Here is a 70816-nt window from a genome sequence, read left to right on the forward strand (position 1 = left end):
GAACCCAGGTCTCCTGCATTGCAGGTAGATTCTTTACCAGCTGAGCCACAAGAGAAGCCCATGACTACTGGAGTGGGTAGCTTGTCCCTTCTGCAGTGGATCAGGATTCCCAACCCAGGAATCAGACCTGGGACTCCTGCATGGCAAGAGGATTCTTTACCAGCTGAGCTATCAGGGAAGCCCAGTATCTCTCTTTTTTTTTCCACCATGTAGAGTTTATTATTCCAATGGCACTAATACAGCTGGAGGTGCTCAGTGACACTGTGCGGGCAGGGTTTCCTGCCTTCTAGCTTCTGTCCAAAGAGAACATCTACCCGCTTGTTTCTTGCCCCTTCTGGAGGAAAATCCACTAGGGGCCATTTACCCAAATAAACCTCTTAATGCGTTTATTTTTAACTTCTTGACATTAAGTTTCCCTCTCAACAAAAAAGTATTGGTTGTCCCATCCCCTCCCGCATTCCCACCGGCCAGATAAGTCCCTGCTCCGAGGGCACTTGTTGCCCCTAAAATCTGGAAAGAAATATCGAAAGAAACAGCATTTAGTGTTCATGTTGAGTGATGGCACGAAGTGGGCCCCAGAAACCTGTCAGGCAGAGCATTACTGGGTCTGGACAGCCTCGAGGTGTTGTGGAGAATGTGGGGGCTTGTTGCTGTGGTCACTTGTCCCTGGGCGCAGGGGCCGCGCCAAGTCCCACCCAGTGGCAGGCTAAGCAGAGGCCGCGTACAACTTGTCCAGGAAGTTGTCCAAGGCTGGGATCCCTTCCTTCAGGCCTTTGCGCTTGCGTGTCTCCGCCACCACCTGACTGGGGCGGCTGGTGTTGTCAAAGGGGTCACCGGGCAGGATCTGCCAGTGGTCGAACACACACTGGGGGAAGGCCTGGCCACCCGTGTTGGACCTCAGGTCAGCGGTGAAGCCAAAGGACTCATTGACAGGGAGGTAGGCCTTCACAACAAACATGGGAGTGCCGGCCACCTGGGTCTCCTCAAAGACGTGGCCCCGCTTTCTGTTCAGGACACCGTAGATACCACCAACCACTTGTTCCGGACACTGGATCTCCACAAGATAGATGGGCTCCATGAGCCGGGGCTGGGCAGTCAGCACACTGGCATACAGGCAGCGCCAAGCTGTGGGGATGATCTGGCCACCCCCACGGTGGATGGCATCAGCGTGCAAGCGTCACATCATGGACATCAAAGCGCACGCCCCGCATATTCTCCTCGCATAGCGCCCCCTCCTTGGTGGCCCACTGGAAGCCAGCCACCACACTGTCCTTGATTTCGTTGAGGTACTGTACACCCTTGGTGATGTCCGTGAGGATGTTGGGGCCCGTGCCATCAGGGCCGAAGCACCAGATCTTACGGGCCTCAGCCACGTCCCACTCGTACTTCTCAGCCAGGTAGCGGGCCCGCTGCTTGAGCTCCTGGCGTGTGGACACCTCGCCCTTGTCGATGTCCTCAGCCCGGCCATCAGGGAAGGGCCGCGCCTTCATGTAAAGCCTATTGTGCTTGTTGGGGGACTTGGACAGGCAGAGCACGTTCGACTCCTCACTGACAGTCTCCCGGTACGAGACAACTGGGTCAGATTCCTTGATGGGGATGCAAGCAGGATCCTCCTCCAGGTCCTTGAGGCAGATCTCCAAGTGCAGCTCCCCAGCCCCCGCGATAATGTGCTCCCCGGACTCCTCGATGATGCACTGCACCATGGGGTCCGACTTGGCCAGCCGCTTCAGACCTTCCACCAGCTTGGGCAGGTCGGCCGGGTTCTTGGCCTCCACAGCGACCCTGACAACAGGGCTCACGCTGAACTTCATCACCCGCATGTTGTGGGCATGCTCGAAGGTGGTGATGGTGCCAGTCTTCACCAGGAACTGGTCCACGCCCACCAGACCCACAGTGTTGCCACAAGGCACATCCTCGATGGGCTCCACGTAACGGCCCATCATCAGGATTGTCCTCTGGATCGGCTTCAGGTACAGGTCCTCCTTCTTCCCAGGAGTATAGTTGGGTCCCATGATGCGGACCTTCAGGCCAGTAGACACCAGCCCTGAGAAGACCCGGCCGAAGGCATAGAACCGACCTTTGTCAGAGGTCGGCACCATTTTGGAAATGTCCATCATGAGAGGGCCTTTGGGATCACAGCTTTTAATGCCCATGGCTGCCTCATCGTCTGGGGGACCCTCATACAGGAGCTCACAGCGGTACTTCTGGGCTGTCACAGGGGAAGGCAGGTGGATGGTGATCATCTGCAGCAGGGCGTCCCCAGCAGGCAGCCAGCGGCGCATCACAGCCTTCAGAAGTGGTTTGCCCTCCTTGTCCTTATCTTCACTGTCCAACTTGATGTCCAGTTTTTCAATTAGTTTTGCCATCTCCTCTTTCTTGAAGTTCATGATTGCATCAAACACCTTGAAGACTGGGTCCAGGATGAGCTGGCAGAACGTCCGAGGCAGCTTCTTGCCATCAGGGCTATTGGCTGACTTGCTGAACTTGCCAGTGGCTGGATCAAAGCACAGGTCTCCCCACAGCTTTTTCATCATGTCCTCTACCTTCTTGGCCCGCTCAGCAGGCCCTAGCTGTCCCTCGCCCTTGGCGGCAAACTTGGCCACATACATCTCTGCAAACTGCTTCAGGGTAAAGGCCCGACCATGGAGACCAGATCCAAAGCCAACAGTACCAAGGACGGGGTCAGTCATGATGTTGCCCATGGGGCCGCTCTCGCCCTCGCCGTAGGTAGAGATAACGACATTGACATTCTCCACGATACGCTGGAAGGTTTGGTAGAGCTCCTCAGGCTCCAGCTGCAGCTCAAGCAGGGCCCGGTCCATCTTGTTCATCATCAGCACTGGCTTGATGTGCTCAGCGATGGCCTGGCGCAGCACCGTCTCTGTCTGCACACACACACCAGACACACAGTCCACCACCACCAAGGCACCGTCAGTGACACGGAGTGCGGCTGTCACCTCTGAGGAAAAGTCGACGTGCCCAGGGGAATCAATGAGGTTGATGAGGAAGCCAGAGCCATCCTTGCTCTGCTTGATGAAATTCAAGTCGTTCTCTGAAAGCTCGTAGAAAAGGGAGATGGCCGTTGACTTGATGGTGATGCAACGCTCCTGCTCGTCCTTCCGGGTGTCAGTGAAGCGGGTCTCCCCAGCCCGGGCAGAGGCGATGATACCCGCCTTACACACCAGGGAGTCTGTCAGAGTGGACTTGCCATGGTCCACGTGGGCGATGACAGACATGTTCCGGACGTTGGCCTTCTTGTCCATGATGGCCCGGATCTGGTCTACTGTGAAGTTCACAATGGTGGCGGATGGCGGTGGATTCTCCCAAGCAGATCCGAGCGAGCTGGGTCGCGCCGAGCAGCCCAGTATCTCTTAAGGCCAGCTATTCATTGATATCTCTTAAGGCCAGCTATTAATTGTAGGATTCCCCTAATTAGTCTTCACAGGATTAAGGTGGCAACCTGCTAAGGTAGCAATCGATGTCTTTTTTCTAGAGGACAAAACTGGGGCTCAGAGAAGCGGGTAACAGGTGACACAGCTACAGCAAGGAAGTGTGCACCTAGACAAACTCCCCAGATCCTGCTGTTAGAACCCAGGGAAGCCATATGGTGTGGCTTGTCCATGTGACAGGGGCTAAGGCACCCAGCCCACACTGGATACTGTGGGGACCTGACTTGGTAACTGCCGTCTGGAAGCTCTGAGACTCACAAAAGCAATTTGCACTGAAGAGAGGAAGGACACCTCCCTTCATCCGCCCCACCACACCCTCCAGGTTCTCCCATACCCTGCCCCCTTTCTCTTGCTTTGTGAGGGAATAAGAGTCACACTCATGTGACCACATTGGCTGTCCACTGTTCACGAGCTACCAAGTGGAGCTGCTACAGGAGAGGCCATGAGCCTTTGCCCCTGAGTACCTCTCTTTCCTTTGTACCGTGGGAGCCCTCCTCCACGCCTGCACACCAGAGGCCTTTTCTGAGACACGTAGGGACCCTCCCTCAGTTTGCAACAGGTTGCCTCCATCGCTGTCCTTTCAATGCCTCCCTTGAAACTCAGCTCATGAGCTCCTTTGTCTGCATCGCGGCCCACCTGGCTGCCACGGGAGGGACAGAGCTGACAATGAATCCAAAGCTCGAATCTCACAGCCAGGAATCTGTGTATAAAGGACCTGATTATTCACGCTGTAGAGGCTGTAGTAGGTTGCAGGGATCCGTAACCAGGGCTTAGGCCAAGGTGACTCCACAGCTGTTTTAATGCCTGGGGAGGGTTCTGGCTATAGTGTGGGTGGGGTGAGTCTCCTGAGGTTGTGAAGGCCCCCTGTGTGCAGGTTCATGGCGCAGAGAGAAGAGAAGGTGGAGTCCTTCCCTGGAGGTGGTCACAGCTCATGGACGAGCCAGACAGGCAGGCAGGGCTCGATAGCACCTGAGCTGCCTTCATGAGTGAATGGTGTGGGGGCAGAGGAAGAGAATCAGGTCTGCTCCCTTATGTGGTGCCCAGGGCAGGTTGTCACCAGACTAAACACTTACTATGGTGATGACCATCACTGCCGTCTGCAGAGGGTTTACATTGCTGTGTGTCTACATCTGAGCAGTCAGGCCGTTGCTAAACCACACTGGCCATGGGCATTGCCTCTCCTTAGAACTTGATATGTTTCGTCTCTTCCATACTGAACATTCGTTGCCAAGAGGGTTTTGGGGCCACAAGGATGTTGGCTTTTTCTCTAGCTTTGTCTCATGAGGGATGAGTTTCTGGTTGTTGGTGTGGTTTGTTTTTCCAGCTCCCTTGCTTGGCTTATTTTGTGACTTTGTTTCTGCCAGAGGAAGGGCTTAGGATCTGGCTTCTGGCTGAGATGTGACACTTACCACAGCAATGCCGACGTGGAGATCATGACCACATTTGCCAAAAGGGCTTTGTTTTGCAGAATACATCTCGAAAGTACCTACACTGTCCTTTCAGATACGCAAAGGCTATTTGAAATGAAATAAAAAACAAGAATTCTCAAGTTGACTCTTACAATATGCGGGGAATCAGAAAAATCCCCTGGAGAAGGGAAACACTACCCACTCCAGTATTCTGGCCTAGACAATTCCTTGGAGTGTATAGTCCATGGGGTCACAGAGAATCAGACAAAATCGGATGACTGAACAACAACAGCAATGATGTCTCACCATTTGTCAAACAGAGAAACCAGCAGTATTTGCACGACTGTGTGCATGTTCAGGTGCTCATTCGTGTCCAACTCTTTGCAGCCCTGTGGCCTGTAGCACCCAAGATCCTCTATCCGTGGAATTTTTCAGGCAAGAATACGGAAATGGATTGCCATTTCCACCTCCAGGGGATCTTCCCCACCCAGAGACTGAACCCAGGTCTCCTGCATTTCACAATCTACACTGGCTGGCGGGTTCTTTTCTGCTGAACCGTCTGGGAAACAACTCATTACATCACTGGGTTATTCTAAAGTACTTCACTTAGAGTCTGGCACTCAGGAAGTTCTCACTGGTGATGTGAATATTCAGTCATGTATCATTATTGCTCATATGATAATGGAATGGCCACGCTCACAAAGGAGAAAGAAGAGCCTTTCCAAGTCCAGTTAAATCCTTCACCACACATATCTTCTTTAAATCTTCTGACTTTGAAATAAACATCAGGCATAAAGACATTGGTTATGGCCACCAGGAAAGATCGAGTTCTACTAGCAAGTGACGAGGCTTCTTCCAGTTCCAACATGCATGTGTTGTTTCCCCGGCATCACCCAGCACTTCTGTGACAGCAGCTGGGGGTCCTGCAACCTAACTCAGTGTGGACCCTGCCTATCTGGGGGTAGTTCCAGACCCCACAGGTTAAAGGCCCAGCCCTACAAGACTCTCCCCCGACTCCAGCCATCATTTGCAAGCCCAGATTGTCACCTGCGCTCTGACCTGCTGGCTACCCGTTCCGAGGTTCTAATGACTTTGGGTTCTATTAATTTTTGGAGTGGTCGTGGAACTCAGAGAAACATGTTGCCTAGTAGATCACAGCCTTATTGTAAAAGGTAATAAACTCAGGAACAGCAGATGGAGGGGGATACATAGGACAGGGTGTGTGTGGGGGAGGCACGGAACTTCACGCTCTCCGAGCCTCACTTTCCCCAAATCTGCATGTGTTCCTCAACCCAGAAGCTGTCCAGACCCTGTTTGGGGATTTTTATGGAGGAGTCATCACACAAGCACAATTGATTAAATCAGTGGCTGTTGGTGATCGCTTCAACCAGAAGCCCTTTTGGCTTTCCCAGACATGGTCAGGGGAGGAGTGGGGCAGAGGAGGGACCGGAAATTCCAATCCTTAACCATGTGCTTACTTGCCCTGGCAAGCAGCGCCCCCCTTTGGAAAGGAGGCACTCTCCGAAAAGTCACCTCATTCACCTAACAAGAGACACCTTGACTGCTCTCCCCACTTCGGTAATTGCCAGAGTTTTAGGAGCTCTGTGCCAGGACCGGGGGCAAAGACCAAAAATGTATTTCTTATTATTAATACAAATCACAAGGTCACGGTGACCCCAAACATCAGTGATAATTTGATTCTATAGCCTTAAAAGTTTTTCAGCAGTTGAGTGGGCTTTTTTAAACAAAATTTGGGGGCCACACCTCGAGGCATGCGGTGATCTTAGTTCCCCAATCAGGGACTGAACCCACTGTCCCTGCATTGGAAGGCAGAGTGTTAACCGCTGGACCACCAGGGAAGTCTCTGATTGGGCCCTTTTTAGGTGAAACTGTTATTGGCATAAACTAAATGGTTCAAGATTTCAAAAAGCTGGAGCTGAGCATGAGCCATCTTCCTGTGGTGTCTTCAGATCATTATCGACTTTTCCATGGCCCCTGCAACCCTCAGCTTTCCCCTGAGATGAATCAGTCCCCAGGAAGCCTGTTGCCTGCCCCTGCTCGAGACCAGAGTCTATTCAGCGGCCACTGGGCACAGGCAGCGTGCGGGGTGTGTGCGGGTCCACACCAACCTGAGTAGTGGAGAGATGTCAGGGAAGACTCATTCCCGGGTGTGCTCTGATTACAAGAAGTGAGAAGGTTTGGGGAACAAAATAGCCTCGGAGAGAGCCCAGTCACACTACCTTGCCCACTGTGAAACAAAACTGGGGCTTCTGCATGCTTCCCCAGGGAGAAAGAAATCCATAGACTCCGCTGGATACTCAAACAATGACCTCCAAAAGATGAAGAGTCTTCAAGTGGGATTTCTCAGCCTTGGTGTTGTTGGCATTTAATATCTTGCAGCATTCATAAATGCAACTGAAAATGTCCCCAGATGTCACCAGTGTCCCCCGGGCCCAAACATGAGGGCCAGCTGGACAGGCTGGACCAGGAGCAAGGATGAAGGAAATGAAAGTCGCTCAGTCATGTCTAACTCTTGGCGACCCCATGGGCTATACAGTCGATGAAATTCTCCAGGCCAGAACACTGGACTGGGTAGCCTTTCCCAGGAGACCGAACCCAGGTCTCCTGCATCGCAGGCAGATTCTTTACCCGCTGAGCTCCAAGGGAGGCCCAAGGGAAGCCCAGAAGCAGGGGTGGGGGGATGCAAAAGGACAGGGAAGCAAGAGCAGTGGGGGCAGATAAGCAAGTCTGCCCTCCTGAAATGTCTGCTGGCCCGGTCGTCTGCAGTTATGACTGGGCGGGGTGTGGAGGGCACAGGGGCTCAGAGGTGTGTGACCCCCTTTGCTCCCCCTGGGCCAGCAGGTGTGTGAGGCTGAGCCGCTCTGAGGCAACATGGGCTTTGAGCCCCACACAGATGGGGCCCCTGTGTGCAGCGTGAGCCTTTCTCCCGAGTCAGGAGGTTTATTGTTGAGAAGACATCCCGTGATGACCGGGGGAAGACTGGCCTGGCTGAGGTAGCGGTCGATTGGTGGATCTTAGGGACACAGAACATTGAGTGTCCCAGGTGGGGCTTCTGATACCGACGACCACAAACTGGGGTGGTGGGGAGGCTTAAAACAATACTAATCGATTCTCTCCCAGTTCTGGGGGCCAGAAGTCTAAAGTCAAGGGTCAGCAGGACCGGGCCCCCCGACCTGGGCTCTGGAGGAGCGTCACTCCCAGCTCTTCCAGTTTCTGGGGCTCCAGGTGTTCCTGGGTTTGTGGTCACATCCCCTCAGCCTCGGCTTCCTCCTCACATGGCCTTCTCTGTGTGTCTCTTCTCTTCTTATGAAGACACCCATCATTCTGCATAAGGCCCACCTAATCCACTGTAACCTTATCTAACTTGATTTCCTCTGCAATGACCCGATTTACGAATAAAGGCCCCCTGGCAAATATGGGGAGTTGGGATGTGGGTGTCTCTTTCGGAGGGCACCATTCACCCCGCTACAAAGCTGAGTCTTTACACACAAGCAGTTATCCCAGGAATGGGGGGAGCTCACGCAGGACCCCTCGAGTACAGCCATGGATGGGTGTGGTTGGAGAGTTGAGCAGGGCAGGTGGTCTGGTGGGGACCAAGCCTTGGCCTGGATGCCTCGGTGCAGGGTCCCGGGGTGTGCACGGAAGCCCCTGAGGTCGTCAAGATGCAGGTTCTGACTTTTAGCAGGTCTAGGAGTGCCCCACAGTACACCTCTCACCTGCTCCCAGGGTGTATAAACTGCTGACCCTGGTCCATGCTTAGAGGTGCGAGGAGCGTGCAGGCCTGTTTCCCAGGAACTGTCAGAAACTTCCCCAAGGAAGGCCCCCCCCTCCAGTGTCTACGCAAGTCCCCAATCCCCTGTCCAGTGCCCCAGATGTACCCCAGACAGAGACCCATACACAGCACTGGGTGCCTGGGTCAGGAACCCAGTGGAGGGGGAAGTGGTGGGTCTGGAAGAAACATGCTCATAACTTTGCGTATAGGATGGATGGAGCCTGAGCCTGGCCAAGTGGCTGTGACCACAGGTGACCCACTTGCCCCCCGACCCTCCGCCAGGCACTGTGGGCCCAGAGGACCTCAGCTTAAAAATTGCTTCCCCAGCCACCCACGAGAGGGGCCCTCATTGTCAAATCAGGATCTGACCCCTTAATCCAGAGATGACCCCCGAAGTCAGTTTCACACATGAGGGTCCAGGAGGGATGTCATGTCAGAGACCCCTGGGACAGCAGACAGGATGGAAATGGTAGGAAAAGGTCCTGGAGGCAGGTGGCCCAGGCCTGCCTTCTGCAGGAGCGCCTCTTCCGCCCATTCCCCACTGCTCTGTCCCTCCGATGGCTGTGGGGTTAGCAGCCAGGGTTCCCAGGAAATGGACAAGAGCAGCTTGTGGGCCAACATGTTTCCTTGTAACTGAAACCCATCAGCATTTTTCAAGGGCAGACTCAAAGCCAGGGCATTATGTATGTCCACTGGCAATTGCTGAAAAGCCACACAGGAAAATCCCGACTATGCACTGGGGGTGACCGAGGCCCACACCTCCCTGATGTTGAACTTGACTCCGGATTCGGCCAATTGTTAAGGCCGCAGACATGTGAACCCTACGAGGTCAGTTTGCTTTCAAGCTGCCGTTCAGGGCTCGCCACCGCACCCCACGGCTGGCAGGCTGTAGTTTCTCCTCATTCCTTCCCGGAGTTGGTGTGGGCCGTGGTGGTATCTGTTTCCCGTCTTTTGGATATTGCTTTTTTGAAAAGCAAGCGAGCAACTGCCTACTGGAGGACGGGAGCCACCTCCACACCAGACTCCAGGATGGCTGGTCAGGCGGTAAGGGTACCTGAGCTCCCAGAGGGGCTCAGACCCCACACAGCCCGTGTGGCCATGTGTGCAGGTCCAGACCCAGCCCGGCCACTTCCTGAAGGCTGAGCAGCCTCAGGCAAGTGGCTTCCCTACTCGGGACCTTGGTTTTTCCACCTTAGAATGGAGGGGCTTTCACCTGCTGGGGGGTGGGCAGGGTTGCCATGGACATGGGACAGGGGAGAGGGGCATGTTTCTTGCAGTTTCCAGCTGAGGCTTTGTGGGCATGAGCTGGTGTCTGAGACAGTTCCCAGACTTGGCTAAGTGTGGTGATGAGCATGGAGTTGGGAGTGGGGGTCCATCCCCATAGCCTGGACATTGGAGTGGGGGTTCTCGACTTAGAGGCACCTCAGGTCTAGTTTCAACAACTCCGTATGTAAGGATAATGCAGCAACAGATGTTCTCAGGGACTTGTCAGCCTGGATGCAAAGCCCCATCCCCACCCCACCTTCTGTGGGCATCCTGACCTGGCTTGTGGTAAAAGGGTCAGATCCCTTTACCACAGGAAGGAACTGAGGCTCTGAGAGGTGGGGCAAGGAGATCAAGGCCACTGGGCCGGACAGGGGCAGTTGAACGTGGGTGCTGGGTTCTCACGTCAGACTCTTGGCCCTGAACCGTGAGAACTGGACTGTCAGGAGGGCTGAGTGCCAAAGAATTGCTGCTTTTGAACTGTGGAGTTGGAGAAGACTCTTCAGAGTCCCTTGGACTGCAAGGACATCAAAGCAGTCAATCCTAAAGGAAATCAACCCTGAATATTCATTGGAAGGACTGATGCTGAAGCTGAAGCTCCAATACTTTGGCCAACCCGTGTGAAGAGCTGACTCATTGGAAAAGACCCTGATGCTGGGAAAGATTGAGAGCAGGAGGAAAAGGGGGCATCAGAGGATGAGATGGTTTGATGGCATCACGGAGTCAATAGACATGAGTTTGAGTAAGCTCTGGGAGGTGGTGAAGGACAGGGAAGCCTGGTGTGTTGCAGTCCATGGGATCTCAAAGAGTCGGACGTGACTTAGTGACTGAACAACAACAAAATGTGGTCTTCAGCCTCCATCTCACTCCTACCCCCAGGCTTAGTGCCTGTGCCATGAGCCTCTCCTACAGTGAGGTGTCAGGGGCCATTGTCTAGTCCCGAAGCTATTCATATCTCTATTCATAATTCCACCATGACACATTCATTTCTTTGGCTGTAAAGTTTTTATGTCTCTTGAGTCTTAAGTGCTGAGGCTTTTCTACACCCCACCTGGCTCCCTCTGGGCCTCTCCTGGTTTTGTGGAAGCGTACTTGTTCTAAAGTGGAGAAGGAAATGGCAAAGTTATCAAGTGAATTCTGGACATGTTTTAAGAGTCTTGTCTTTAAAGTTCCCCAAGGACGACTCTTCCCTGGTCCTAGGTAGTCGGGCTGAAATCTGTGCCCCTCTGGTTGCGGTTTTGATGTCCTCCCATGTCTCTAGGCTGGTTGTGTGCCAGAGTCGGCTCTCTCTGGCTCATCGGGAATTCTGCCAGCCGGGTGTTAACCCTTTGGTACATGAAACAGGCCACAGCGGGAGAATTTACACCACGGAAATTGGCAAATGATGCAGCTGCAGATCAGGGTTCCTTCCTGGAGAGCAGGGGGTTGGGCAGGGGGCTGCATACATTATCAGCATGCCCCTGCTGAGTGGCCACGTGTCTCCTTTTCCTGAAGAGGCCAAGTGTCTTCAAACGCGTCTATTGTATTTTCACTTCTCGTTATGACACCTTTTTATTTCTGCTTGTTCTGTTTGGTTCTTTTCCAAGTTGGCTGTGTCATTTTCTTTAATGGTTTCCTGTCCTTGGCAGGACCTTTCTATCTTGAGGTTCATTTCTCTAAATGAGATGAGCTTAGCTGATTTATTAGATGTATTATCCATCAAATCCTCTCAGAATCCCAAAGCTGAGGGGGTCACTTCTGCTGGTTCTCCTCCAGCTGTCTTTCATCCTGGTGTGCCTGGCGCTCTTCCATAACGGCCACCACTCTTCCATAACCCGTGGGGCAGTTCCCAAGCCTGGGAAGAAGGTGTCCTTATCCAGAAAGACTTGGCACTTGCATTCTCCACTCATCTGAGGGTGTTATGGATAGGGTTACCTTGAACCAAGGTCACGGGCTGACATGCCTGGACCCACTGGGGTCCTCACCTGCTCCTTCTCCTGCTCGGCACCAGAACCACCTTCCTTGTCATTCCCGAGGCTGGAGGAGGGAGGTCCTTTCTGGGTCACCTGAAAGTGTCGTCTCCTGGGAGTCCAGCTCCATGGGGGGGTGGGGGGGGGAGGAGTCTTCTGTTGGACTCCTCCTCTTGGGCAGTTGCTCCTCTGGGTCTTCTCAGGTCTTCACTAACTTTAAGGCGTGACACTTTTTGATTGTTTTTGTTTTCCATGAGAGGGTGGATCTGAGTAACCTACCCACCAATCATCAAAGCAGAACTGTGAATGAATACATGTCTTTTATTCCTTCAAGAAGCCAGGCCTCAGGAACCAGACCCTATGCCGAAGCTGAGGGGTAAATCTGCCCCAGCCGGTCCTGCAGCCCCAGCTCCCTGAGAGACTGCATTCTGGGTCCTGGCTCACTGGAAACAGTCAAGGGTACCATGTCCAGGATGTGGAGAAAGCATGCTTATGCCAGCACCCCATGTGACCACTCCTCCTGGGCGGTGCTGACGTGGTCAGCAGGAACCACAGAGCAGAAATGCCTCCCTGCAGACCCTTTCCCAGGGACTGAGCACTTTGCTGTCCACTTCGGGAGCCGTCCAGGTAGAGGGCAGGCGTGAGCAAGTCAGGGTCAGCCCCCAGGGCAGTCCCAGCCTGCCTCCTCGTCCACGAGTATTAAAATGAACCCAAGGATGCTGCCAGAGGTTGGGGAAGGACCTCAGGAGCATTCTCGGCCTGCACACAGTAGGAACTCGGCAGGACTGTGCCCCCGGCCCCATGGATCACTCAGCAAATATCCTCAACCAAGGCTCCTGTGAGATGACACGTTCAGGTGACCCAGAAAGGCCCCCTGTCTTCCAACTCCGGGAACTGGAAGGAGGGTGGTCCTGGCGCTGATCAGAAAGAGGGGATGAGGCCCACCCCACGCCAGACCCTCTCCCTCCCGGGGGCACGTCTGTCACCTAAGCAGAGAGACTCAGCCAGGAACCAGCCTTTCAGCTCACACCCACGTGGGACCCCGGTGCCAACAGGAAGAGCAGGCAGGACCCAGGGCTGCCAAGAATGCACCCGGTCATTAGGGACAGACCAGCCATCACGTGCCTTGAACACATTCGAGTTGAACACGGCCTCTCCCACAGAGCGGCCCTGGCATCAGAGGCCCTCCGAGTGGTGGTATTATCCTTAGAGCTGAGGAAGCCGAGGGCACAGCGGGGAGGTTGACCAGTCCCCTGTGGTGGTCAGAAGTCCGAGCCAGGCTTCCCACCGGGGCTCTGCGGCTTCCTGGCCCGGCGGTGCTCGGAAGCCGTCCTGTGTGTCCCTGCCATGTACACACGCTCCCCACAGCTCCTGCTGGACCATGAGCCAGTTGGGGTTCACACACAAGATGGCGTGGAAGCGCGCCCACCACCCTCAGGCCTGAGACGTGGCACCCCTAATTCCTTGATGGCAGTGACGGGGCCCTCTGGGGTGGGTGGCAGCTGTGGAGTCAGGGTGGGTTGGGGAGGTGTGCTGCCCGGGAGCCCTCTGGGGGGAGCTAAGGACCCCAGGCTTGGCCTCATTGAGGCCAACCTTCCAACAACCTAGGAGGCTGCCCTTCAGCGAAGATGGGTGGCTGTGACATATAACACGGCAGCTCAGGCAGCCGTGGGGACGAATAGGGGCCCTTGGCATCCTCGACCACAAGGAATCCCCACGGGGACGTTTTTGCTTGTTCTGTGATTCCCTTCTTCCTTCTAAAAGGAAAGTGCCGGGAACAACTATGGTGAGGTCGCTGTTCCTGTGAGTTGAGCCGGGAGTGGAGGTTTAAACCAGTCCAGTCTGTGCTGGGCGAGCCTCCCCTTCCCCTCCCACACCTCGGACGGCACAGACCTGGTCACTCTCCTGGGCCTTCTTGGCTCTTTAGGAACTTTAAAGTATGACATTTGTTATTTCTTGTCTTTGTCCAGCATTTGGCGGCGGTCCACTGCAAGGGCCCTGACCCTGTCCTCTCCCCGAGCCCCTTGGCCCTTCCCATGCCCACGCCAAGGCTCAAGGCCCCTGCAGTTCTGTGGCCTCCAGACTCCCCACCCGAGGGGCCAGTCCGGCCAGAAGCCACCGCTCTGGGGCGTCCTGCTGGCGGAGGGGACCAGCATCTTATGGTTTCTTCCTGCCGGGAGCAGACTGCTGTCAGGCCAGGCACCAGGGTTTAAAACATCCTATATGTGTAAGAACGAGGACATCCCACACGTCCACCGAGTCCCACGACCCTTTCCCAATCCTGCCAGATGTTTTACTTGGAGGGACCCTGTCGCTTACATAAACAGCTGAGCGTGTTTTCCCAGGGATGTGGCCCGGGCACTGCTTCTTGACCAGCATCGAGAGAAATCTCCATGGACTCGGAGGAATATATTTTGGGTCTTTGCATGTGGCTGAACAGAACGCATAGAAATAAACGGGAGCTGTAACAGGAAAGACGGGGTTGGCCGTATGGGGCCATCCGTGGTCATTCCCGCTGCCCCATGTGGTCAACCCCGCGGCCGGGAGCCCCCAGGCTAGAGGCGTTGCTGCCTCTTGGGTCTCGGTGCCTCACGGCTTCCTATGGTAGGGGAAGGGGCTTCCAGCTTCTTTGCAAAGAGAGTCTGTGCAGGGGTGGACTTAGCGGCTTCAAGGTTGTGGAGATATGGCATAGCCCCAGCCACGGGGTTGGGCGGGGATGCTGAGAGCACCAAGATCTCCCCTCAACTGTGAAGCAAGTCACATATGGCAAAGATTTGCAGAGGAGCAATAGATGGTCTCAGAGAGGCTGAGTCACTCGCCAGAGACAACCCAGCAGCAGACCGGGACTGCGACCCCTGTCGTTTAAACCGCGGCTCCCTCCAGCGCCCATCTGACCTGCCCCTTGAGGGCAGCAGGAAGATCTGGGCTTCCCCGGCCTGAGCGCCCATGCCTGCCTCCCCTCATCTGTGCTGGGATGTGTCCATTCCCAAACCCATGCGCTATGTCCCCTGGCCCTGGGCTGTCATGTCAGGCTCCAGGTTCCCTGCAGGAGAGCCCCACGCCCACCAGCACACCTTGGGGCCCTGCTCACCTGTTCTCTGTGCCCAAATGTCCTGATCCTAACTGTCTTCTTGAGGCAGCCTTAGGACTGAAGTCCTGGAGCCCTGCTTCTTCGAAGCTCCCTGCACCAAGCCCAGGGAGGCTCTGCCCGGCGGCCTCATGACCAGGATGGTGGTTTGAGTGGTGGCCCCGAAAGCCATCCATCCTTCCACAGCCTGCAAATGTGACCTTATTCCTATGAATGGTCTCGGCAGATGGAAATAATTTACTGACCTCTGCACCAAATCACCCGGGATGCATGTGGACCCTAAATCCAATGGCAGGTGTGCTTGGAAGAGAAGAGGGAGTGATCTGAAGTGCAGAGCCACCCAGGGGAGAAGGTTTGGCACATGGACGCAGAGATCAGGGTGATGTGGCCACAAGCCCAGGGAGGCCTGGGGTCCCCCAAGAGCTGGACCAGGCCAGAGGGACCCTCCCCTGGAGCCTCTGGAGGGAGCTGAGCCCTGCCCGCACCTTGATCACAGGTTTCTGACTCCAGAACTGGGGGCGAATGAGTTTGTGTTAAAGCTGTCCAGTCTGTGGCCAGTGGCTGCAGCCACCCCTGGACACAGAGTGAACTTGCCGGCTCCAAGGTGAGAACAGTGGCAGGACCGGCCCTGCCCCCCACACACAGACACACAACCTTGTCGTGAGGTTAAATGAGTTAATACGCACAGATCCCTGAATCAGGGACTGACACTTGGACCTCCGCCCCCTTCACCTCTTCCTCCTCGTCGTCATCACTGTCATTGTTAGGGGCCCTCATCCACTCATTCAGTGGACCCACAGTGCTCCTGCACAGCCCTGATGTGAGCAGCAAGGCCAACGAGCTGGGAGGCTCCGCACAGGACTCACCCTGCCTGCTGGGGCCACACGGACAAGGCCTGTGCCGTGACACGGAGGCCCCGGGAGAGGCTGGATCCTCTGGTCGTGGGAGTCACGGGGGCCTCAGCATCAGAAGTGGAGGGGTGAGCCGGGTTAATCCAGGGGGGTGCAGCCCTTCATTCAAAGTGGGGGAAGAATGCCATGTGTCACCCTGTGTCCGGGAGGCTGCCCTTGCCCTGGTGGGCTGGGGGCACAGCCTAGGATGACCAGGAGTCTGCATCTCAGTAGGGGCCGAGGCTGGCGCTGAGTGAATCTCCAGTGAGGTTTTTTCCTTAAAAACCATGCCAAGTGACTTTGGCTCCATTGCTTTTTGCCAGATACCCAGAATGACCCCAAGAACTTTTTACACTCCAAGGGTAGTGACTGGGTGTGGAGCCCAGCACAGACCCGAGTCAGTCCTGCCCTGCGTCCCACACCATCCCCCTTCCATGGCCTGGCTTTCTTCTGCCAGGACCTTCAGAATGGTGGAAAGGCAAGTGTGGCCTCAAGCTGGGGGCCCCAGCGTGGGCTCCTAGCCCCTGAGGGTCCCCTTGGGACACCTGGGGGACCATAGTCCCCACTGCCGTCGGGCAGCTCTGTCTCGGGAATGTCGAGTTTCTTTGCTTTTCTGTGTGATGCAGCACCCAGGGGTGATTGGGAAGTCTGCTGGTGTTACATGCTCCTGCCTTAAGTGGGGAAACATTCTTGCTGCATTGACGCTGCTCACTCAATGCTGGGAATCTGTTAAACACAAATGGCAAGGGGACCAGAGGAAAACAGAAAAAGAAAAATGGAGAGTGGCTTGGTTGCTTCAGGTCTCACATGTGATTAAGAGAGTGTACAGCCTGCACATGAACCCGAGTTCCCACACCTGCCAGCTATAAGGTGCCAGGCCCTGATTTTAGAACCCTAGCTTCACTAAGCAGTCAGTGACAGAGACAGTTTTTGTGTATTTCAGGTCTACACTGTGATGACTTGATGCCCATAGACATCATGGAATGATTGCTCAACATACGCATCACCTCACACAGTGAACTCTGTGTGTGTGTGTGTGTGTGTGTGTGTGTGTGTGTGTGTGTGTGTGTGTATCTTTAATGTTCCTATAATCCATGGAGAAGGCAATGGCAACCGACTCCAGTACTCTTGCCGGGAAACTCCCGTGGACGGAGGAGCCTGGTGGGCTGCACTCCATGGGATGGCTAAGAGTGTGACAGGACTGATCAACTTCCCTTTCACTTTTCACTTTCATGCATTGGAGATGGAAATGGCATCCCACTCCAGTGTTCTTGCCTGGAGAATCCCAGGGACAGGGGAGCCTGGTGGGCTGCCGTCTGTGGGGTCACACAGAGTCGGACACGACTGAAGTGACTTAGCAGCAGTAGCAGTATGCCAGTCTTCGAAAACCAGGTGGAGAGTGTTCCTTGTTTACCCTGAGAGTTCCTGTGAGATTGCTGTTTTCTTCCCTAGATTTTTGGAAGCATTGATTGACAAAACCAGTTGGTTTCATTGCGGGGAGGCTTTTAATTTCAGATTTAGTTTTTTTCATGCAAATAACATTTTCTGATTTTGTATGTCTTCCTGGGTATGTTTAGGTAAGGCATTTCCCCTTTGCTAGGCCCGTAAACTCTCCTATGAGTAAGGGAACTGTGGTTCACACTATCTTTCTTTTCTGTAAGATGTGTTGTGCCCCGTTTTAAAGATCCTTGATACTGGTGATTTGTGCTCTGTCTCTTTCTCTAACCAGTCTCCCTAGGGGTTTATCAGGTTTATCAGGCCTTTCAAAGAGCCGACGTCCAGCTTGTTTAAACAATTCCCTGTTTGCCCTGTGTTCCCTCATTTCCTGCTCCTTTTCTCCCATCCACCTTGTGCTCCACTCGCTGTGCTTTCTGTCTGGATTTTTGGGAGGAGGCTCAGCTGATTTCGGCCTTCCTTCTTTTCCAGTATATGTGTTTAAGGCTTTAGGTTAGCATCTAAACACAGTTGGCTGGGTCCCACAAGTTTGAATAAGCCAAATTTTCATTATCTTGTATGTAAAAGTATTTTCTAATTTACACTGTGCTTTTTAAAATTCTTATTCATGAAAGTCTACAAGAAGTCTGTGATTTATCTTCCCAATGTTTGGGGAGGTTTTTCTGGCGACCCTTTTTGACCTCTGTTAATTCCATGAAGAGCCCCGTCTCGGTCTTTAGGGGCTACTGTTATGAATACCGTAGACCAGCTGATAAACAACAGAAAGTTGCTTCTTATAGTACCAGAGCCTGGGAAGTCCCAAGATCACCAGCAGGTGCCGCGTCTGGTGAGGCCTGTTTCCTGGTTCCTAGACTGCCTGCTTCTTCTCCCTGTCCTGGCAGCACGGCAGCCCATTCCCTCCTGACCTGAGCCCTCCCAGAGTCCCTGCCTCCTGGTATCATCACCACGTGCAGGGTGAAGTTTGAGGGCACATAAGCCATCAGCCCATTGCAATCCCTAAGTATACCCTGCATTATCTCAGTCCTCTGAAATAATTTGAGCTTTCCTAAGGACCCAATATATATTCATTTTGTTATATGTTCCTTGGGCTCTTGAAAATAATATCTATCAGTGGGAATGCAGTGTTACGTGCGTATCAGTTAGATCAGAGTTGTCAATCATAATTCAGATTTCGGTAGCCACGTTGAGTAAAGCAGAAGTAGGTGAAGTTACCTGTAATATATTTTATTTTAACATTCCCAAAATATTGTCATTTCAGTGTGTAATCAACCTGATAAAACGTAATGAAATATTTTACCTTCGTTTTCTCATGCTAAGTCTTTAAAATCCAGTGTGTGTTTCAGGCTTGCAGCACATCTCATTGTAGAGCCAGCCGCATTTCAGGTACTTCGTGGCTGCAGGTGACGACGTCCCAGGGAGCCCAGTTCCCCGAGAGATGTGTCTTTAACGTCTCCCACTGCCATTGTGAACTTGGCTGTGACTGCTCTTCTATTTCTGTCCGTTTGTATGTATTGATGTTTTGAGGTTATGTTATTAGGGACATTCAGATTTAGAATCCTCATCGTCTTGGCAGACTGGACTTGCGTGAGCAGGAGATGCTCCTCTTTATCGCTAGTGATGCTTCTTACCTTAGGCTCTCTCTGACAGTGATGTTGCCGCGTCAGGTTTCTGCCCTTGTTCGCCTGGGCATCTTTGACTCTCACCTGTCTGTGGTCTTCCATCTTAACATGTGCCTCTGGGAACAGTGTGTGGCTCTAATCTTAATCAGGGTGACGCTTTTATCTTTTAATGAGGACATTTGCTCTGTTTATAACTTTGATGTTTCCGTCTGTAGATACCGTGTTGCTGTGTGTTTTCTGTTTGTCCCACCTGTTCCGTGTTCTTTTCTCTTGCCTTCTTTTAGAAGGATGAGGTGTTTCTCTAGTTCTGTGCTCCTCTGCCAGGTTGGTGGGTGCACATTCGCAGACACAGCCTGTGTTTTACATTGAAGTCTAACTTAGTACTTTTACTGCCTCCCTGACACGACTGCTTCCTCCTTGTCACTGTTATCCTTTAAAATTTTAGATATATTGTCGGCATTATCATCACTGTAGCATTAATATTTACCCTGACAGTTACCTCATTGTTGGTCTTTACTTGTTTTTTATATTTCAGTCAGAGACGACTTTTCTTTCTCCCAAAGCACTGCCTTAATATTTTTTTAGTCATGTCTGTGGTTGATGAATTGTCTCATTTCCATTTGCCCTACAAGTCATTATTTTGCTTGCACTTTCGAAGAGTGTTTTTGTTGGGTATCGAATTCCAGGTTGGTGGTTGTTTGTTTTTCAGCATTTTACAGATGCCAGTCCATTATCTTCTGACTTCCTTTTACTTGAAAAGTCAGCTCTCAGTGTTGCTGTGCCATTAAAAGCCACAGCTTTTTTCCTCTGAGAGCTTGAACATTTTCTTCTTGCCTTAGGCACCTGCAGAGCTGCTGAAACCAATGTGTGGTTTTCATTTTTGAGTCAATGCTCTGATTCTTGAACCAACTCTTGCCACTGTCCCTGTCAGTCAGTTCAGTTGCTGAATGTCTGACCCACTGTGACCCCATGGACTGCAGCCCGCCAGGCTTCTCTGTCCATCACCGATTCCCGGAGCTTGCTCAAACTCATGTCCATCGAGTCGGTGATGCCATCCAAGCATCTCATCCTCTGTCTTCCCCTTCTCCTCCTGCCTTCAGTCTTCCCCAGCATCAGGTTCTTTTCCAAAGAGGCAGTTCTTCGCATCAGGCGGCCAAAGTATTGGAGCTTCAGCATCAGTCTTTCCAATGAATATTCAGGACTGATTTGCTTTAGGATTGACTGGTTGGATCTCCTTGCAGTCCACGGGGCTCTCAAGAGTCTTTTCCAACACCACAGGTCAGAAGCATCGATTCCTTGGCGTTCAGCCTTCTTCGTGCGCCAGCTCTCACATCCATACATGACTACTGGAAAAACCATAGCTTTGACTGAATGAACCTTTGTCAGCAAAGGAATGTCTCTGCTTTTTAATGTGCTGTCTAGGTTTGTCGTAGCTTTCCTTCCAAGGAGCAAGCGTCTTTTCATTTCACCGTCTGCAGTAATTTTGGAGCCCAAGAAAATAAAGACTGTCACTGTTTCCGTTGTTTCCCCATTTATTGGCCATGAAGTGATGGGGCCGGCTGCCATGATCTTCATTGTTTGAATGTTGAGTTTTAGGCCAGCCTTTTCACTCTCCTCTTTCACTTTCATTAAGAGGCTCTTTAGTTTCAGCCCCTGGAGGCATTTCTTATTCCCCTGACTGTCTTTTCTCCACCATGAGGGGCCCCATTTATAGTTTTTCACAATGTAGTTGAACAACGGGTTCCTTCGCTATATTCTATACTTTTTTCCCTCATATATATATATTTTAACCGATCTATTCCTCAGTTCACTGATCCTCTCTTCAGCTACATCCAACTTGATGTGAAGCCCAGAGCCTGAGTTCTTCAATTCAGTCACTGTTATTTGAAAGTTCTAGAATCGGTTTTGAGTCTCAGAAAGTTTTCCTTTTGTCAAGTATATTTTTGAACTGGTGAAGTTTGCATCTGATTCCTCTAGCATACCTCTGATATGCTGATACACATCAGATACCTCTGGACCTGTTTCCGTTCTTTTTCTCTTGGTCTTATTTGTTGTTACACCCGTATTTACTTTTTTGGTTGCATGGTGGACATTATCTATGGAAACCCCTAGAGTTTCTGGTGATGCTGTCTTCTCCAGAGGTTCCTCTATGTAGACCTCTAGTGAGGACAGAGCTGTCTGTTCACTCAGGGTCTGAGTGACTTGAGGCTGGGGTGTCTTTGTAAGCTGAGTCTCAGCAGCCTTCACCCACCTTCCCCCCCTGACCCCAGGGAGGAGCCCTCCAGCATCTCCATCTGGAAGCCTGGGGTGCCTCCCATGGCCCCCTCCCTTCTCGGCCGGTCCTGAAGCCCACCGTCTGTCTCCCGAGCACCACAAGGTGATTGATACTCAGCGCTCAGCCGGTTTGGGCAGAGTGCTGGGTATGTTTTCTGTGCCTCCCGTTTCTTGGGGAGCTTAGTCTCTACCATCCGGACTGACTTGTCAGGCCTGTGGTTGGATTTTTGTCTTCCCAGCCCAAGGAAGTGTCCAGAGCTGTTAGCCAGTCCCCTCTGCTTGACTTTTTCCCTGCCTTTTCTTCCCAGAGTCAGCTTTGTTCTGATGCCCCGAGGGAAGGAGCGGCCCTCTCAGTCTCCAGCTCCCTCACTGGGCTTTTGTTTGAAATCTTGGATTGTGGCTGCCTAAGGACCTCTTTTGAAATGTATTTACTTCTCTAGCTCTTGGTAGGCTGACCCACAAGCTGCTTGCATCTATAACTGGTAGTGGGGAAGCCCCGGGTGTCCTCTCTCATCTGAAGCCACATGTAAAATTCACAGTAATTATATTGATCATCTTTGGTACTGGGGTAAACAAGAACCAGGGGCCCTTGCTCATTACCCACGGTTGTGTTTCTGATCAGAATCCCCTGCTTGCCTGGGCTGTTTCAGTGCCACTTGAACTTGGGAAGAAGGTGGGGCAAGCGGCCCATGCGGCCTGGGGACAGAGGAGCCAGTCTGCCCTCTTCACTTGCCCCTGCCGGCCCAGGGCAGGCCTTGTGATGACAGGCGGCTGGTAGTGGAGGAGAAGGCTGAGGAGGAAGGGGCTGCGTGAACTGTATTCTGTGATGTGGTCAGGTGCGGGTTTTCTTTTTCTGTGTGAAAAAATGACTGCTTTGACTCTTCTCTCCAGTTTCACTTGAAGGTTGAAAATGAAGATTTTATCCTTAAAGTTGAGCACAGTGATTTTACAGTCTTTTTGAAAGCAACAGTTGAGGTTTTCGAAAGACATCTCAGAGAACTCTCGCAGATAAAGCGAAAAAAGAGAATGTGTTCAGGGTGAACTGCGGGCGGGACCCCAAACCGTACTCTGTATCTTGCAGAGTCTGTAACTGCTGAGATGGGTGGATATGGGGCCTCAAGCCCCCGGGGGACGGAGGTCCTCAAGTGACAGCAGAGGCCCCGGCTGAGCCAGGAGCCGTATGGCCTGTGCCCTGGCGAGTGGAGAGCCGCGAGGCTGGGAGTGGGGCCAGGAGAGGGGGTGGGAGACTCGGGCGTGGAGGGAGGGGCAGCACCTGGCGGGGTCTGGGAGGCACTGGCTGTCGCGGCTCAAGGCAGGGACACCCCTGAACCTCCACCATGCAGCCCCCACGGGGCAGAGTTGTCTGGCAGCCCAGGGTCAAAGTGAAGAGGGCGAGTTCGCAGCAGATTGACCGAAGCCCTGTACCCACTGTGAATTCATTTTAAGTGCCTGGAGCGAGGTTGGTCAAGCCCTTGCTGAGCTCGAGTGAGGGAGTCAGTCAGGGAGGACGGAGCTCAGGGTGAGCGAGGGGCAGCTAGTGCAGTGAGTCCTTGTCACCCGAGTGGGTTCCGGGGACACCCTTGAGTTCAGTGGTGCCCTTTCAGTAGCCTCCCTGGAGGCTTGTTTGGGGGCTAGAGGAAGCAGAAGCCCACTTAGAAGACGTGCTCATTCCTAGTGGTGGTGGTTTCTGAAGCAGTTGCTACTATTTGGTTCGACTGTGAACCAGTATCCTTGCAGGGTCATGTTTGGTGGTGGGCCTGAGCTGTGGGCACAGCCTTCCTTCTCCTGCACCCCACACTCATCTGTCATCTTTTGGGCAGCCCCTCCCCCCTGTCTGCACCCTTGATGGTGGGCCTGAGCCCAGCCCCCCTGTTACCATGGAGCCCCTTATGACCCAGTGGGTTCCAGGTGCCAGGCTCCTGGGAGACGTGCTGGAGGCAGAGCCTTCGTGCCATTTCTTCTAGAGACAGCAGCGCTGATGGTCGTAGTGTGAGAGCGGTGGTCCTAGTGTGAGAGTAGTGTGTCTGAGAGTGGTGTGTGGGAGTGTCGTGTGTGAGAGTAGTGTGTGAGAGTGGTGTGTGAGAGCGGTGTGTGTGAGAGCGGTGGTCGTAGTGTGAATAGTGGTGGTCGTAGTGTGAGATCGGTGGTGATAGCTCGGGTGCTGAGGTATCTAGCCGTGAAACAGCAGTTGCCCCTGAGTGGGGGGCTGCCCCCATCCGCGAGGATGGGTCGCAGGAGGGCCCGCCTGTGGGCGCTTTTCCAGTGCTGCATCCCCAAGGCAAAGGCCAAGACAAGGAAGAACTTGGCCTCGGCCCAAGTCCTGGAAGCAGAGCGGCCTGAGGTGAGAGCAGCCGGGGGCTGGGCCCGTCGGATTGGCCTTCACGCGGCGAAGCGTTGGAGCTGTGTTTCATTTTGTTAGCATGGCTGTGGGCCCTGCCGGCCAGGGCGTTTTGGCCTTCTGGGCAAGATCGACCCCAGCAGGTTGACCTTGTAAGTGGTTGTGCAGGGGCTGCGTGGAGGACGGGCGGGGGCCCCACAAGAAGGGAAACACTGTCTGGAGGAGTCACTGGGGCACGTGGATTGAGCTATAGAGTCAGTCCTTGAAGCAGAAAGGCTAAGCCCCTTAACGTCTCCCATCTTACAAAGCACAGAACAGTGTGTCCAGTATCTTAATGACGGGTACCTGCTGCTTATGTGTATAACATACACCCTCATAGCTTCACATGTCTACTACATGCCTCTTAACAAGTGTTGGGCAGTGTTCTAGGCACTGAATACTCAGTATGTAGTAGGGGAATATGTAGCCCAGGATTTTTTTATTTGTGTAAAGAAAACTAGAAGAATGAAAGACTCCATGTGGTTCAGTTTGAGCAAGTTCACCATGTGGACGGCACCGCGTGCATGAAAATTGTGATAAAATACATAAAACATGACTTTAACATTTTCTCCAGTTTATTGAATGACTGGGTGACTTCAATGGAGTCAGGCTAACAGATGGCCTTGGGGTGCCATCAGCCTTTTTCCCAGAGGAACACTCCAAAGCCTGATGGCCTTGTAGATCTTACCTTTCTTCCTCACTCTTCCCAGCGGTTCTAGGTCACTTGTCTGTGTGTCGTTTAAGAATCTCTTTATCCACTTTGTTGTTAGGTTTATGTTTAGGGAAGTTTCTCAGATGTCCCTGGGTCTTGAGAAGACAGGCTTGGATTCCGGGTTCTCCCCTGCCGCATGCCTGCCAGGTCGAGGTGGAGGCTGAAGGCCGGTCTGAGTTGTGGTGGTCTGTGTGGTCTTGGGGTCAGTGGACCCCCTCTTCTCTGGAGGGGCAGGGAGACCCTTTGTGTGGAGCCTGGAGCGACTTGACAGGGTCAGTCTTCAGAGTCTCGCTCTCTTTTTAATTTGTGTTTGCATTTAGTTACTTACTCATTTCACTGTTTTCTAGGAGTTGGCAACATCTACGGAAGAACTCAATATATGCCGGGAACAGCTTCTTGCAAGAGAAGAAGAAATAGCTCTGCTGAAAGCAGAGAGGAATAACATCATGGTCAGTAGGGGAATTCTCACATGTTGACATTTGCCCCTCGGGGGCCACCGCTGGGCTCCGTGTTGCTGTCTTTAAACTCTGTCTGGTTTTCAAGTCATTTTTCACATCTTCCCACTGAGCAGACCAGGGTGGATCAGTTTGGGGTTCTGATACTTTGCTTCAAATTTATGATGAGAGCTACTATAATTTTCGTACATTTGAGGGGGGAGTTCTCTTAACCTACAATTTTGTCCATGCTACAGTTTGTGTGGGGTCTTAGTTCCCTGACCAGGGAGTAAAACCCATGACCCCTGCAGAAGTGTGGAGTCTTAACTACTGGGCCACTGGGGAAGTCCACTCTAACTTTAGACTGAAGTGGCGGGATTCCGACTTGCCTTAGCATGTTTCCGGCTGTAGCATGAGGCTGAGAGGGGTTATCGGGCCCTGAATTCAAGCATGAGGTTGACGGTGCTCCTTTGGCCCTGCCCTGCAGCTGCTGCTGGAGCACCTGGAGTTCCTGGTTTCCCGGTATACACCGTCCCTCCAGACGACGGCGGGCAAGTGCCAGGCGCAGTCCACAGCCGGCATGACCAGCGAGCTGGAGGTGATCAAGTCACTGAAATCACTCTTTGAGCACCACAAGGCCCTGGACAAGAAGGTACCAGCCACCCGGCCATCCTGGATTTGTACACTTGCAGCCTTGTTAGGTGGATGATGCATGTATTTATGTAACTAGTTGACTTTTGAGCTTCTTGAATTCTTGTAAATACTTTTTTTCTGTAAGAAGTCAGAGTTTTATGTGGTTAAAAAGTGTTGCCTACATGCATGCTCAGTCATGTCCGAGTCTTTGCGACCCTGTGGACTGTAGCCCACCATGCTCCTCTTTTCCTGGGACTTCCCAGGCAAGAATACTGGAGTGGGTGGCCATCTTCCACTCCAGGGGATCTTCCCGACCAAAGGATTGAACCTGCCCTCTTGTACTGCCAGGTGGATTCTTTATCATAGGTCCACCTGGGAAGCCACCAGTTAAAAAGTATTAGTTGGTATAAATGTCTCAAGATTTATTATATTCTGTATATCAATTTGCAATTAAAAACTAAATAATAGAATTATTTTAGGGTAATATTTCTTTCCCTCTCAAACTTAGAATTTAAAGCTGTTAATAAGCAGATTTTTTGATGATAAGATCAATGAGATACATTAAATGTATTCTGTTATAGTAGCCGCGTATTAGGGTGAGTATACAATGGCAACCCACTCCAGTACTCCTGCCTGGAAAATCCCATGGTTGGAGGAGCCTGGTAGGCTTGCGTCCGTGGGGTCGTGAAGAGTCAGACACTGCTGAGCGACTTCACTTTCACTTTTCCTTTTCATGCACTGGAGAAGGAAATGGCAACCCACTCCAGTGTTCTTGCTGGAGAATCCCAGGGACAGGGAAGCCCGGTGGGCTGCCGTCTATGGGGTCGCACAGAGTCGGACACGATTGGAGCGACTTAGCAGCAGCAGCAGCATACACTAAGAAGTGCACTCACATATATACACACATCAACACACGAGGAGCACTTGAAAGGTGTAGTTTGTTAGAAGAATTAGGTGCCACACACAACAAGGTAAGTTGGATCATTCATCGTGCAATTTCAGTTAGTTCAGTTCAGCTCAGTCACTCAGTCGTGTCTGACTCTATGCGACCCCATGAATTGCAGCACGCCAGGCCTCCCTGTGCATCACCATCTCCAGGCGTTCACTCAAACTCACGTCCATCGAGTCGGTGATGCCATCCAGCCATCTCATCCTCGGTCGTCCCCTTCTCCTCCTGCCCCCAATCCCTCCCAGCATCAGTCTTTTCCAATGAGTCAACTCTTCCCATGAGGTGGCCAAAGTACTGGAGTTTCAGCTTTCGCATCATTCCTTCCAAAGAAATCCCAGGCCTCATCTCCTTCAGAATGGACTGGTTGGATCTCCTTGCAGTCCAAGGGTTTGTCATTTGTATCCTTTCATTTTAAGAAAGTATGAAGGGTGTAGTGGTGGACATCAGATGTTCTTTATCTTTCTGATTGAGGACCAGCCCACCTGGGTTATTTTAATGACTAGTAAACTAGACTTGTGGCTCAGAGCTGCAGGATCTGTTAAGCACCCCTTTGTCCAGGAGGAGACAAATTCTGACTCGAATCACCTGGTTCTATTCGAGATGGATAGCATCACCATGTATTTTCTTTTTATGCTGTATTTTCAGTTTTGAGTTGAGTTTTTCCAAATGGAGTTTTGCTGTCTTTCCTTATTTCTTTATTCTGATTCAATGTTTTGGTTTTCACTGATGATTCTTAAAGAGAAGAATAACCTGAAAAAGATACTAATGGATGGGGTGCTTGATGTAAATCACAAGCAAGAAAACATACCAAAAGCCAATGGAAAGGCATGTCCTCGGTCTCACTCTCTGTCTGGTTCTCGTCTTACTATCCAGTCTGTGCGGGGCTGTTGAGACCTTTCACCAATGCATCATGTAGGTCTGAGTGGCCGTGAGGGTCGTGTGAGCTCCAGAGCGCAGAAGGCAGTTTTGACTTCACCGATTTCCCGGAAGTGCTGCGTTCCCTTCCTCCCAAAACAAGGCTGTCTAAGGTTTCCTTTCCCCCTTAGAGAACCCGCGACGAAGACCTGGCTCCGGTGATCGAGCTCAAGGAAATCATCAAGAAGAAGTCACGGGAGCAGAGAGAAATGAAGGACCGCCTGGCAGCCCTCTCTGCCCACGTAACAGAGCTGGAGAAGGACCTGGACACGGCCAGGAAGGACCTCCTCAAGTCCAAGGAAGTACACGTGAAACTACAGCAGGACGTCCGTGAAGTGAGTGACAGTGGACGTGTCTGTTGTCCTGAGGCGGAATGTGGGTCCCTTGTTCTCCCAGTGATCTCAGCCTTGGCATGGCTGCGTGAGCAAGAGCAGAGCACTGGCGAGACCGCCACTGGCTGCCTTCCCGCCTCTGCATCGAGGTCTCTGGGCTAGAAGAGGCCTGGTCCAGGCGGCCCGTTGGCAGTGGACCAACATGGCTGTGCTGCACCCTGGGTGTGGACTCCTCATTTCCACAAGTTCTAGGGGGCCTAGTGTGTTCCTTTTTAAAAAATTCATTCATCCACTCATTCATTTATTGGAGTATAGTTGCTTTACACTGCTGTGTCAATTTCTGCTGTACAGCAATGTGAACCAATCATATATATATATATACACACACACACACAAATCTCCCTGCTTTTTAGGTTTCCTACCCATTAACTTCACCACAGAGCACTGATAGAGTGCCCTGTGCTGTTCAGTAGGTCCTCACTCGTTGCTGACTTGATGCATAGTATCAGTAGTGTGCATATATGTCAACCCCAGTCTCCCAGTTCATCCCCCTACCTGCCTGCTGAATATATTCCCGATGATGCTGAAATTTCCTTCTGATTCACTCAGGTGAGTCTGAACATCTGTGGAGCCCATTCTCCCGGAGAGATGGGAACATGCTGTGTGGGCTCTGCTGAGGCAGCTTGCCTGGCCATCTTCTCTAGTTTTCTGAGGTTCCGCTCCTTGAAAGGATGTGTGACAGTGATACCAGCGGTCAGACAAGTCGAGTGGCGTTTGCTCACCCTCAGATCCTCAGGCCCGTGCTGTGTAACCATGCAGAACCAGGATGTTTCTGGCGGTCGTGTCTGCGGGTGTCGTGATTTATGAGAAGCTCCCTAACGGTCACTGTGAAAACAGAAGAGAGCTGGGGGCTCAGGCCTCCTCCCGTGAGCCTCGCCTCTCCTCTCTGTGCAGACAGACAGTGCCCACCCTGCCCCACCCCTCCCCCATGAGACCGTCTCAGAGTGCACCCCTCCAACATGTGGTACAGCAGGTGTACTGGTTTAGTAGCTCGGTGTGAGTAATTCCGTGTGAGAACTCAAAACAGAAATATTTGCACGTTTGTATAACGTGTTCACACTACTCTTTGGCAACAGGAGGAGATTAGGTGGCAGAGATTAATACACAGAGAATTCTGGAAAAAGTGTTTTTAAGACCTTGCACTTTTAATGTTAGGACAACCTCGGTTACTTAGTGAGCACGGAGGGACCTGAAATGGATTTTGAGCCGGCGGACAGGAGTCGCATCGGCAGCAAGCTCTGCTCCTGGTTTGAGCGTTTCCTACATGTGGTGTAACTGCTTGAGAAGAACTAGGCTTGAGAAGGCTGCTCCCAGTTGTGTAACACTGTGACTTCTGTTTCTACTCATTAATATTCTTATTGAATTTTGAGGAAATTGCATGAGATTTTACCAACTTTCACCTGAGGAAATGAGCCTCAGAGCTCCCTGTAGGATCTGTTGAAGGTCCCTCCCTGTTCTGGGTCAAGCCCGCCTGTATAGTGTGGAGACAGAGATCCTCATTTCATGCCAGATACCTTCCCTCCTGGAATTCTTGCAATGACAGAGTAGTTTAGTGTACTTTTTGTTTGTTGGTTGGGTTTATGATGTAGACAAGAAGCTTGGTAAATCGAGTGGCCAGACAGACATTAAGACAGATGGGTGCCATGGTGGCAAATGTGACATTTGAGGTAGGCGTGTTTTTGCTCACATCTCAGAAAACTGCCATGTCTAGGACTTTAATTTTCAGGACGCTAATTTTATGTTTGATTTGAAACTTAGGATTTAGTCCAGCTTTTTTACTCTTAATTGTATCTGACTATTCTATGATAATGACTTACCTTTTCTCCTCTGCAATGCCTGGTGTAGGCGATGGCCCAAAAGGAGGACATGGAGAAGAGAATCACTACACTTGAGAAATGCTACCTCGCTGCACAGCGCAAAGCCATCTCTGTGCACAACCTCGATGATAAACTTGAAAATGAAATCGCAAATAAGGATTCTATGCATCGACAGGTAATGGCTTTTCCTGAACTGTGTCTGACTTCTGTAGTAGTGAATACTGAGGAAGGAAGGTAAAGACCTTTTCATGTGACTCCCATGTTGGAAATGAAGTCCCAGTGTAAAGTTCTTATGACCCTAAAATACTGTGTTCAAAAGTGTGGATGTACATCATGATAAATCAGCTGTACTGAAAGGAAATACATTTTTTAAAAATTGAGGGTGACTGCAACTTAGAGGTTTGAATTATTTGGGATTTGGGTTGACCATTTTGTGGAATTCCACTCCTGACTCTTGTTTCACTTGACTTGAATCTGTTGGCTTGTTAGCATTTTTCCTGAAAGAGCAGAGAGCAGCAGGGAACTTCACAGCAGCTGGCTGCCTGTTGGGAAGTGGGGTCACTGTGACAAAAGGCAGGGTTAGAGCTCCAGTCTGATTAGGGTTTGTACTTCCTGTGGTTTGGTGAGCTTTACTTGCTCCTGTTCCTGTGTGGTCTCACATAATCAGGACTTAATCAGGAAAACCAGATCTGGCTTCTCCAAAACAAAGTGAGTCAGTCTGGTGTGTGACAAAGTGTATCATTGGCCCCACTACAAAAATAAAATACTAGAAAGCCATTGAAATGTATGATGTGGAATGCTAATTAAGAGCATTCTGATATACAAAATAATGGCTGTAAAAGGCAGATCAGAAAATACTACGTTGTTGTTTTCTGAGGGTTTTAAAGCACATCTTATTGTTTATGTATGTATATAGAGTAATACACACACAGAAAAAATAAGAAAGCTGCTTAGAAATAAACGCTAACCTCTCAGGAACCCGAGTGTATAGATCATTTCATTTTTTTTCTTTTTCCAAAAAGAATCTGTCTAAATGTTCTACACTGAAAGTTTTCAGAGTTAGAAGATCTGTTAAAAGAATCATCATGCATTTACAAATATTAGTTGACTGGCATTTCCCCAGGCACACTCTGATCAGGTCTGTATTTCAGAGGAGATGAAAGCCATATTTTGGCTTACAAGCCCATGGCCGTCTGGGTTGGTAGGGTTCCCTTCAAATGATGATTCTGGTGATGTTTTAAGAAGGGTCAGTACTGACCCTTAACTTGTCAATAGGAATGAATAAGCTTCTACAGAAACCTGATCTTCTTTAATATATAAGAACTTTCTTTTTTAAAGACTTCTTTGGAGACGTTTAGGAAGAGCAAATACTCTGGCAGGAGGTGTTCTGCCCACTGCGACCAAGCCCAGGAACACTGAGAGAAAAATTACCGTGACACGGCTTCCGAAACAGAACTAATCCTGTGGACACATGCATTTAGGTTTTGTCTCAGCTTACTAACAATGGCAGAGGCTACACCGCTCGGCCCGTTTTGATGTTCTGCTCTCCCTTTGTAGAAGGAGGATAAAGACCGACAGCTGCAGCTGTGCCTGGAGCTGGCAGAGCAGAAGCTGCAGCAGATGCTGACAGAAGTGGTGGCTGAGCTGGCTCAGCGGGGAGCTGCACTCTCCAAGGTGCTGCTCTTGGTCCCCGGGAGACGGGCGCGGGGAGGGCCTGTTCCCTTGTTGTCCCACTGTGCCCCTCCCCGTGCTGCTCAGTCCACAAAGGAGCGCAGACGTGGGGGTCGTGCTGCCCGTCTGCGATGGGAGTGCTCCCTGAGTGTCGGACAGTCCCCGCTCCCGTGTCATCCCTACGTTAATTTCCCTCCAGTTTTGTCCTGTGCTCTGTGTGTCCCCAGGATGCTTCAGCTCCGAGTCACTGCTGCTCAGAGTTCAGTCAGCAACTCAAAGCCTAGCAGGATACAGAACGAGAAAAATCCCATTCTCGTTAAGAGATGGCCAAAATAGCTCTGTCATGAACACAGTTTTAAGTCTTTATTCATACATTGTTGAATAAGTCACAGCGGGGCACGGTGCAGACCCAGGGCCCCACTCCCAGCTTGCAGTCCCCGGGAGCCCACGAGTGAGAGGCCGCGTCCAGGAGACGTGGCGCTGCTGGGGATATGGTGCTCACAGCCAGCCAGCCACCCCGTCCTTCTGGTGCGAAAGGTGTTGCCTTGCACTGCTGGTGGGCACTGGCTGGGCATGGAGAGGCGGGTCGGGCCTGTGCTGGCCTGGCTGTCGGAGCATTACCTGGAGCTCAGGGAGCGGCTGAGGGGCCGGCAGGTTTCCTGAGGCGGGTGGTGTCCTGTGCTTGCAAACCCTCCCCGAGCAGGGTCACGAACAGCCGCCAGGGGGCGGCCTTCTGCCTGTGATCTTCCCCTCAATGGCTGGTTTCTTCTCTCCCCTGGCATCTTTGCTGTCTGTCCCCGGTCGGCCTTGTAGTCTGAACTTTTGTCTTCCGGAAGCTCTGCCACTAAGGAGGCGAAACTGTTCGAACTTACCTCCCAGCTTAGGAAGGAAGAACGTGTGCCCTCGTGTGTCCCGTGCTTGCCACTGCCTGCTGCCCGCGCTGGCTCGCCCCAGGCAGTCTGAGGAAGGGGCCTGGGGCCAGGGGGAGCACCTCTCGTCTCACGAGCCGGTCACCAGCACCCTCCGTCACCCACGTGTCACACACGAAGCCGCGCTGGCTGCGTGAGCAGGCGTGCGGGTGTGCCCCCCGCGAACCCGGGGCCAGTGGTCCGCACAGAGCATGGCCCGCTTGCCGTCCCTGCGGTCACAGCCCGCGTGCTGTCAGGACAGGGTCGTTGCGAGCGGAGCTGACGCTGTTCTTGGCCGACAGGCGGGAGAGAGACACAGCAGCATGGAGGAGAGGGGCGTGTGGGCCGGAGACGCGGCTGGGCGGGCCGGCGCTGCCTTTCTCCGCCGCTCCTGTCTCTGCCGTCCAGTGTGCGTGTGTGGCCCTGTCTGCTGATCCAGGCACCCAACCTCGGGAGCAGGGCCAGATGTGGTCGCCCGTAGGTGGTGGGCAGGGGCCAGGGGGTCCCCACGCTCAAGGAGGACGCTTGTTGCTCTGACCAGCCAGGCCGGGGAGCTGTTCAGCATAGAGTTGGACCTTACGAGTGGCCCTCAAACCTGAGGGAGCCAGCCCGAGGCCCGTGAAATGGAAGGCATGGTGCCCAGATGTGGAGGTGCTTGCCTCGAACGTGGCGCTGGAGTCCCACATGCCAAACTGCTGGTCCAGACATGGGGTGTGTGTGTAGGATGGCTGCTCCTAGGCAGGAGGAGAACCGAAGTTGCGCTGCGACAGAAGGTGCACCAGGAAAGGGCGATGGTGGAGGCTCGCATCAGAGAGCCCTGAGAGAAGTTTCCCGGAAGGGTTGGCCACACAGCGGTACCGACCATCCAGGAAATGGAGTGGGGATCCCAGGTCCAGCCTCAGGGGTCAGTACTGTCCCCACCATAGCTGTGTTCTTGGGCCTGGAGTGCAGAGCCTCACATGTGGGCTCCCAGGGGGCTGTGGTTCTGACTCCCATCATGAGACCTCGGTGAGGCTCCCTCTCTGCTTAAGCAGAGGGCTCAATGTCTCCCGATCAGGGGTGCACTTCCTTACTTTCAGAACTGCTGCTCAGAGGCTGTTGAGATTGGGATGCTGTTTATGACTAAGCCAATTCAAAGTAAACTTTTGTTTTGCTTTAAAAATATTTGAATGCTGATGCCTTATGCCTTCATGCTAGTCAATAAGCGTGACAGCATCCACAGGCAGTGTGTAAAGGAACAGACATAGATGTGTGCCCGCAACCCTTCCAGAAAGCATCAGTGAGGCGGAATCACCAGTGGCCCCGATGTTACCAGCCGCTGTGCTAGAACATTCTTCTAGGTCCACCCTCACCCCTTCGTTTCTTTCTTAGCAGTTTATTTCTGGGGCTTTGCTGGCAGTCCAGTGGCTGGGAGCCTGCCTTGCAAGGTCAGGGACGCAGGTTCGATCCCTGGTTGGTGAGCTAAGATTCCTCGTGCCATGGGGCAATCACATCAAAGGAATCGCTCGTGATGCAGCTAAGGCCCGATGCAGCCAAACCAATAGGTTTAGTTCAGGATCTTTTATATAATGTGATAGAAAAGATTGAAGTAAGTAAAAGCAAGCATTCTCATATTCCAACTCCAGCCATCTCTCTTTTTATTTGCTTTGGAAAATGTCTGAGAACCTCTATCAGAGCAGCTCAGTCGGCAACGGTCTGGCTGAGGTTCAGGGAAAACCTGTCCCAGCTGCACCAGTGCCCTAAAGACGAGGCCCAGAACCTTCGCCGAGGTCGGCGCTTGGGTGACGCTTGTCTGAGAGAGACCCATGGTCACTACAAGTTCTGCAGCACATTTTTCCCCCACAAAACCCAAGATGATACCCACACCTCCCTAGAGAGCTCTCTTCACCCTGACCTGTGGGCTGGCCCTGAGGTGGGGATAGTTTTGTCTCAGGTTTGAATTTTACATGTGAAGCCTGCGCCAGTTTCCTGAGTGACCACTGAACTGCAAAAGCTGAAAGCAAGTATAAAGCAGTTTCACTTACCCCAGGGACCTGGCCTCCTTGGATCTAGAAGATCAGTCGGGGAAGGAGGAGTTTTTCTGTGTACAAGTTAGTGTTAACAGTTGTCATCCGGCTTCGTGCCGACACTTCGCTCTGGGTGCGAGGTCCGCCCCTCATCCCGAGGTGCTTTATGCTTTCAGACAGGAGAGTAGCCATCCCGCAGTCCACGCAACGTCTGTTAAGAATTGTCTCTAAAGCACTGTATGTATCTTTTTCAGAATTCTCTCCTATGGGAAGTTGAAAATGCAAAAAAGCATTTAGAAGAAATGCAAAATGACAAGGTCCTTAAATCTCTAAATCCTTTAGAAATGTGTTAAGAGCTGAACTGAGCTGGGTTCACTGTTACAGTTACTGCAGATGCTTCGCGGAAGTGGAGTTACATTTTCCTTATGGCTAGTCCACTGCTGTAACGTGTATAGCATTTCTGGTTTTGAACATTGAATGTGATTTGCATTATAGGTGGATTTAGAGTGTGTGGCCGTTGTGTGTGGTTCAGAATTCTAAGTAGTCCTTTCTGGGTTCACCCGAAAGCTGAGACAAAGCATGAGCCTTTCACGTGGACAGTGCTGTCCGTCAGAAAGATCATACGAGCCACATACACAATCTAAAATTTCCTAAAAATGAGTGGGCTGCTTTACGTGCTTTTTTCACTGCGAGTCTTGAAATCTGTGTGATTTCCACATCGAGCTTTGCACCGGCCTGTGTCACATCCTCAGTGTGCTGCACAAGGCGAGTGACTGCCGTGGCCGACAGCACAAAGCTGCCAGGTTGAGTCGAGTGACTCGGAAACTTGGCCCGTTTGACTTGTTTTACCCCGTGAGGAAGTGAAGTGGGGTGTAGAGGAATGAATGTGAGGAATGCCCAGGAATGAATGTGAGGTCCATGGAGACAGTCTAAAGCAATGAGAGGAGCGAGGGCAATAGAGTGAGTCCTGTCCCCCACCACCCGAACCCCGACCCCAAGTCCAGCTTCTCTCTATAGACTTCGTTGTCGTCAATGGCTGGCCATGTTTCCTCCAGAAGCTTTTCTACGCCTGAGATGTGACTTCTTATTCATTATGGTTTATAAGGGTTAGTATTGTTCTGAGTGTTTCTATTTGCTGTGGAACACTTAGAGTACAGTTTCTCAGAATGAAAATGTTCAAAAATGTGCGATTTTAAGGCGAGAGAATGGAGAGGATGTGCTGATCGGGCTGATGGGGGTGAACCCATAGGCAGCTAGTTCGCCAGAGCAGAGCAGGAATGATGGCAGGTGGTCCTGGAGCCAGGAAAAGGGGTGGCCCAGCCCTGGGGAGGGGCCGTGACAAAGACAGAAAGTGAAGGTACTGGCCATGGGGGACAGGGAGCCGGCAAGCCAGCAGCTCGAGGCTGCCCCTCTGTTGCTTTGCGGTCATGTCTGGGAAAACAAGGCAGGACCTGGGTGAGAGTGGGGCAGGGGGGAGATTTGCGGAGAGAAGGGTGTGAGGTGTGAGAGCGGGAGGGCGGCACGGGGCCCAGCAGGCACTCTTGCATGCGTCTCAGATGACAGAGGCGCCCTTGCGGTGTGCGGGGCCATCCCCAGAACAGCCCGAGGGCCTGTGCCCTGAGAGGAGAGCCACAGGAGGCTGGCCCTCCCGTCCCCTGGCTGCCCCTGCTCACTCCTGTCTGTGCATGTTCAGACCAGCCTGGAAAACGGAGGGCTGGGAACCCACGAGGACGGCACTCCTCGGCGAACTAGTACCAGTGATGAGCGATGGGGTGGACCCAGTTGCTGCGGAGCTGAAGGGTTTTTTTTTTTTCTAATTTTCCTTCAGCCTGGCTGATGGAAGCAAGGATATATTTTTGTAATTTTCGGTTTTTGTCTCTGACTCCATCAGCCCACCCTTGTGAATAACCTCACAGGATTGCCTTCCGTCCACGCTGAGACCTGAATGTCACCAGGCCATCTAGGAACTGGATTCTCCTCCTGCCGTTTCTTCAGTACTGCTCGCTTAAGAGATGGCAGTGTCTCATAAGCAGGGCCCATTTGTCCAAAGTCAGGGCTTCCATGTAAAATTGTGTTCAGTTCCTGATAGACTTGAGGTGCCCAGAATGTTGCTGACGAGACGTGGTCCTCTCGTGCCCAGGTGCAGCCCCTGAAAGATCAGGACCGGGAGCGCGGGCAGCAAGCTAGCGTGCTGGCCAACGTGGGCCAGGTGTTCAAGAGTGACAAGGGCGTGTCAGACGGCATGGGCGACCGGGTCACCCTCTTCAGCACGCCCGCTCTGCTGTCGCCCAGCGGCCAGGCCGATGCCAAGACTCCGGCCGGGAGGATTCAGAAGCAGCTGGACAGGATCAACGAAGAAAGCTGGTGGGTGCACCTGTGCCCAGCTCCCCGGAGACTCGGCTTCTCTGAGGAGCTGTCTCCTGCTTAGAGAAGTCTGAGTGTTCCATAGTGAGAAAACTGACTTCAGGTCTGCTTCAGGAATTTTCAGTTCTGAGATTGCCCTTGATTATAGAGCTCAGTCAGCCAGGGCATTCTGTCCACAGTGTGGTGTCAGCACTCTGTGGGGGGGCGTTGTGGGGTGTCCCCCCCTCAGCTCTGGGCCCCAAGGTGGGTGAGGTGCCGAGGCGGTGTCCCCTGTGGCCCGTGCACCCTCCAGCACTGAGGGTTCATCCTCGTGTGTCCCTCGGAGCCTTCTACGTTCTGGTGAAAAGCCACCTGGAACAGAAAAGCTGGGGTTCTGGGCTTGGCAAATTCCCACTCAGATCTGCATTTCCCTTTGTAACTTAATACATTGTGAAGATTGGCTTGGTGTAAGACAGTGATCCAAGGACATGTGTTTGAGTTTTTCTCATCTCATCAGTATATTTAAAATGTTTTCTTTAGACCCAGTCTTGGCAGTTAGAACAGTTTACAAAACAGGATAGAACCCAAAGGCCCGCCTCGTGGTGAGCAGGGGGCCCTGGGTCTGGGTGCAGCCGGGTGGCTGGGGCCCCGAGGCCTGCCTGGTGCCACACCCGCACAGCTGTGCCTCCTGTCCCGAGTCCACGTTCAGAGTGGCCGCAGGCCGGTGACCCTGCACAGGACGGGGCAGAGCTGCTGCTCAGATTGTTCTCATCCCGTCACCCCTGCCCGAGGTGCCCGTTCCTGCCGGTCGAGTGCGGGGGGCTCGGGGAAAAGGCAGGGGTGAATGGCACAACCAGCAAACGCAGATGGTGCCGCCTGTACTTTTGATGCTGAGACAGACTGCTTTGTGGGCCGTGTTTGAGCACAGACAAGCTCAGAAAGATTGTCTTTCCTCATCCCCGTAGGAAATTGGGAACAGTTATGTGTTAATATTTTTATTTTTAGAGCAAGTTGTCAGGTAAAAATGATTTTTCCTTATGCAACAAGTTGACTTGATGTAAATGGTAAATTCTGTCCATCAACTTGTCAACAGTGAAAAACTTTCAAGATGTATAAGTAGAAGTGAAACTGGAGAGTTTACTACCTGTAAGGATCTTGTATTTTAATGGGAAAATCATTTTATTTGCATAATCATGCATGTAATCTGTATATAAAATCATCCATGACACATTAGGGGAGAAGAGCAGTAACTGTGAATTCTAGGTTAATGCAGCACATTGACCTGAATCCAGAAACTCACACAAAGCTGGTGGAGAAATTCATCAAGTGATGCGTTTGTACATACACAAGCTTAAAACAAAATGAAAAGTTCAACTCAGCACTTCATCTGGTCTGGAGACTTGTGTTTAGAAACTCCAGCATGCTCGTGAATCGCTGTTTTGGTTATACGGAGTTCCGGATTCCCAGTGGAAAAGATCTGAGGCACTGACGTGCATCTCTGCCCTGAGAGCAGGGAAGGAAAAGGTGGTCAGCTTCAGGTATCTCCTCACAGGGAGTAACCTCCCAGGCCCCATCAGAATGTTAGAGTAAATAAGTCAAATCAAACGTGAATGATGAGGGGCCACTTTGTAGGACTCAATGATAAATTATTCTAAGTTTGAGAATATTCCAAAGAGGGAAAGCTGAACCTTTTTGCTGAGATGTTAATTGAGCAACTCTTCCTGGAATTTGCTAATCGTGACACCGAATGCAAGCCCACATTTGCTGTCCAGACCTGTTCCTCTGCTGACAAAGGCAGGTGATGATTTTATTCTGTTTTAGGTTGATCCAAAAAGACAAGGAGAACACGGATCAGCGGGCGGAGGGGATTGAGAGCAGGGTGGGCAGTGGGAGCTTCAGCAACCTTCGGCGCTTTCAATCCTCGGACTCCCTCAACCTGGATTTCGCCTCCTCGCATGCCGGCTCCTTCCCGCCCAGCAGAGGGCGCTCCATGCCCGAAAGGAGGCAGCCCAGCCCTGAGCAAGAAGAAGACAAGCTGGGCTTCATGACTCTGGTATGTGTCTGCCTCCTCCCTGCCGCGTCCCTCCCCGAGCACACTGGTTTTCTTTTGTTTGTTTGTTTTTTCTCTTTTTACCCAGAAGAAAATCAGGTACGTTTGCTACGCTCAGAGGTCTAAGATTTTTGAAACTGCCTAGTCTTGAATCGGGCTTCCCTAGTGCCTCAGACGGTAAAGCGTCTGTGTGCAATGCAGGAGAGCCGGGTTCGATCCCTGGGTTGGGAAGATCCTCTGGAGAAGGAAATGGCAGCCCACTCCAGTATTCTTGCCTGGAAAATCCCATGGACCGCGAAGCCTGGTCGGCCACTGTCCATGGGGCCACAAAGAGTCGGACGCGACTGAGCGAAATCATTCCATAATCACACAGCGACAAATGAGTCTTGATATTTGGACCCCTGGCTTAGGAATCTCAACTGGTCTGCTGGCTGATGCGCCTGGCCGCACGCTCAGGCCAGCTCTGCGTGTGAAACCAGGTTCAAAGCCCGGTGCCCCAGGGCTCTAGTGAAGAAGTCTGGCTTCCTCACTCTTCCGAGTCTGAGAACAGGATGACGACCTAGGGCTTTTGGTGACAGAGTGTGCGGCTCTAAAGCACATGTTCCAGCTTTCTTCCATGTTTAGCTTAGGTTTTGCGAGTGCATTGCTGTTTACCCCATGAACTCATGTTTACAACACTCTGCTTTGTAACTGCACTTGTATTTTCACTTTTTTTTGGTTACCACCCGTTTCATGTTAGCTGCATTGTTAGTCGGCATATAATTAAATTAACTGTGAATCATTTAGTGGCATGTGAAGTGGTAACTAGTCCATTTTGTGGTCTTTGGAGACACTGTTTTTATAATTTGCTTCGTTGGCTTAATTAGTTGATATTTAAAATTCTTTGACGATTTCTCTGTAGTTTCACGATTGATTTCTTTCCGAGTGTTTGTAAAAGAACAGTTCTGTATATTTTGTCCTGCTGTTGGAGTTCTCTGACGGTGTGTCTGCTTTCATCATTGGTTTTCATTTCCTGGCTCATCCTGTTGTCTGCTCAGCGGTTGTCAATCCAGACCCCAGCTTCCCACCACTGCCCCGCCTCGCCCCCGAGGCTGCCGTTGACCCATCCATCTCCCCTTCCCCATCCTCCCACCTGCTCTGGTCATAGCAGTGCTGTGGTCCACAGCAGGCGTCCCCTTAGTCGGGTTTGTGCTTTGTCTTCATGTCTCATCAAATGGTGTTTTTTCCCCTTAGCAGTAAGTTTGAATTAGCGTATCACTATGCAGTTACAAGCATAATGTAGATGGATCCTAAACCGAATATCATGTGTCATTCATAAATGAGATTATCCTTACCTAAAGAAATGATCTTCTTAAGTGTAGAATTAATGGACTTTTGACACAATATCCTTTCTGTGTTGGTGCTTGTTTTTAAGACTATAAATCTCATCAGCTTTTGCACAGTGAATGTCTCTATTAGACTCTTTAAAAAAGCATCTTGTATGGTTAATAAAATATAAAGACTGCACCTGCTATTATGCTAGCTTTCTTTCTTACATATTTTCACAGGGAACCTGCTTTAATACATTTATTTTGAGAACTTTTAAATCAAATTCTAGGTAAGCATTTTATGTTCATGTCCAATAGATGGTTCGATTTGTTCAGTGTTCAAATAGGTATTATGGTAACTTCCTCATCAGTTAAATTACTATTTTAAAGTATAACATGTTTTTCATGAAGAGAAACTAACTTATAGAGAAGTTTGGCTGAGAATAGACAACTGTTTAAGGGGCTTTATTGTACAGAATGCTGTGCTTTAATAAATCATGATGTTGTAATAGAACTGTATCTTCCTGAGTAATAATTTATAGTGTTTCTCTAGTAAATCTTGAATAGCTTATTTAATTTCTGTGGTCAAAAGAAATGTTCTGTTTCCAGTTACATGTTCTCTAAATGTTCATCTCACTTATATGTTTGCCATCATTTTTGCTATACTGTGTTTCTCTGTACTGATTCTTGAATTTTTAGCTTCAAAGTCGCAAGATATCTGGTTTCTCTTCATTTCTTTGCATGCATCTATCAGCCTAGTGATTTAAGGAAGCATTGTCGAAAGGTAAACTATTTAGTAATTTAGCATGCCTCTGTTTCTCTGTGAAGTATTAGAGAGTCCTTATCATTTTACATGAATGAACACTGTGTGGTTATGTACTGGTGAATAATTGACATTTTCATGGAAGTAATGAAACTCACCCACCACTGGGTGCTGATGGTTCTGTTGGAAATAGGTCATTTGTTGGGACAATTGTAACAGTTTGCCTATCTCCCACTTGTTTGCCTTCTAATCATCTCATGCTTATTTATAATAGAGATAGTATTATTTATTATTTTAAAATTTTTCTTTACTTATTTTTTGGCCATGCTGCACAGCTTATGGGATCTTACTTCCCCAACCAGGGATCAGACCAGTGTCCGGGCAGTGAAAGTGCCAAGTCCTAACATCTGGACCACCGTGGAATTTCCGCTTAGAGTTTTTTTTTAAACAAATGACTGAATCAGAGCCATAGAAGTTAGATTTGGGGGAAGCCAATTTAATGACAGTGGGTAACAGTGTGCAGGAGACTCTGTGCGCCAGGCACCGTGTGGAGTGCTTTTCGAGTCTGTCATCTAATCCCGCAGACGCCCAGGTGAGGTCCAGGCTGCTGTTATCCCCATTCAGCAGACAGGGACACTGAGGCTTAGAGAGGCCGAGCACCGTGCCCAGGCCCCCACACCCAGCAGTGTGGTTCGGACTGGTCTGATCAGAGCCTGGACACTTCCTGTGGTGCCGTCCAGCCCGCTTTGCTCCAGAGGCTCTCGTGTCCATCACGGCATCCCTGATGGAGGGAGCATCAGGAGGGAGCTCGCTGCCTCTCCCGTTTGGTCACTTGGTTGAGCCCCTGTTGTTGGAGTCCAGTGCCCCGAGGGCTGGCCTTCCTTGTCCCTCTCCCACTCCCAGCCCGCTGATGGAGCACTCCTGGGGCCTTCCTGCAGGACTCGGGCAGCCGTGCTCCAGTTCAGGCAGCTCAGTGCCCGGGAGCCCTTCTGCTGGGCACAGCAGAGCAGCGCCATCACCCTGGGGTTGGTGCCCTGGGAGTGCCGCTCGCCCGCTCTGTGGGCCTGCTTTGCCCTCCTGGTAAGTGAGGACACGGCACTGCCCATCCTAGTCATGTGGGCACCAGTGGGGCGGCTCCCATCCTGGGGGAGGGCGGCCAGGCTGCGGACCCAGAGCCTTCCTTAGGAGGAGGCCCGGGGGAAGGGGCTGGCCGTGGTCCCTGACTCTAAGGCAGGTGTTTGTCTCCACTGAGTCCATAGTCAACCCAGGTGTGTCACTTCCCTGCTCTGTTCTTTGTTGTTTTCTGATTTTTATAAGTGCTTATTTTAACTTGAATTTGAGATTGATCCCTGTTCAGTTCCATGTGGATAATTTCTAGCCTTTGTAGCCTTCTGTTGCCTGAGGTTTCTTGGTAGAGGTCAGGGGAGGGTGCCCAGTTTATCCAGCTGCTGTTAAATGAGTTCAGCTATATTTTGCACTAAGTCACTTTGTTGTCACCAAGCTCCTGTGGGGCTGCACGGGACCAGTATTCTTTACAGAATCCCATTAAAAAAGGACTGGTTAGTTGGTTAAAACAACACACTCATTGTTTATAAAAATACTTGCCATGCATGTTTCCTCAAACCTCCCCTGCTTACCCACACACCCAAATGTATAAGTGAGACCTGTCTGGACCCCGAGGGGTTCATCTGTTCCCCACACTGTTGCCACCAGTGTCTTTCCTATCTTCAGACCCAGGACTAGCGGAAGAGCTGGGAGTCCAGGTGAGATCATCTTTTTCCTTTTTTTAATTAGTTTATTTTTTAATGGAAGGATAATTGCTTTACAGAATTTTGTTCTTTTCTGTCAAACCTCAACATGAACCATCCATAGGTACACATGCATCCCTTCCCTTTCGAACCTCCCTCCCATCTCCCTCCCCATCCCACCCCTCTAGGTTGATACAAGATTATTTCTTAGTGAAGACCTAGGAGAGCCTCATGTAAACCCCAGGGAGCAAATGACACTCAAACTGGGTGTAAGCACTTCAGTGTGTAGCCCCCGGTCTGTATGTTCCTGAGAAATACAAGCCAGACACATGGTGTTCGCATGGAGGGCTTAGGTACCTTTTCTGTGTTTCACTTGTCCTGGGCTCAGTAACCTGCATCATCACTACAGATGATCTTGGGTGGTGGTACAAGCTGTTTCCTTTCCTCCTTCAAATCGAAAGGTCTGGACGGCTTTGCTGAGAGGTTTCTTACTCTTGCTAGTGGTGCTTCTGAGCAGCATCTGGCGATGAGCACAGTCCTTTCATCAGGGCAGTTCATGCCATGCAGGGTTCTCGGTGCTGGCGTGGCTCTGCTGTCCTGCCTGGCAGGGCCATCTGTTCACTGGATTTCAGGGAGTGCAGAGCCCGGCTGCAGGGAGGCTCCTGTCCATGGTCTCTGCAGTCAGTGGGGTGCTCTCGCTGCTCCACGGCCCCGCTTCTCTTGAACAAACAGTCCTTTAAGATGGCATTAAGCTAGAACAAGGCATTTTTTGTACTTGGCGGATAGCATAGCTAATATATTTTCAAGTAAGTTTCTGGTTATAATGTAAAGCCTGTGTGATTGCCTTTTTCGACACAGTCTATTGTTAGCCAATTTTATACTTACCTCACTCCCTCAGCTGCCAGCCATACAGGAAGAGGTAGAAGATGACACCATCAAATGTGAAACCTCGACCTCCGCCTCGCTGCGGTCCTTTCGGCTGGACCGGCTCACGGGCTCACTGCGCACAGCCAGCAATGAGGACATCAGGGACGCCCGCAAGTAAGGGGCCTGCTCGCCTCATCGTCAGTTTCAGGAGCCCTGTGGCTCTTGTCTTGAAAGAGTTGCAAGGATGGTTGTAAAGGAATCCCACTGGATTCGGTGCCTGTGTTTAGTGGTGAACTTCAGGTGCTGGGGTAGAAGAGCTCAGTGACCTCAGTGATTTTAGAAAACATCTGTCTCTGCGTGTTGACTCCTGTGGGAGGTCTCTTCCTGCTCTAGCTAGAGGTCTGCCAGGCCTGGGGCGCGTTCCTGATGGTCACGGCTCCGTGCCTCTCGGCTTTGCTCTTGAGGGTCCCTCCCTTTTCCTCAGGGGTCTCCTCTCAGGAGACTGTCTGTCCCCTCCTGTGACTGACACTGTCCTCATTCAGACCCCCACCTGCTGAGCTCCCGTCATGAGCCAGGCAGCACTCGATGGAGGGCACATGCGGTCACCTGCCCAGCAGCCCTGCACAGTGACCGTCGCTCTCCTGCCACGGCCGAGGATGGTCACCCTGCAGGAGGCGGGGGGATCTGCCCAGAACTGGGGAGCTCGCCTTCTCTGGGAGCGTCATCACCTGCCGAGCAGAGACCCTGAGGGAGGGTCGGGGTGCCCTCTGCACCAGCTCATCTGGAGTGAAGACCTCCCTCCTTGGGGGAGGGCTCCAGTCAGAGAATCTCAGCTTGCTGGGGCCATTGGTTGTGGCTTCCTGCATCGCTCGTGTGTAGTGTGGTTGGTGAAGGAGACTCCACTATCTGCTGCGAGGTTGAGGCGTGGGTGTTGCTAGGTGTCCGGTTCTATCAGTAGGTCTTATGGAGGGGTGTGTGTTTGCACAAGGGTGCCAGTTAAAGGTCATTTTCTCTCCCCGAAGCGCGACAGGCTCTCAGGACAGTCTCGGGAGCAACCCCAGCAACAGCAACAGCAGCCAGGACTCGCTGCAGAAAGCCCCAAAGAAGAAGGGCATCAAGTCCTCCATCGGTCGTTGGTTTGGCAAGAAGGAAAAGGGCCGGCCTGGACACACCAGCAAGGAGGCGTTAGGACCAGGTGGGTGCTTCACCGTTCAGAGGGAGGAGGGTCTGCATGTATGTCCCTTCTGTGTCTCCCCCACTGTCCCCACGAGGCTGCTGTCACTCACGCTGGGTGTCCTCCTGGGAGGAGCGGAGGAGGCGTCTGTCTTCTCTAGGGTCCGAGATGATCAGATCAGTTGATGAGTAGATGGGTGGACGGGTGGATGAACAGATGGCTGGCTGGATGGGTGGATGAACGGAGCATGGAATGAGTAAAGCAGATGCTTACTCCGATGAGAAACGTATTCTACGAAATGGGTTGAGTAGGAGCCGGGCAATGACTGTTTCCTCCAGAACAGTGACAAGTGTTTGGAAACGGCCTAAGTGCTCATCAGAGAGGAGTGAGGTACAATCTGTGGGCACCCCACAAGGAACAGCATCCCCTCCTTCCTGCCACTTTCCCCATCCCCAGGGGCTCATGAGGGGTTCTGCCCATGCCCCCACCCCAGCCCACAGCCACGCAGGTCCTCCTGGGCTCTCCTCATCACGCAGTGTTATCATCAGGCCCCCGTCTCACTCGGCTTCATCTCCTTAAGGACAGGGTATGTTCCTGCCTCTTCAGCCAGATATTTGTTGAGTGTCTTCTTTTTGCTGGGTGTGGGATTTACAGGGTGAGTAAAACAGATGTGGTCTGGAGCACAGTGAAGGGAGAAGAGAGAAAAAGGAGCAGATTGTTCAGTGCTATCCGTCTTGTTAGTGAATACAACACTGAGCTGGATGGTGCATTGATTATATACCAGATGCTGTGTGTGCCCCTTACCAAGCAGGTGCTGCCACCTGCTGATTTACAGGGGAGCAGACGGTGATGGTCACGCGGTGAGGCAGTGGTGAGGGCAGGTTCACATCCACGCAGTGGGACCATGCACTTTGCCGAGCCCCAGCCACCTCTCTGGTGGATGCAGCAGGAATGAGATGGTTCTATGGCATCACTGATTCAATGGACATGAGTTTGAGCACACTCCAGGAGACAGTGAATTACAGCAAAGCCAGGAGTGCTGCAGTCCACGGAGCGGCAAAGAGTTGGACACAACTGAGTGACTGAACTAAAAGCTGAGTGTGTGCTCAACTGCTTCAGTCGTGTCTGACTCTTTGTGACCCCAGGGACTGTAGCCCAGTAGCTCCTCTGTCCGTGGGATTCTCCAGGCAAGAATACTGGAGTGGGTTGCCATGCCCTTCTCCAGGGCATCTTCTCAACCCAGGGATCGACCCCACATGTCTCATTATCTCTTGCAGTGGCAGGCAGGATGTTTACCGCTAGCGGCACCTGGAAAGCCCCAGGGAACGCTGACAACTAGGAAATGCAGAAAATAAGAGGGCTGCTCCTAAGTTAAACTGGAAGAGCAGCAAGCACAGGATGAGAAGAGGAAAACACACAAAGAGCGACAACAGTGCCGACAGAGACAAGCCGGGATGTGTTCACCCACGAAGAAAATATCTGTGCCATTCGGGGGAGGAGCCCGCCAGCCCTTGGATGGACAGTCGGAACCGGAATGAAAACCGAGGCCATGGTCAGCAGTGCCCACCCACACGGCCAGGGTGGCGTGGTGTCACTCACCGGCTTCCTGTGTCCCCAGAGCTGCTGGGGTGACATCTGAGTGCTGAGGCCAGGCAACGTCCCCAAGTGAGCTAAGGCATCCCTGCTCTCCTTCCAGTGCTCCTGTGGGGCTCTCTGTGGGCGGCCACCCTCATCGCCTGCTCTGCCACCTGCTGGGGCCCGGCTGTGCCCCTGGGATCCTTTCAGCCCTTGAGCTTGGATGTTCCCAGCCCTCTGCCACGCCGGACTGGGACGCAACTCAGGACTTGGGCTTGAGATATCAAGGAGACCGTGAATCTGGAAGGACACAGCCCTGGGGCCCTGGAGTGAGCATGTGAGAAGAGCAGGAGAGCAAAGCCCCCTCGGGGAGGCAGCAGAGCTGGGGAACGTGCCCACACCCACCGCTGCCTCCGGCACAAGTGCCTCTTCTTTGCCTCTCCTTGGCATGAAACAGACCCCAGCTGCTGCTGCTCCGCAGGTGATTCCTAAAGATGCACATCCTGCAAGAGCTATTGTCCCGCTGCTCTGGGGCTGCCTAAGTGTGCTCAGGAGCGTCAGACAAGTGGGGCTGCCACGCCTGATGCTGGGGGACGGCCTGATGCTGGACTAGGGTCTGATGCTGGGGGAAGGTCTGATGCTGGACTAGGGCCTGATGATGAAGGAGGGCCTGACGCTGGGGTAGGGCCTGATGCTGGAGGAGGGCCCTGATGCTGGACTAAGGCCTGATGCTGGGGGAGGGTCTGATGCTGGATGAGGGCCTGATGCTGGGGGAGGGCCTGATGCTGGGGCGGGAACATCTGATGCTGGACTAGGGTCTGAGCTGGGGGAGGTCCTGATGCTCGACTACGGCCTGATGCTGGGGGTTAAACGTCTGATGCTGGTGGGAAGGTCTGATGGTGGTGGGCAGCCTGCTCCCAGATGTACACAGAGTTGTGATTATAAATCTCTCTGAGAAATCTTTTTTTCATACTTTCCTGACCACCTTGCTATGTTCTTTTTTTCTGAAGCATAACTGCTGTGCAGTATCGGTTTGATTTCTGCCGTACAGCAACATGCATTCGCCATAGGTGTGCGTGTGTCCCCTCCCTCTTGAATCTCCCTCCCACCTCCCCCTGCTACATTCTTGTTTCTGTGGATATATGAATAACAAAGACTGTTGACCAAAATAACATGAAAAGCTCCCACACACAAGCGTGCACACGTACACTCCCTAGTGCATCATTCGGGTCCACGTCAGGGTTGCCCTCGGCCACCCCACCCTGGGATCCATGGTGAGCCTCGACACCTGCACTTTGTTCCCACCCTCGGCCTGCTGCCCACGCCTCAGCAGCAGAGGGGCCCCGTCCCCGCAGGTGCTGAAGTGATGGAGTCCCTTGTCTCCAGATCCAAGGACATGAATTCCAGGTCGGTTGTCCTTTGGGGACACCTATACTTCCGCCTTCTAGCCTTTCCATTGTATCCATCCGTTTCTGTTAACAGAATGTCCGTGTGATGACACGGGCTCCCATTACCAGCTGTGGTCTGTTCTCATTGAGAATACAGCTTACCCTCGGCACTCTTTATTGGCAGTGGGAAATTTTGCTTCAGTACTTTATTGAAAGAAAGCAATAAATAATACTGTGATAAAAAATAGTTCAAAAGTAGACTGTACATACTTTGTCACATATTCAGGAAGTTCACAAAAGATAGAAAATTAGAATGTTAACAATGAATTGTACAAGGAAAGGCAGAACACACATGTAAAGAGACATGCCGTCTGTGTCTGCTGAGATATCAGCTGCATAATAAGGCACCATGACCTGAATGCATCTCTTGCTGGCTGCTTTAATGTGCTGCTGAAAAAGTAAAAGTTACATTTGCTACTTATACTATCCAAAATGGTTATGTCATCAAAATCTAGAAATGTATGCATGCCTAGGTCCATTCTTTAAACATGTTTACAAACAGATGTAAAAAGATGATTTACATCAGAAAAATAAGGTCTTTGTCAGAGCTGCACTATGCTGTCTGTCTGTCAGGGATGTGGCGTCCTCACTGTCCAGCTCGATGGCTCCACAGCGGGTGCAGGGCATCGCGATTGGTCCTCGAAGAGTCTCACCGGAGAGGAGGGATCTGGGTCCACAGAGACTGGGTTACAGGAGAGATTTTCATAGTCGTCTCCTAGTTATCCTTTCAGCCCAAATTTCATTAGAAGCTCACATTTAACACCCAGTACTTTTAAATGGCTTCACGCTGCAGACAAAAAGCAGTTCTTCCCAGAAACAAAGTACAGTTTAGGTCAGTCGTTAAAATACAACAATTGGTTGAAATTCAGTTCGCTCATTTCAGAGTGATTGTTGGAGAGCTTGGTTACATTCTGGAAGGATAATGCACACCGTGTCATGATGATTTTACAATCGCAGTAAAACCCCTTCTCTCATGGCTTAACATTTAAAAATTAAACAAGAATAATGACAATAAATGCATCATTTGCAAAAGCCCTATATTTGTTCATAGGATTTATACAGACAAGTATTACAGTACAATCATTTGAAAGACTAAAATCAGGTATCAGAACATGAACTGATCTGAAAGGATATTCATAGCCTGGATAGACAAGAAAAAGGAAGTATATAAATGAAGTCATAAGTTTACATAAATATAAGAAACATTAAATTTTAAAATATTTTCTCTATGGTATTCATGAATTTTTCCCTAATGAAAAACTCTAATAAAATATCTTATGGTCCATATAACAAGTATTGACAGATTAAAGATTGCATCAAGTTCAAAATGTAGCCTTTGTCGTCTTCTGGACGCTGTATAATCACCTACAGAAGTAGTGCGGGTAAACTGGAAACAAACACATAGACGAGTCAGTCCTGGGACGGAAGCTGGTGCCCGAGCCCCTCCTCTCCAGACACCCCGCCCCACCCCATTCTGGGCTTCAGCTGCTTTGAGAATTCAGAGAAATGTGAAGGACCAAGCAGATCAAGGAGAGAACTCTGTGGCTGACTTTATTCTGACATATAGCTAAAAGCTGCTGGTAAAAAAACTTAAAACCCAATCCAGCTTTCTAGCTGAGACGTGAACAGGACAGAGCAGACAGCCTCCTGCTCTCAGAGTGGCTCGAGCAGGGCTGGGCTCCCGGGCTGGACCCACCAGAGGACCGCCCAGAGCCTGCAAGGGAGGGGGGCCCCTCAGCGGTGGCTGACCCCCAGATGCCAGGGCACTTCTGTGTTAAACACTGGCCTCTGGATGAAGAGGCCCAGGCAGGGCAGCCCTGTGAACCCTGATGCTCTGGGCCCTGTTCCCTCCAAGAACGTGCACGCAGGGCATGGCCAGCAGCACTGCTGCTGTGGGAGGGACACTCGTGTGCACGGACGCCAGGGAGACTCGGGCCATGTTTTACAGGATAGGTAAGAGCACGTATTAGTGGAAATTACCCTAAAACTTGGTGTTTTAAAACTACAGCCTTATTCTTGTTGTCCAGTCACTCAGTCGTGTCTGACTCTTGGTGACCCCGCGGACGGCAGCATGCCAGACCTCCCTGTCCTTCCCCCTCTCTCAGAGTCTGCTCTAACTCACGTCCACTGAGTCGGTGATGCCATCCAACCATCTCATCCTGTCGACCACTTCTTTTCATGCCTTCAATCTTTCAAGCATCAGAGTCTTTTCAAGTGAGTCGGCTCTTCCCATCAGGTGGCCAAAGTATTGGAGCTTCAGCTTCAGCATCAGTCCTTCCAATGAATACTCAGGGTTGATTTGCTTCAAGATTGACTGGTTTGATCTCCTTGCTATCGAAGGGACTCTCACGAGTCTTCTCCAGCACCACAGTTAAACAAAGCATCAGTTCCTCGGTGCTCAGCCTTCTTTATGGTCCTACTTTCACATCCGTACTTGACTGCTGGAAATACTATAGCACTGACCAGACGGATCTTTGTCAGCAAAGTGATGTCTCTGTTTCTAATACGGCATCTAGGTGTGTCACAGCCTTTATTACATCACCATTTCTCATGGTTCAGTGTAGATTGATTCTCTGATACTGAGTCTCACCAGATTGGGGCTGTGGTCCCTTCAAGGCCTGAATGGAAAGGACGTGCTTCCAAGCGTACACATGAGGTGGGGGCTGGATTCAGTTCTTGGGGGCAGTTGGCAGGAGGCTGTCCTTTGTCCTTGTGACGTGGGCCTCTCCGTTTATTGTTTATTGTGATGTGGGCCTCTCCATTTATTGTTTGTTAGTCACTCAGTCACGTCAGACTCTTTGCAACCCCATGGACTGTAGCCTACCAGGCCCCTATGTCCGTGGAGTTCTCCAGGCAAGGATACTGGAGTGGGTTGCTATTTCCTTCTCCAGGAGATCTTCCCAACCCAGGGATCAAAGCCAAGTCTCCTGCATTAGCGGGCGGAGTCTTCACGGCTGAGCCACCAGGGAAGCCCAGTCCTCTCCATATGTGTGTATGTACATGCTAAGTCGCCTCAGCTGTGTCCGACCCTTGGCAACCCTGTGCGAGGCTCCCTCTGTCCATGGGATTCTCCAGGCAAGAATACTGGAGTGGATTGCCATGCCCTCCTCCAGGGGATCTTTCCAATTCGGGGACTGAACTGGCCTCTCTTGGGTCTCTAGCAATGGCAAGCAGGTTCTTTACCCCCAGTGCCACCAGGGAAGCCCGGGCCTCTCCATAGGGCTGCACAAAACATGGCAGCTTGTTTCATCAGAGCAAGTGAGCGACTGGAGGTGGGGGAAGTCACCATCCTTTTACCCTGATCTTGAGACATCCCACTGCTTCTGTTGATCCATTTCTCGGTATTTTGTCTGAAATTCTGACAGGTCTGAGATCCTACTTCTGAGTTAACGAGTTACCTTACCACAGTTATTTATATGAGTCTTTATGAGTGTGCACGTATACCTGGGTAGCATGTATTTATACCAGTATACAAGTGTATATGTATGCATACAAACATACATGCTAGCCAACTGTATACACACCAGCTCGTCATGAGATCTCTGGATCAAGCATCAGACTGTTTCATTGCCGAATAAACTTAGCCCTGGTTCCCCCCAGGGGGAGAGGGTAGAGGCATGTGTACCTGTGCGTGCAATGGGGTTTATGCATAAATTCCAGGTTATGAAACTCAGAGCTTAAATAGATGGCTGACGCATCTGCTCCTGCTCTCCTCCTCAGTAGGAAAGATCCTGTATTTTCTTCTGGAATAGAAACAAAGCCTCTTTCGGAGGAAAGAAGCCTAGAATGTGAGTACATGGCCCTGATCGGCAGGGGACAACCTCTAGCCCCTACAAGGCAGTAGCCAACCTCTCCCTTCTAAGGCGTGTCAACCATTTGTGCTTGTTGCATGCTAAGTCGCTTCAGTCATGTCTAACTCTTTGCAACCTATGGACCTTAGCCCACCAGGCTTCTTTGTTCATGGGATTCGCCAGGCAAGAATACTGGAGTGGGTTGCCATGCTCTCTTACAGAGGCTCTTCTTGGCCCGGAGATGCAACCAGCATCTCTTAGGTCTCCTACATTGACAGGGAGGGTTCTTTACCACTAGCACCACCTGAAAAGTCCTGTTAACCCTTCAAACAGCCTTTAAGCAAAGTTGGCCACAATCTTTGCTCAAAGAACTTAAACTGTAAGCAAATCTGAAAAATGTCATGTCCATTTTATAAATTGAAAATAATAGGATTAAAGGCCAGAAATTTGTCCCCAGTAGTAAAGATAAGCAGGGTGCACACAGTCTCTCTGCCTGGATATTAAACATTCACTCTATAGAATTTCATTAAATACATATAAACTTTTAAAGATTCTTTAACATCCCCCAATAGTTTGAGTTGGACAAATAGAAAATACAAAACTCAGTGTTTGGAATAGATTCCACAAAATCGTGAAGTGACTTTTCACCCATCCCTTTCCTGGGTCCTGAGTCACCTTGGCCTTTTTTTTTCTTGACTCCTCAGACTCGGGTTCTACCGTGTCTCAGCACTTGAGTGTCTTCCTCTGGATCCTTTTGTCTGTTCTGTCCTCTTGGGCACACCTCATGCTCTCCCTGCTGAATCACAGCAAAAGGTCTCTGGCTTTGACAGCTGTTTCTGTCCTCCATTATGCTACCATCCCACAGGAGTCTGGAATCTTCCTGATGCAAACCACTTCCCAGGATTTCCACCTCTCCCTCCCTGGAGAGTGTCCAGACAGTGTCTTATGAAGCACTTGGCTTTTGCTCCATTCTCTGAGTTGCTGAAACCATTTCCACACAAACGATCATTTTAGTCTACCTCTTAGCCTTGTTCAATAATCATGGATTTGAGAGACATTTGGGCTTCCTCGGTGGCTCAGATGATGAGGAGTCTGCCTGCAATGCAGGAGACCTGGGTTCAACCCCTGGGTTGGGAAGATCCCGTGGAGAAGGGAATGGCAACCCATTCCATTGTTCTTGTCTGGAGAATCCCCTGGACAGAGGAGCCTGGCAGGCTACAGTTCGTGGGTGGCAAAGAGTTGGACACAACTGAGTGACTAACACGCATATAGACATTTATGTGACAAAATGTTTTTGTAGTATTATTCAAATGTCAAAAACTTCAAAATAATCAAAATGTTCCCAGTGGGATTCTGGTTAAGTTACTGGTGTTAGACCCATACAGTATGTTAGGGAGTTATCAAAAGTAACATTGTAGCAAAATAATTAGTGAAATGAAAAAATGTTTAAAAAAAGGTGTTTAAGAATGTTTAGAGGGAAAAACAGGATTATTAATAGTAGTTACCTGTGCTGGTTTCAAGGCAGGTGCACAAATTCTTTGATCTTTTTCTTTCAAGATACATAGCTGAACATGGGGTGCAATTAGTGACCCATCTGTAATCATGAGGACATGGCAGAGGTGGCTATCCATGAGCAGCTGCTAAAACTAGGATCTTTCTTCCAGATCGAAGGGCCAGCAACAAGCCATCACAGCAAACAGTTCCTCAGGACAGTGCAGTAACCGTCTTTTAGGGCACGCAGCCATGTCAAAGGGGTCCCTGTCCACGTAGGGCATTAGGCCCAGAGTCAAAAGCTAGCTCCCACAGCCTCCCTCTGAAGGCGCACAGGTCACTGGCACTGGAGAACTCGTTATTAACCAGACTTTCAAGGGCCATCCACCAAACCCGCCTGTTCTCATTGTCCCCCAGGCAATGACAGAGTCCATGGGGAACACGTCTCTGCAGACAGCATTGTCTGCGATCTTCACTTGAAGTGTGTCCTCAGCGACACGGTTCCTAACAGCCACATCTTGGTGGATGACTTCCCTGCTGGACAGATGGCTCATTCCTCAGGCAATCTGAACAGTCATGTGAACCAAGTCTTGTTGAGACACCGCCCTTGGATTATGGGCCTCAACTAATTGGCGCTGCCATAAAAACAATCTAAGATTCCCCCAGTTCATGTAAGCCAATATCCCCAAGGGCTTTTCTCCTATACACACCCTGCTGACAGGAAGAAGATTTCTGTGATGAAGACCGCACAGCTTACAGCTCTCAGTGAGCATCATTGTCACCCGAATTTCAGAAGCTTGATCTTTATCCGTCTTTACAAATACTTTCTTTTCTTTATCTGGATCTTTTCCTTTTTTTTCCTTTAGCCACAGACTTTATTGCTTGAGTATTTGCAACTATTATTCTATACACTTTTAATTTCTTCCAAAACTCTATGCTCCATATTTGCTAGGTCACTTCACTCTCCGTCTTATTCTACATTTCCATCAAGCAGCGTTTCCCCAAATCACAATCTGCCTGGTTGTGTATTGTTGCTGTTCAGTTGCTAAGCTGTGTCTGTCTCTTTGTGATGCCATGGACTGTAGGCCACCAGGCTCCTCTGTCCCAGGCAAGAATTTCCCAGGCAAGAACACTGGAGTGGGTGCCATCCCTTCTCCATATTTGGATCTTTTTCATCTACTAAGATCCCATGGAAAATATGCTCAAAATACCTTATTGAAGTCCATCTTTTAGAATTATCCTCTCCCTGAATATTGCAATATCCTTCACCTGAGCGCTGGCCTCTGAAAGAGTGACACTTCTCAGGTCGTTCTTCTGTCTTCTACCCAGCTTGAGTGAAAATAAACACAAAACACCAAACTCTGTCGCTATGTCAGATACGATATCATCAACACAGTTCAGAAGTGACAATGCAAAACAATTTTTTAAACAAAAGCATGTTCATTATGCAATCTGAGACAAAGTGCAATCAGGAGGGAGCCTGATTATACTTTAAAAGAAAATGCAGTCAGGAGTGAGTCTGGAATCAGAAGCAGCTTTGGTATTTGTTGGACTGTGATCCTCAGCCACTTTTGCCTAAACACACAGAATGGATGGGTCTGGTGCCCTGTGTGCTGGGCTGCAGGCCCAATTTCTTCACACAGGTCAGATGAACTGGGCCCACCACCCCTGTGCTCAGTGGGCAAAGCTGAGTCGCTCTCTTGTCCTCATGGGGCTAGCGGGAGGGACTGACTGAAGACAAAGTGCCATGGGTTACACTGCAGAGGGGTGTGATGCAGGAGAAGGGTGCCGATTTTATTGATGGCAGCCCCATCCACTTCTTCTTCCGTCTTCCTGGCTTCCTCCAATTCTCCTGGATTTAACACCAATTAACCTCAACTTCAACCCCTTACCTAGATTTCTCAAGAATTTCATCTGTGTATAAATAGGAGGAGGAAAAAAAAATAAAACCATGAACCTTTTTTGCTGTGCTCAAAGACTCAGCATAAAAATCCTGTTTTTAAAACAGAGTATAGCACCAGAACACTACACCTTATTCCCTTTCATTTCCTTTTATAATAGTTGAAAATAACACGAGGTGCTTTGACCGAAAGTCAAGCTTGTTCTAGACCTGTTCAGTTCAGTTTAGTCGCTCAGTCGTGTCCGACTCTTTGCGACCCCATGAATCGCAGCACGCCAGGCCTCCCTGTCCATCACCATCTCCCGGAGTTCACTCAGACTCACATCCATCGAGTCGGTGATGCCATCCAGCCATCTCATCCTCCGTCGTCCCCTTCTCCTCCTGCCCCCAATCCCCCCCAGCATCAGGGTCTTTTCCAATGAGTCAACTCTTCTCATGAGGTGGTCAAAATACTGGAGCTTCAGCTTTAGCATCATTCCTTCCAAAGAACACCCAGGGCTGATCTCCGTTGGAATGGACTAGTTGGATCTCCTTGCAGTCCAAGGGACTCTCAAGAGTCTTCTCCAACACCACAGTTCAAAAGCATCAGTTCTTCAAGGCTCAGCTTTCCTCAAGGTCCAATTCTCACATCCATACATGACTACTGGAAAAACCATAGCCTTGACTAGATGGACCTTTGTTGGCTAAGTAATGTCTCTGCTTTTGAATATGATATCTACGTTGCTCATAAATTTTCTTCCAAGGAGTTAGCATCTTTTAATTTCATGTCTGCAGTCACCACTTGCAGTGATTTTGGAACCCCCAAAAATAAAGTCTGACTCTGTTTCCACTGTTTCTCCATCTATGTGCCATGAAGTGATGGGACCAGATGCCACGATCTTAGCTTTCTGAATGTTGACCTTTAAGCCAACTTTTTCACTCTCCTCTTTCACTTTCATCAAGAGGCTTTCTAGTTCCTCTTCACTTTCTGCCATAAGGGTGGTGTCATCTGCATATCTGAGTTATTGATATTTCTCCCGGAAATCTTGATTCCAGCTTGTGCCTCTTCCAGCCCAGCGTTTCTCACGATGTACTCTGCATAGAAGGTAAATAAGCAGGGTGACAATACACAGCCTTGACGTACTCCTTTTCCTATTTGGAACCAGTCTGTTGTTCCATGTCCTGTTACTTCCTGACCTGCATATAGGTTTCTCAAGAGGCAGGTCAGGTGGTCTGGGATTCCCATCTCTTTCAGAATTTTCCACAGTTTATTGTGGTCCACACAGTCAAAGGCTTTGGCATAGTCAATGAAGCCGAAATAGATGGGTTTTTTTGGAACTCTCTTGCTTTTTCCATGATCCAGAGGATATTGGCAATTTGATCTCTGGTTCCTCTGCCTTTTCTAAAACCAGCTTGAACATCTGGAACTTCATGGTTCACATAGTGCTGAAGCCTGGCTTGGAGAATTTTGAGCATTACTTTACTAGCGTGTGAGATGAGTGCAATTGTGCGGTAGTTTGAGTATTCTTTTCCTTGCCTTTCTTTGGGATTGGAATCAAACTAACCTATTCCAGTCCTGTGGCCACTGCTGAGTTTTCCAAATTTGCTGGCAAATTGAGTGCAGCACTTTCACAGCATTGTCTTTCAGGATTTGAAATAGCTCAACTGGAATTCCATCACCTCCGCTAGCTTTGTTCGTAGTGATGCTTTCTAAGGCCCACTTGACTTCACATTCCAGGATGTCTGGCTCTAGGTGAGTGATCACACCATCGTTTTTATCTTGGTCGTGAAGCTCTTTTTTGTACAGTTCTTCTGTGTATTGTTGCCACCTCTTCTTAATATCTTCTGCTTCTGTTAGGTCCATACCATTTCTGTCCTTTATTGAGCCCATCTTTGCATGAAATATTCCCTTGGTATCTTTAATTTTCTTGAAGAGACCTCTAGTCTTTCCCATTTTATTGCTTTCCTTTATTTATTTGCATGAATCACTGAGGAAGGCTTTCTTATCTCTCTTTGCTCTTCTTTGGAACTCTGCATTCAGATGCTTATATCTTTCCTTGCAGATGGTGATTGCAGACATGAAATTAAAAGATGCTTACTCCTTGGAAGGAAAGTTATGACCAACCTAGACAGCATATTCAAAAGCAGAGACATTGCTTTGTCAACAAAGTCTGTCTAGTCAAGGCTAAGATTTTTCTAGTAGTCATGTGTGGATGTAAGAGTCAGACTATAAAAACAGCTGAGCAGAGAATTGATGCTTTTGAACTGTAGTGTTGGAAAAGACTCTTGAGAATCCCCTGGACTGCAAGAGATTCAACCAGTCCATCCTAAAGGAAATCAGTCCTGGGTGTCCATTGGAAGGACTGATGTTGAAGCTGAAACTCCAATATTTTGGCCACGTGATGATGAAGAGCTGACTGATTTGAACAGACCCTGATGTTGGGAAAGATTGAAGGCAGGAGGAGAAGAGGATGACAGAGGATGAGAAGGGGATGACAGAGGATGAGATGGTTAGGTGGCATCACCGACTCAATGCACATGAGTTTGGGTAAACCCCGGGAGTTAGTGATGGACAGGGAGGCCTGGTGTGCTAGGGTTCATGGGGTTGTAAAGAGTCAGACACGACTGAGCCACTGAACTGAACTGAATAGATGCACAGATGTAGAGGAAGGACTTGTGAACTCAGCGGGAGAAGAGGGGGGGACAAATTGAGAGAGTAGCATTGAAACATAGCCACTACCATATGCAAACTAGCTAGCTAGTGGGAAGTTGCTATATAACATAGGGAGCCCAGCAGGGAGCTCTGTGACGACCTAGAGGGTGGGATGGTGGGATGTTGGGAAGTGGGAGGCAGGCTCACCGAAGAGTGGATAATATACTTAGGGCTTACTTGTGTTGTTGTATGAGGAAAACCAACCAAGCATTGTAAAGCAGTTATTCTTCAATTAAAAATAAATAAATACAGTCTGAAAACTATCATTCAACACATATGCAATGTCATTAAACCTATATGGGATCATCTTCTCTTCCTAGTTATTTTTCCACTATAAGTACTTATAAATGTCATTAAAGGTTTTGAAAATATGATTTTAATATCCACACAGTATTGCTTAATACATATACATAAATAATGAAATTTCAGTCTCGACGTAGAAACATAATACCAAAAAAAGTTTCCATTCTAAACTAAAGCTTGCATTTTAATTCAGCTTAATGAGAATTCCTCTGAAGATCTAAAATTCTTATGAAAAGTAAATTATGTGGAGTCCTTTTTGCTTTCATCTGTTATACCTTATTGTCATTTATTTCTAAGGACTCTTTGACTTTTGACATTTTGTATTTGACTGTAATTTTTGACTGAGAGAAAATCTTAAATTTAGATATTACGACTGTCAAGAAGTAGTCTTGTAAGTGTGAATCGTTCAGTCATGTCCAGTTATTTGTGACCCATGGACTGTAGCCCACCAGGTCCTCTGTCCAGAGAATTTTCCAGGCAAGAATATTGGAGTGGGTAGCCATTCCTTTCTCGAGGGGATCTTCCTGACCTAGGGGTCAAACCTAGGTCTCCTGGGTTGCAGGCAGATTCTTTACCATATGAACCACCAGAGAACCCTGACTCTGCTGTACATGGATGTAAAAATCCTTAAAAGTATATTAGCAAACCAAATTGATGAATACATTAAAAGAATCATACACTGTGACCAAATGTAAGTTATTCTGTGCCTGCAAGCATGATTTATGATCTGCACATCAATCACTGTGATACACAATATAAGCAAAATTAAGAATAAAATCACATGATCTTCTCAATAATTGCAGAAAAAGCTTTCGACAAAGGCTAACATCAATTTGGATACAATCTCTCAGTACAGTGGCTATACATGGAACATACTAAAGGGTATATAAGACAAGCCCACGGCTAACATCCAACTCAGTGGTAAAGAGGTGAAAAGTGACAGTGAAGTCTGCGGTTGTGCCCGACTCTTGCCGACCCCATGGACTGTAGCCTACCAGGCTCCTCCGTCTATGGGATTTTCCAGGCAAGCCTACTGGAGTGGGTTCCCATTTCCTTCTCCAGGGGATCTTCCCAGCCCAGGGATCCAACCTGGGTCTCCCACACTGTAGGCAGATGCTTTACCATCTGAGCCACCAGAGGTTTTCCTGAAAGATCAGGAAAGAACAAGGACGTCCAATCTCACCTATCTTGCTCATCATAGCAGTGGAAGTGTCCTTCCCAGAGTAACTAGGCAAGAAAAGGAAATTAAAGGCATCCCCATCAGAACAGATGAAGTTGCACTGTCACTATTCGATTACAACAGGATTTATATGTAACCTTAAAAACTCCACCAAGTAACAACTATTAAAACTAATAAACTCAGCAACATAGCAAGATATGAACCATCAGAAAGAGAACAGAACAGTCCCATATACAAATGCATCCAAAAACAAAAAAACAAAAAACAAACCCTGAAATAAATTTAACTGAGGGGCAGAAATACCTGTACAGTCACGGGCTCCAAGACCTAGAGTCTAGGTTCAAATCCCAGCTCACCCACTGACCTGCAGAGTGACCCAGGGCAAATCACACAATGATCTGAGGCTCAACATACTCAACTGTAAAATGAACACAAAACCAGTGTCTCCTCCCAGGGCTGTGAAACTCCAAGGAAATGCTTATTTAGGCCGAGGGGTTGGAGTGTCTCCAGGAGCCTCTCCTTGTATGAAACTCCTCTAGAACTGGGCTCTCCTGATCCTGTGGGTGAGGGTCAAGGGTAGAGCCTGGGAGCGGAACGGGACTGGACAAGGACGAGGACAAAAAAATACCAGTTCTGTGTCAATGAGGGAAGCCACCTCCTTTCCAGATCTCAGAGTGGGGCCTGCACCGAGGGCCATGCACAATCAGAAGTGATAACTCCGAACCCCCCACAGCAGGGATGGAGCCTTCCTGGCAAGAACCTTCTCTCTGGTCCAGGCTCCAGTGTGATGTAGTGTTGCTCCCTGAGTTCTCCATGTCTCCACCAGGCAAAGAGCTCTTGGGAGCTGGAGGTCTATTAAACCACAGGGGCCTGAGGGTCAGAATGACACAAGGACGGACAACATTGAAAACTAGCTAAATTTTTAAAAAGTGACAGAAGTACAGACGAGGCAGGGGATGAGAAGCAGAAAGACTGACGACCTCTCAAGCTTTTAGCAGAAATATCTCCACACCAGCTCAGCAGAGCCTACAGGAGGAAAATATAATGGAAAAGCAGGCTATGGATATATCTCTACACTGCTGGACCCAGAGATCCAAGTCCCAATCCACCGACATCGTTCTGCATATCCAGACACCGAGAGGACGAAACACAGACCTTGCCTTAGGAGGTCTCAGCCAGACTTAATATTGGGGTTGCTGAGCATGGTCACATGGTCACTATGGACTCAGACCCTCCTCCATGCTCACATCCTCTGTTCTCACAGAAACATACATGGTTCACTACAGAGAACCCTCTGAGGGTACTTGTGTATACCAGAAAATGGCAATGGTGAAATGCAAAGAAAAGACACAGAAATGGAAACATGCCTCTGGGGAGCTCTACAAATTAGAAAAGATCTGAAGCGCTTGATACTTGGCATTTTTAAAAAAGCTTTTTAATATGCAAACCTGGAAAGGACATTTCCAGGAGAAAGGACAAAAGAGTCATCCCATTGGGGCAATTTGGTATCCATATGGGAAAGTAAGTTGGATCCCTACCTCACAAAACACCACCAAACCAATTAGAAACATACTAACAACCAAATAGATTTAAGGGACTAGATCTGATAGATAGAGTGCCTGATGAACTCTGGACTGAGGTTCGTGACATTGTACAGGAGACAGGGCTCAAGACCATCCCCGTGGAAAAGAAGTGCAAAAAAGCAAAATGGCTGTCTGGGGAGGACTTAGAAATAGCTGTGAAAAGAAGAGAAGTGAAAAGCAAAGGAGAAAAGGAAAGATATAAGCATCTGAATGCAGAGTTCCAAAGAATAGCAAAAAGAGATAAGAAAGCCCTCCTCAGTGATCAACGCAAAGAAATAGAGGAAAACAACAGAATGGGAAAGACTAGAGATCTCTTCAAAAAAATTAGAGACACCAAGGGAATATTTCATGCAAAGATGGGCTCGAAAAAGGACAGAAATTGTATGGACCTAACAGAAGCAGAAGATATTAAGAAGAGGTGGCAAGAATCCACAGAAGAAGTGTACAAAAAAGAGCTTCACGACCAAGATAATCACGATGGTGTGATCACTCACCTAGAGCCAGACATCCTGGAATGTGAAGTCAAGTGGGCCTTAGAAAGCATCATTATGAACAAAGCTAGTGGAGGCGATGGAATTCCAGTTGAGCTATCTCAAATCCTGAAAGACAATGCTGTGAAAGTGCTGCACTCAATTTGCCAGCAAATTTGGAAAACTCAGCAGTGGCCACAGGACTGGAAAAGGTTAGTTTTCATTCCAGTCCCAAAGAAAGGCAAGGAAAAGAATACTCAAACTACCACACAATTGCACTCATCTCACCCACTACTTAAGCAATGCTCAAAATTCTCCAAGCCAGGCTTCAGCACTACGTGAACCGTGAACTTCCAGATGTTCAAGCTGGTTTTAGAAAAGGCAGAGGAACCAGAGATCAAATTGCCAACATCTGCTGAATCTTCAAAAAAGAAGAGTTCCGAAATAACCCATCTATTTCTGCTTTATTGACTATGCCAAAGCCTTTGACTGTGTGGACCACAATAAACCGTGGAAAATTCTTCAAGAGATGAGAATACCAGACCACCTGACCTGCCTCTTGAGAAACTTATATGCAGGTCAGGAAGCAACAGACTGGACAGGGACAACACACTGGTTCCAAATACGAAAAGGAGACCGTCAAGGCTGTATATTGACACCCTGCTTATTTAACTTCTATGCAGAGTACATCATGAGAAACGCTGGGCTGGAAGAAGCACAAGCTGGAATCAAGATTGCTGGGAGAAATATCATAACCTCAGATATGCAGAGGACACCACCGTTATGGCAGAAAATGAAGAGGAACTAGAAAGCCTCTTGATGAAAGTGAAAGAGGAGAGTGAAAAAGTTGGCTTAAAGCTCAACATTCAGAAAACAAAGATCATGGCATCTTGTCCCATCACTTCATGGGAAATAGATGGGGAAACAGTTTCAGACTTTATTTTTCGGGTTCCAAAATCACTGCAGATGTTGACTGCAGCCATGAAATTAAAAGACGCTTACTCCCTGGAAGAAAATTTATGAGCAACGCAGATATCATATTCAAAAGCAGAGACATTACTTAGCCAACAAAGGTCCGTCTAGTCAAGGCTATTGTTTTTCCAGTAGTCATGTATGGGTGAGAGAGTTGGACTGTAAAGAAAGCTGAGCACTGAAGAATTGATGCTTTTGAACTGTGGTGTTGGAGAAGACTCTTGAGAGTCCCTTGGACTGCAAGGAGATCCAACTAGTCCATTCCAACGGAGATCAGCCCTGGGTGTTCTTTGGAAGGAATGATGCTAAAGCTGAAGCTCCAGTATTTTGGCCACCTCATGCAAAGAGTTGATTCTTTGGAAAAGACCCTTATACTGGGAGGGATTGGGGGCAGGAGGAGAAGGGGACGACGGAGGATGAGATGGCTGGATGGCATCACCGACTAGATGGATGTGAGTTTGAGTGAACTCCGGGAGATGGTGATGGACAGGGAGGCCTGGCGTGCTGCAGTTCATGGGGTCGCAGAGTTGGACACGACTGAGCGACTGAACTGAAACGAACTGAAATGAACTGAACTGAATGAATTGAACTGAAGAACCAACGACTGAAAGAAAAACTTTACAGAATTTCGAACAATTTTGGATGAAGGAATATCTTTTAAGTTCAGGTATTGTTAATTTACAATAATTTGTTTGTTTAAGGTGTATAGCAAAGTGATTCAGTGATTCAGCCTCTCAGGTGCTTCCTTGGACAAAATTCATTCCCTTTGGGAGGCCCGTGGGCCATGCCCTCAACTCAGAACAGCTAAGAATCCTGAATATGCAAAGCTGCATGTGGTGGTGCTTGTGGGGGTTTTTAGACCGAATAAATTATTCTAACATGATACAAGTACCAAGCCCAGAGGTCAAGAGAGGATCTCATAACCTATCTTCAAACAGAAGGCCCTGCTCCCTTGAATGTGGGTGCGTGAAACAGCGCTTGGGAAGGAAAGAGGTGTGTCATGAATATTTTGCCTGCAGAGGACAAAGTGGTGTGTAGAGAGGATGCGCAGGCACGTCCCAGGACACTGAGCACACGGACACAGTGACTGGACTCTCAGCCCTGCTCTTGGGCATCGCACTGTCTCCACCGCTAACACAGGGGGAGCAACTCACCCGTGTCCTGGAGAGTATGGTCACATGACCTGAACCTGGCCGATCGGTGTGTTCTATCCCTCCTGGCCACCGTGATTGGCTCAGGACTGGTGCGGTGACCAATCGGGGCCCAGGGCCGGGCCTCTCGCTGGAAGCAAGGGAAGAGGAGCTCGCCTTCTGCCAGAAGGGGTGGGGCTGGGTGAGGTCAGGCTCCAGCAGTGGGAGGGGCGTGAGGTCAGCCTGGGGCAGTTGGTGACCTTCCTGAGCCCATGAGGGCAGAGCTGCTGGCCTGAGAATGAGGCCGTTGCTGAGCCCAGGGGTTGAGAGCGCCGGTTCCTGCTGTGGTCCCGGAGCTCCACCTGAAACCGGAGGGAAGCGGTCTGCCTGTGAGTCCTCTCCTGCTTGCCTGTCAGCTTGTTTGAACCATGTTGGGTTTTCTGTCCAGCTGGCTAAGTGGAGACCCTGGAAATGCAGCTGTGTGGGTTTTGGCTGGCTTCAGGGAAGAAATGCCAGATGACACTTGGAGACGCCAGTTTAATCTGGATTCAGGTCGTAGCTCTTGAAAATGAAGTGAAAGTCCCTCATTCGTGTATGATTCTTGGGACCCCATAGGCTATACAGTTCATGGAATTCTCCAGGCCAGAATACTGGAGTGGGTAGCCTTTCCCTTCTCCAGGGGATCTTCCCAGTCCAGGGATTGAACCCAGGTCTCCTGCATTGCAGGCAGATTCTTTACCAGCTGAGCCACAAGAGGAGCCCATGAGTGGGTAGCCTGTCCCTTCAGCAGTGGATTAGGATCAGGATTCCCAACCCAGGAATCAGACCTGGGACTCCTGCATGGCAAGAGGATTCTTTACCAGCTGAGCTATCAGGGAAGCCCAGTATCTCTTAAGGCCAGCTATTCACTGATATCTCTTAAGGCCAGCTATTAACTGTAGGATTCCCCTAATTAGTCTTCACAGGATTAAGGTGGCAACCTGCTAAGGTAGCAATCGATGTCTTTTTTCTAGAGGACAAAACTGGGGCTCAGAGAAGCGGGTAACAGGTAACACAGCTACAGCAAGGAAGTGTGCACCTAGACAAACTCCCCAGATCCTGCTGTTAGAACCCAGGGAAGCCATATGGTGTGGCTTGTCCATGTGACAGGGGTGCCTTAGCCCCTGGATACTGTGGGGGACCTTAGCACACTGGATACTGTGGGGACCTGACTTGGTAACTGCCGTCTGGAAGCTCTGAGACTCACAAAAGCAATTTGCACTGAAGAGAGGAAGGACACCTCCCTTCATCCGCCCCGCCACACCCTCCGGGTTCTCCCATACCCTGCCCCCTTTCTCTTGCTTTGTGAGGGAATAAGAGTCACACTCATGTGACCACATTGGCTGTCCACTGTTCACGAGCTACCAAGTGGAGCTGCTACAGGAGAGGCCATGAGCCTTTGCCCCTGAGTACCTCTCTTTCCTTTGCACCGTGGGAGCCCTCCTCCACGCCTGCACACCAGAGGCCTTTTCTGAGACACATAGGGACCCTCCCTCAGTTTGCAACAGGTTGCCTCCATCGCTGTCCTTTCAATGCCTCCCTTGAAACTCAGCTCATGAGCTCCTTTGTCTGCATCGTGGCCCACCTGGCTGCCACGGGAGGGACAGAGCTGACAATGAATCCAAAGCTCGAATCTCACAGCCAGGAATCTGTGTATAAAGGACCTGATTATTCACGCTGTAGAGGCTGTAGTAGGTTGCAGGGATCTGTAACCAGGGCTTAGGCCAAAGTGACTCCACAGCTGTTTTAATGCCTGGGGAGGGTTCTGGCTATAGTGTGGGTGGGGTGAGTCTCCTGAGGTTCTGAAGGCCCTCTGTGTGCAGGTTCATGGTGCAGAGAGAAGAGAAGGTGGAGTCCTTCCCTGGAGGTGGTCACAGCTCATGGACGAGCCAGACAGGCAGGCAGGGCTCGATAGCACCTGAGCTGCCTTCATGAGTGAATGGTGTGGGGGCAGAGGAAGAGAATCAGGTCTGCTCCCTTATGTGGTGCCCAGGGCAGGTTGTCACCAGACTAAACACTTACTATGGTGATGACCATCACTGCCGTCTGCAGAGGGTTTACATTGGTGTGTGTCTACATCTGAGCAGTCAGGCCGTTGCTAAACCACACTGGCCATGGGCATTGCCTCTCCTTAGAACTTGATATGTTTCGTCTCTTCCATACTGAACATTCGTTGCCAAGAGGGTTTTGGGGCCACACGGATGTTGGCTTTTTCTCTAGCTTTGTCTCATGAGGGATGAGTTTCTGGTTGTTGGTGTGGTTTGTTTTTCCAGCTCCCTTTCTTGGCTTATTTTGTGACTTTGTTTCTGCCAGAGGAAGGGCTTAGGATCTGGCTTCTGGCTGAGATGTGACACTTACCACAGCAATGCCGACGTGGAGATCATGACCACATTTGCCAAAAGGGCTTTGTTTTGCAGAATACATCTCGAAAGTACCTACACTGTCCTTTCAGATACGCAAAGGCTATTTGAAATGAAATAAAAAACAAGAATTCTCAAGTTGACTCTTACAATATGCGGGGAATCAGAAAAATCCCCTGGAGAAGGGAAACACTACCCACTCCAGTATTCTGGCCTAGACAATTCCTTGGAGTGTATAGTCCATGGGGTCACAGAGAATCAGACAAAATCGGATGACTGAACAACAACAGCAATGATGTCTCACCATTTGTCGAACAGAGAAACCAGCAGTATTTGCACGACTGTGTGCATGTTCAGGTGCTCATTCGTGTCCAGCTCTTTGCAGCCCTGTGGCCTGTAGCACCCAAGATCCTCTATCCGTGGAATTTTTCAGGCAAGAATACGGAAATGGATTGCCATTTCCACCTCCAGGGGATCTTCCCCACCCAGAGACTGAACCCAGGTCTCCTGCATTTCACAATCTACACTGGCTGGCGGGTTCTTTTCTGCTGAACCGTCTGGGAAACAACTCATTACATCACTGGGTTATTCTAAAGTACTTCACTTAGAGTCTGGCACTCGGGAAGTTCTCACTGGTGATGTGAATATTCAGTCATGTATCATTATTGCTCATATGATAATGGAATGGCCACGCTCACAAAGGAGAAAGAAGAGCCTTTCCAAGTCCAGTTAAATCCTTCACCACACATATCTTCTTTAAATCTTCTGACTTTGAAATAAACATCAGGCATAAAGACATTGGTTATGGCCACCAGGAAAGATCGAGTTCTACTAGTAAGTGACGAGGCTTCTTCCAGTTCCAACATGCATGTGTTGTTTCCCCGGCATCACCCAGCACTTCTGTGACAGCAGCTGGGGGTCCTGCAACCTAACTCAGTGTGGACCCTGCCTATCTGGGGGTAGTTCCAGACCCCACAGGTTAAAGGCCCAGCCCTACAAGACTCTTCCCCCACTCCAGCCATCATTTGCAAGCCCAGATTGTCACCCGCGCTCTGACCCGCTGGCTACCCGTTCCGAGGTTCTAATGACTTTGGGTTCTATTAATTTTTGGAGTGGTCGCGGAACTCAGAGAAACATGTTGCCTAGTAGATCACAGCCTTATTGTAAAAGGTAATAAACTCAGGAACAGCAGATGGAGGGGGATACATAGGACAGGGTGTGTGGGGGGGAGGCACGGAACTTCACCATCTCTGAGCCTCACTTTCCCCAAATCTGCATGTGTTCCTCAACCCAGAAGCTGTCCAGACCCTGTTTGGGGATTTTTATGGAGGAGTCATCACACAAGCACAATTGATTAAATCAGTGGCTGTTGGTGATTGCTTCAACCAGAAGCCCTTTTGGCTTTCCCAGACATGGTCAGGGGAGGAGCGGGGCAGAGGAGGGACCGGAAATTCCAATCCTTAACCATGTGCTTAGTTGCCCTGGCAAGCAGCGCCCCCCTTTGAAAAGGAGGCACTCTCCGAAAAGCCACCTCATTCACCTAACAAGAGACACCTTGACTGCTCTCCCCACTTCGGTAATTGCCAGAGTTTTAGGAGCTCTGTGCCAGGACCGGGGGCAAAGACCAAAAATGTATTTCTTATTATTAATACAAATCACAAGGTCACGGTGACCCCAAACATCAGTGATAATTTGGTTCTATAGCCTTAAAAGGTTTTCAGCAGTTGAGTGGGCTTTTTTAAACAAAATTTGGGGGCCACACCTCGAGGCATGCGGTGATCTTAGTTCCCCAACCAGGGACTGAACCCACTGTCCCTGCATTGGAAGGCAGAGTGTTAACCGCTGGACCACCAAGGAAGTCTCTGATTGGGCCCTTTTTAGGTGAAACTGTTATTGGCATAAACTAAATGGTTCAAGATTTCAAAAAGCTGGAGCTGAGCATGAGCCATCTTCCTGTGGTGTCTTCAGATCATTACCGACTTTTCCATGGCCCCTGCAACCCTCAGCTTTCCCCTGAGATGAATCAGTCCCCAGGAAGCCTGTTGCCTGCCCCTGCTCGAGACCAGAGTCTATTCAGCGGCCACTGGGCACAGGCAGCGTGCGGGGTGTGTGCGGGTCCACACCAACCTGAGTAGTGGAGAGATGTCAGGGAAGACTCATTCCCGGGTGTGCTCTGATTACAAGAAGTGAGAAGGTTTGGGGAACAAAATAGCCTCGGAGAGAGCCCAGTCACACTACCTTGCCCACTGTGAAACAAAACTGGGGCTTCTGCATGCTTCCCCAGGGAGAAAGAAATCCATAGACTCCGTTGGATACTCAAACAATGACCTCCAAAAGATGAAAGTCTTCAAGTGGGATTTCTCAGCCTTGGTGTTGTTGGCATTTAATATCTTGCAGCATTCATAAATGCAACTGAAAATGTCCCCAGATGTCACCAGTGTCCCCCGGGCCCAAACATGAGGGCCAGCTGGACAGGCTGGACCAGGAGCAAGGATGAAGGAAATGAAAGTCGCTCAGTCATGTCTAACTCTTGGCGACCCCATGGGCTATACAGTCGATGAAATTCTCCAGGCCAGAACACTGGACTGGGTAGCCTTTCCCAGGAGACCGAACCCAGGTCTCCTGCATCGCAGGCAGATTCTTTACCCGCTGAGCTCCAAGGGAGGCCCAAGGGAAGCCCAGAAGCAGGGGTGGGGGGATGCAAAAGGACAGGGAAGCAAGAGCAGTGGGGGCAGATAAGCAAGTCTGCCCTCCTGAAATGTCTGCTGGCCCGGTCGTCTGCAGTTATGACTGGGCGGGGTGTGGAGGGCACAGGGGCTCAGAGGTGTGTGACCCCCTTTGCTCCCCCTGGGCCAGCAGGTGTGTGAGGCTGAGCCGCTCTGAGGCAACATGGGCTTTGAGCCCCACACAGATGGGGCCCCTGTGTGCAGCGTGAGCCTTTCTCCCGAGTCAGGAGGTTTATTGTTGAGAAGACATCCCGTGATGACCGGGGGAAGACTGGCCTGGCTGAGGTAGCGGTCGATTGGTGGATCTTAGGGACACAGAACATTGAGTGTCCCAGGTGGGGCTTCTGATACCGACGACCACAAACTGGGGTGGTGGGGAGGCTTAAAACAATACTAATCGACAGTCTCCCAGTTCTGGGGGCCAGAAGTCTAAAGTCAAGGGTCAGCAGGACCGGGCCCCCCGACCTGGGCTCTGGAGGAGCGTCACTCCCAGCTCTTCCAGTTTCTGGGGCTCCAGGTGTTCCTGGGTTTGTGGCCACATCCCCTCAGCCTCGGCTTCCTCCTCACATGGCCTCCTCCTCTCTGTGTGTCTCTTCTCTTCTTATAAAGACACCCATCATTCTGCATAAGGCCCACCTAATCCACTGTAACCTTATCTAACTTGATTTCCTCTGCAATGACCCGATTTACGAATAAAGGCCCCCTGGCAAATATGGGGAGTTGGGATGTGGGTGTCTCTTTTGGAGGGCACCATTCACCCCGCTACAAAGCTGAGTCTTTACACACAAGCAGTTATCCCAGGAATGGGGGGAGCTCACGCAGGACCCCTCGAGTATAGCCATGGATGGGTGTGGTTGGAGAGCTGAGCAGGGCAGGTGGTCTGGTGGGGACCAAGCCTTGGCCTGGCTGCCTCGGTGCAGTGTCCCGGGGTGTGCACGGAAGCCCCTGAGGTCGTCAAGATGCAGGTTCTGACTTTTAGCAGGTCTAGGAGTGCCCCACAGTGCACCTCTCACCTGCTCCCAGGGTGTATAAACTGCTGACCCTGGTCCATGCTTAGAGGTGCGAGGAGCGTGCAGGCCTGTTTCCCAGGAACTGTCAGAAACTTCCCCAAGGAAGGCCCCCCCCTCCAGTGTCTACGCAAGTCCCCAATCCCCTGTCCAGTGCCCCAGATGTACCCCAGACAGAGACCCATACACAGCACTGGGTGCCTGGGTCAGGAACCCAGTGGAGGGGGAAGTGGTGGGTCTGGAAGAAACATGCTCATAACTTTGCGTATAGGATGGATGGAGCCTGAGCCTGGCCAAGTGGCTGTGACCACAGGTGACCCACTTGCCCCCCGACCCTCCGCTAGGCACCGTGGGCCCAGAGGACCTCAGCTTAAAAATTGCTTCCCCAGCCACCCACAAGAGGGGCCCTCATTGTCAAATCAGGATCTGACCCCTTAATCCAGAGATGACCCCCGAAGTCAGTTTCACACATGAGGGTCCAGGAGGGATGTCATGTCAGAGACCCCTGGGACAGCAGACAGGATGGAAATGGTAGGAAAAGGTCCTGGAGGCAGGTGGCCCAGGCCTGCCTTCTGCAGGAGCGCCTCTTCCGCCCATTCCCCACTGCTCTGTCCCTCCGATGGCTGTGGGGTTAGCAGCCAGGGTTCCCAGGAAATGGACAAGAGCAGCTTGTGGGCCAACATGTTTCCTTGTAACTGAAACCCATCAGCATTTTTCAAGGGCAGACTCAAAGCCAGGGCATTATGTATGTCCACTGGCAATTGCTGAAAAGCCACACAGGAAAATCCCGACTATGCACTGGGGGTGACCGAGGCCCACACCTCCCTGATGTTGAACTTGACTCCGGATTCGGCCAATTGTTAAGGCCGCAGACATGTGAACCCTACGAGGTCAGTTTGCTTTCAAGCTGCCGTTCAGGGCTCGCCACCGCACCCCACGGCTGGCAGGCTGTAGTTTCTCCTCATTCCTTCCCGGAGTTGGTGTGGGCCGTGGTGGTATCTGTTTCCCGTCTTTTGGATATTGCTTTTTTGAAAAGCAAGCGAGCAACTGCCTACTGGAGGACGGGAGCCACCTCCACACCAGACTCCAGGATGGCTGGTCAGGCGGTAAGGGTACCTGAGCTCCCAGAGGGGCTCAGACCCCACACAGCCCGTGTGGCCATGTGTGCAGGTCCAGACCCAGCCCGGCCACTTCCTGAAGGCTGAGCAGCCTCAGGTAAGTGGCTTCCCCACTCGGGACTGTAGGGAACTAGGTTTAAGGAAGGTTGAGAAGTGCTTGCAAACGAGACTCTCAACCAGGGCTGAACATTCTTGCAAACGAGATGTTCTGCCCAGTGTAGGGAACTAGGTTTAAGGAAGGTTGAGAAGCGCTTGCAAACGAGACTCTCAACCAGGGCTGAACATTCTTGCAAACGAGATGTTCAGCTAAGAATCCTGTTTGTTCCCGTGGGAAAAGAACATTTCTTGCACACAAGGATGTTTCTCTGATTCCTCAAAAGGAACAGACCCTGGGACAAAACGGATTCTAAGTTGATAAGGAAGTTCCCCAAAACACAGTCTTAGCTGCAGTAAATAAGTCAAGGTAAAGGTTGTCTCGCCCTACGCCTGCACACTGTATAGTCTCTGAATCATAGTGCTTGGCAGCTTGCCCTGTAGCTTGTTGTGCAAGGGATATAAAATAAAGTAGCTGTAAGAAGCAAGTGTTAAAATATAAAGATTTAAACCACTCTGCAGTGTTGGTGTATCATTCCGTCGCCAGCATCTGGCGCCCAACGTGGGGCACGACGGAACAGAAAGGGTAAGCACCCCGGGGCAAAAGGCTGAAAGGGGGACTTTCGGGAAATAGAAAAGAAAAAGAGAAAAGAATAAAAATCTGAAAGGGTAAACACCCTGGA

The 70816-nt window shown here is 50.3% G+C and overlaps 1 protein-coding gene and 1 pseudogene across 1 annotated transcript; one reads left to right on the forward strand and one right to left on the reverse strand.

Annotated features, from left to right (window-relative positions):
* Window positions 1–543: 543 nt before the first annotated feature.
* On the reverse strand, window positions 544–15728 carry LOC128067016 (elongation factor 2-like; annotated as a pseudogene).
* Window positions 15729–23413: 7685 nt separating this feature from the next.
* Window positions 23414–44440, forward strand: LOC128066454 (liprin-alpha-1-like). The gene is made up of 14 exons (XM_052659517.1): window positions 23414–23582; window positions 23657–23781; window positions 24626–24727; window positions 25200–25364; window positions 27341–27544; window positions 29447–29593; window positions 30976–31092; window positions 32300–32406; window positions 34756–34855; window positions 36144–36367; window positions 38168–38399; window positions 40458–40487; window positions 43113–43255; window positions 44104–44440. The coding sequence occupies exons 1-14, from the start codon at window positions 23414–23416 to the stop codon at window positions 44438–44440; spliced, it is 2202 nt and encodes a 733-aa protein (XP_052515477.1).
* The last annotated feature ends 26376 nt before the right edge of the window (window positions 44441–70816 follow it).

This window comes from Budorcas taxicolor, chromosome 21 (assembly GCF_023091745.1).
Source record: "Budorcas taxicolor isolate Tak-1 chromosome 21, Takin1.1, whole genome shotgun sequence".
NCBI lineage: Eukaryota > Metazoa > Chordata > Mammalia > Artiodactyla > Bovidae > Budorcas > Budorcas taxicolor.

What these genes read in the sequence shown, in the direction of transcription:
- LOC128066454 (XM_052659517.1), top strand. Translation starts at nt 23,414, where the DNA reads ATGGGTCGCAGGAGGGCCCGCCTGTGGGCGCTTTTCCAGTGCTGCATC. An exon ending in CACGTGGATTGAGCTATAGA is followed by an intron (nt 23,782 to 24,625) that starts GTCAGTCCTTGA and finishes ACTGTTTTCTAG; the next exon opens with GAGTTGGCAACATCTACGGA. An exon ending in TAAGGAAGCATTGTCGAAAG is followed by an intron (nt 40,488 to 43,112) that starts GTAAACTATTTA and finishes TCACTCCCTCAG; the next exon opens with CTGCCAGCCATACAGGAAGA.